Genomic DNA, 71,128 nt, shown 5'->3' with positions numbered 1-71,128 from the left:
AAATGGCCATACTACCCAAAGCGATTTATAGATTCAATGCAATCCCTATTAGAGTACCAATGACATATTTGACAGATATAGAACAAACATTTCAGAAATTCATATGGAACCATAAGCGACCCTGAATAGTTGCAGCAATTTTGGGAAAGAAGAACAAAGCAGGAGGGATCACAATACCTGATATCAAACTGTATTACAAGGCCACTGTAATCAAAACAGCCTGGTACTGGCATAAAAACAGGCACATAGACCAATGGAACGGAACAGAGAGCCCAGAAATAAACTCAAGTCTTTACAGTCAATTAATATTTGACAAAGGAGGCAAGAGCATGAAATGGAGCCAAAACAGCCTCTTCAACAGATGGTGTTGGGAGATCTGGACAGCTACATGCAAAAAGATGAAACTCGATCAACAACTTACACCATACACAAAAATAAACTCAAGATGGATAAAAGACTTAAATATAAATCATAACACCATAAAAGTCCTAGAGGAAAACATTGGCAGGAAACTCTCAGACATTCCACGCAGCAACATCCTCACAGACATGTCCCCTAAAGCAAGGGACATAAAGGAAAGAATAAACAAATGGCACCTCCTCAAAATAAAAAGCTTTTGCATGGCTAAAGAAAACAGCACCAAATTACAAAGAGAACCAACAGTATGGGAAAACATATTTGCCAATGATACCTGAGACAAGGGCCTGATCTCCAAAATATATAAAGAACTCACACGACTCCACTCCAGGAAGCCAAACAACCCAATCAAAAAATGGGCAAAGGACTTGAACAGACACTTCTCCAAGGAAGACATACAGAGGGCCCAGAGACATATGAAAAGATGCTCAGCATCACTAGCCATCAGAGAGATGCAAATTAAAACCACAGTGAGGTACCATCTCACACCAGTCAGAGTGGCCAACATAAACAAATCCACAAACAAGTGTTGGAGAGGATGCGGAGAAAAGGGAACCCTAGTGCACTGTTGGTGGGAATGCAGACTGGTGAAGCCACTGTGGAAAACAGTATGGAATTTCCTCAGAAAACTAAAAATGGAACTTCCCTTTGACCCAGCAATCCCACTGCTGGGATTATACCCTAAGAACCCTGAATTACCCATTCAAAAGAACCTGTGCACTCCAATGGTCATAGCAGCAAAATTTACATTAGTCAGGTACTGGAAGCAACCTAAGTGCCCATCAGCAAATGCATGGATCCAAAAACTATGGTATATTTTCACAATGGAATTCTACACAGCAGAGAGAAAGAAGGAGCTTATACTCTTTGCAACAGCATGAATGGAACTGGAGAGCATTATGCTAAGTGAAATAAGCCAGGCTGTGAGGGACGAATACCATATGATCTCACCTTTAACTGGAACATAATAAATAGAAGAAAAAAGGAAACAAAATATAACCAGAGACATTGAAGTTAAGAACAATCTAACAATGGTCAGTGGGGAGGGGACAGTGAGGAGAGGGGATTACAGGAACTACTATAAAGGACGCATGGACAAAATCAAGGGGGCGGGTGGAGGTGGGGGAGGGAGGTGGTTTCAGCTGGGGTGGGGTGGAGGGATGGGAAGAAAAGGCACACAAGCGTAATTGAATAACATGTAATTGAATAACAAAAAATTAAAATTAAAAAAAGTAAATTGGGTTGTTTGTGCTTTTAGAATTCAGTTGTAACAATTTATACATTCTAGATACAAGTCCCTTATGAGATACATGATTTGCAAGTATTTTGTCCCACTCTGTAAACCTTTTCACGTTTTAAAAAAATAATATTGTTTTTGTTTTGTTTTTTAAATTTTATTTATTGATTTTTAGAGCGAGAGGGACAGAGAGAAAAACATCATTTTGTTTTTCCACCTTTTTATGCATTCATTGGTTGATTCTTGCCTGTGCCCTGACCCGGGTTCGAACCCTCAATCTTGGTGTATTGGGAGGAAATGCTAACCAACTGAGATACGTGGCCACAGCCTCCTTTTCACTTTCTTGATCATGTCCTTTTAAGTACAAATGTTTTCAACCTTAATGAAGCCCAGTTTTTTTGTTGTTGTTGTTGTTATTGTTGTTTGGCTATTGATATCATATCTAAGAAACCATTGCCTAATCCAAGCCCTATGCTTTTTTCTAAAAGTTTAAAAATTTTAGCTTTTATATTTAGGTCTTTGATTCACTTTCAGTTAATTTCTGAATACAACATGAGGAGAGGTCCGACTTTATTCTTTTGATCGTGGGTATCATCCCAGCACAATTGTTGGAAACTGATTCTCAGCCCATTCAATTGTCTTGGCACGCTTGTCAAAGATTGAGTGACTAAAAGTGAAGTCTCTTCCATTGGCCTATATGTCTGTCTCTATGTCAGGACCACTGTGTTTTGATCTCCATAGCTTTGTGGTAAGTTTTGAAATAAGGAAATGTGAGTCCTCCAACTTTGTTCTTTTTCAGGATGGTTTTGTTTTGGCTTTTCTAGGTCTTTTGAATCTCCTTATGAATTTTAGGAGCAGTTGTCAGTTTCTGCAAAGGTGGCAGCTGGACTCTGCACTTCAGCAGAACCAGACTATTGCCCTCTTAACAATATTAAGTCTTCTGACCCATGAACATGTGGCATTTTCCCATTTATTTTGGTCTTCTTTAATTTCTATCAACAATATTTTGTAGTTTTCAAAGATTTTTTATATTTCTTTTGTTAATTTATATCTAAAAAATAAAAGTAATATATTTTTCTTGAGGGTCTTGTAAATGGAATTGTTTCCTTAATTTTGCTTTCAATTTGTTCCTTGCCATTGTATTGAAATACCATGGGTTTTCATGAGTTGATCTTATATCCTGCATCCTTTCTGGATTTATTTATTACTTCCCATAGATTTTTATAAAAGACTTTATTTATTTATATTTTAGAGAGAGGGGAAGGGAAGGAGAAAGAGAGGGAGAGAAACATCAATGTGTGTTTGCCCCTCACCTGTCCCCAACTGGGGACCTGGCCCACAACCCAGGCATGTGCCCTGACTGGGAATCGAACCAGCAACCCTTTGGTTTGCAGGCCTTCATTCACCCCACTGAGCTACACCAGCCAGGGCAGTTCCCATAGATTTTTAGCAGATTCCTGTGGATTTTTAGGACAGAAGACCATGTTGTCTAATATCGAAATTTTGTTTCTTTCTTGATAATTTGGGTACTGTTTATTTAATTTTCTTAACTAATTGTCCTGCATCCTGGTTTTGGGGCTATCTCCTTTTTTCTAGCTTAATTCTTATGTCTTGTAAATTTTGTCTTATTAATATATAAGTGCTATTTATATGGGAAGGACACATTCTGTTGCAAATTCCCACACATCTGTAGTAGGCTAGAGTATCTATCCTCCCTTGTTCTGCTGTTATTGTAGGAATCTTGAATGCTGCATCCACTTTCAGCTGTTCTTTCTCTATCTTGGGCATTGGGCATCTCAGCCACTTCTCTGAGCGTGGTTATTTCATGTTAAAATGGGGATAATAATGATTTCTTCTCTGCTGTCTTCTGGATGGTTCTGAGTGCCACACAAGGTCAGAAATGTAGGTACAGACTTGCATTGCTACAGTAGCAGTGATGCTGATGGAAGCACCTGGAGACGAAGGCACACTCGGACGTGCAGCTTCCGTGGCACCGTGGCCCAGCACAGTTCCACCCCTACCACCTTCCCAGTGGCCATTCTTGGTGTGTCAGTTTCCATTCCTCAGTTTCCCCATCTGTAAGGTAGAGATGGCCACCTTCCTCATAGGGCTGCAACCCAGCAAACACCCATTAAGCACCCAAAGTTGTTTATGCTTATCCAGAAGTGAGCCCTTTCCCCAACAACTGCACAAACCACAAGGGCCCTGCAGGCTCACACTCTGCCTGGTGAGGTCCCCCAGGTTCCTAGTGGGGCAGAGGTAGGGTAGACTAATGCAGCTTGGCCAAGCACAGCCAACCCTGGCCTTCCTTGTTACCACCCACAGTGAGGGTCTTGGGCAGCCTCAGCCTCCCTGATGGCAGAATACATGGCTGAAACTGAAGCCTGCCTCTGCTGCTACCGTGTTAGCACCCTCACCATAAGTGGGGCCAGGCTGCATGACCAGGCCTGGGGTAGCTTGGCCTCCCTGAGCCTTGGGGCTGGTTATGGGCCATTGTGTGAAGCACCATTGTGGGGTGTATGAGTGTACATATGTGGTCCTCCAGTGTGACAATCACTGCTCTGGGCAGTCCTGGGTGTGCTCTGTCCTGATGGTTATGTGAAACAGGGTGCTATGTTTTCCACAATGGAGCCCTCCATGGCTGCTTCCAGGTGGATGTGGAATTTGGGGGACATTCCAGCCCAATACAAATGTCTTGCTTATACATATATTTGGAAAGCAGTTTTGCTGGAGGTTGTTGGTAACTAACATCAAAGATAAAATAGGGGAAGCCATGGGACAAGTCAGCTGGCAGCACAAGAGCTTGGCTGAGTCATGGTGGGCCGAGTGGACGGCAGGACATCCATGGCATGCAGGGGGCAGTCTTAGCTGGAGCATCACAAGGAGGACAGGTAAAGTGTTGTTTCTGGACAGCATGGAATAATGGGGCCTTCAGCCTAGAGGAGCTGGCCTCTGTTCCCCTGCCCTCCCCACACATTGCTCCAGCCTTAGCCACTGTGCAGAGGATGTTGGGCACTGGGCCCCTGCAGGGCACCTCCAGGTCAGTGTGTTTGCTGGCACAGGCTGGACAACCAGCACATTGAATCTCTTTGTTCTCCAAGATGAACTTCTCTGCCTTCATGCACTAGTAGTACACATCAATGCTCAAAATAAGAACATTCTGGAAAAGCAGAAGGAAGAGCCTCTTGCACTTGGGCTGAGGAGGCATGAACATCTGTAGCAGCTTCATTCCACATACCCTAACAGGCAAAACAGCTTATATGCCCAGCAACAGGGAACAGGAAGAAACAGGGTACATGCAGCATGGCACCTCCCACGTTGTGCTGAGCAGGAGGAACTAGGCAGAAAGGGCACGTGCTGTGTATGTGTACTTATCTGTGTTTGTGTGTGTACACATGTCTGGGCGTGTGTGTTGAGAAGGTAGGCCAGAGCTACCTTGCTTAATTTTGAATCTTTGTCCTATAACATGAGCTGTGTGACCTCAGGAAATGACTTAACCACTCTGTGCCTCAGTTTGCTCATCTGTGAAGTGAGGAGAATGATGATTCTCCCTTGAAAGGTGCTGTGCAGCTCAATGAGTTAATGTACATAAAGCCGATGGAACAGCATCCAGCTCACAGTAAGTTCCACATAAGTGCCATCTGTTGTCATTGTTATTATTTTGTAAAACATGCTTGTGATTGCCACTTCATGCAGTAAGCACATTGCAAAAGTTTAGGATGCCCTTGCTGACATCACTAGGTTCATCACCAGGATGTACCTCAATTTGCTGCACCAAATCCCCACAGCTGGAAACGTTTCCACTTCTCACTCTTCAAAGGTGAACATCCTAGTATAGAAATCCCGGCAGCACATTAATAATTATTTCCTTTGGCTAAATCCTCAGATGCATATACAACGTAAGGATCTTAATACATTTACCAAACTCCATCCAGAAGGTTTGGATCTGGATCCATCAGCAGAGTTCCAGAGAAGTTGCTCCCAGGACCTTGCTAACTTTGTACTTGGCTTGTTTTTTTTCTTTTTGTCAAGTTGAGGAGTAAAAGATTTGCATTCATTTGAATTAGTGTTTCTTCAGTTATTGTGAGGGCAAGATTTTTTTCCATGTGTGTTGGCCATTTATCTCTTTTGTGAAATGCTTGCCCACATATCAGTCTGTTCTTTTTTATTTGGATATTCAGCTTTTATTGATGTATAAGATCTCTTTATAAACTAAGGGTATTGAACCTTTGTTCTGTATTCTCCAAATGTCTTTTCCAAATTTTTTCACCTGAATTTATGTTTGTTTTCAGTTATTAAGGAGGGACAAAAGTTTCTGCTTTTTACTTTTTATACAATCACATCTGTTGATCTCTTTCCCTCATTTTTACTTCTTGATTCCATGGTTGGAGCTATGCGTGTGTTAACAAATTCAAGGGTTTTGCTGCTTGGGGTGCTTGGCTCAGGTTGCTGTACTCAAGAACAATGTTACAGAACAAAAAAAAAAAGGGAGGTTCAACTGCCTGCCACCAAAAAAAGCCGAAATCATGAGGTAGGTGCTGATTCAAAAGGAAAAAGGTCTTATTTGGATGCTATGCCATCTTGGAGAATGGGTGACTCCCTGTTTCAAATCTCATTTCCTCTGCAAAACCCAGACAAAAATCTTTCATCCTCAGCAGGACCAGAACAAAAGGCAGTGCCCAGAATTCCAGCTTCATTTCAAAGTACCATCCTTTGGAGCCTGAGGCAGCTGCTAAGTGGTCATCCAGGTAGCTTAGCTTGTTCCCAGCTGCTATCTGGCTTCAGGCTCCCTCCTGGAGGCTGTGTGTGGAGCTGGCATGGCCATGACCATGTGGCTGTTGGGGCTAGAAGGTCACGTGCGTGTGGAAGGGAGAGCATGTGAACATACCAGTGAATGCTTCACCAGGTCAGAGAAAGAGAGACTCCCTCCTGGATACCATGGGCTACGTGACTGCTAACATCACATGGCCCATGGAGAGGGCAGGCCAGTGCACTGTCCAAGTGCAGGTCTGGAGCAGTGACTGGCGAGCAACAGCAGAGCTGGTCCCAGGCAGTGAGCGAAGAGCAAGAGCAGAGTAGACTCGAGCAATGAGTGACAAGCAAGAGCAGAGCTGCTTCAAGCAGTAGGCAACAAGGAAGAGAGAACAAGCATTTCTCTGTTCCCCTGGGGCAATATCTGTTTCTGGTGTGGGACCAGCCATGTGCTTTTTCAGAAAGACCAATTAACTTCTTAAACTTTACTGTGCTTTGGGTGGGTTCACCTCCCAACCAATCCCTTCTTTCCCTAGGCTAGACTGACAGGCCTCTTTAGTTCAGCACCACTTCCTGCTCTGACTTCTCTGGGATACTGCTTGCCTTACCCTGGTCCCACCCCCAATCTGATACCAGAAGAGCAAAGGCAAGGGCTTTTCTCCTTATCCATTCCTCTTTCTACCTTTCGTAGGCTGGGGCCCTATTTATTCATGCCTTTAGCCCCTAGTGCTGTAGTGCTGGGCCCCATTCATTCATCTTCCTAGGTTTTGGTGTGCCCAGTGTAAGAAACTCTCCCTACCATTGGTGGCAGAAAAATAGAGACAACTGTACTTGAACAACAATTAAAAAAAAAACCCAAACCTCCCCCTACCACCATCCCAGTTGGTGGGGGAGACTCCCCCTGACTCTGCCACGTCTGTGGCTTCCCTGCCTGGCATCCCTGACCTTGGGGCCTCAGGCCATGTGGCAATGGCTGTGGAGAGTCAGCTCTTTCCAGGCGAAAGCTCTGCTGTAGCCCAGCCCTAGCACGGAGGGTACAGGCTTGTCCACCTGTAACAACAAGACGTGGTTGTCTTGTTGCAAGGTAGTTTTTACTTGGAGCAAGTAAAGGAGACCAGATTCACTTCTAGACCTCTGTCTTCCCAAATGGAGGCTTAGCCATTGCATACATACACTACTTAGTTAGTTACATGTTGATTTTTTTCCTCTGCAACTGCCTACCCTTATCTGGTTGGGTTCCTGTCAAGGTCATTCTGTTTACAGCTAGTCTGCAAAATATTCTACATTTTAACATTTATAGCTAGAATAGCATTCAGTAAGAAACTCCCAGACCTTGAGATCCTTGTCCTAACACTTGGGTAATCATTGTATATTTGCATTTATTGTCTCCTGATGCATGATACTTTTTTACTTTTCTTTTTTCCTGTGTGCCAAGCTTTGCACATGCATTTTATTTTTTAATTTTTTCCTATGCCTATAAAATCGACCTTTTGATTTGTAGGTTTGTGTTACATTTCTTCTTTTTTAAGAACCCTCTGCTCAAAATTCTTTTGTTTGTTTTTTTATATCAGTTTGTCTCTTTAAAAAATATTCACCCATTCCCCAACTCTCCTCCCCTTTAGCCACCATCAGCTTCTCTGTATCTATAGGTCTGTTTTTGGTTTTTGTTTATTAATTTGTATTGTGTTTTAGATTCCACATGTAAGTGAAATAATATGGTATTTGTCTCTCTCTATCTGATTCATATCACTTAGCATAATCCCCTCCAGGTCCATCAGTGTTGTGGCAAGTGGCAAGATTTTATTGTTTTTATTGGTGAGTAATATTCTAGCATGTTTCTATCTTCAGCACTGTGGTCCTCAGAATATTGAGAGTTCACTTAATGTAGAGATTAGCTCTGCATTTGTTCCCAGGCCACTGGCTCTGTGGCAGCCACTCCTGGTTGGGGTGACTGCTTTAGCTCCAGAGCATCACACAGCCATTGGGGCAGTGATGCCTGTCGCACGTAGGGGCTCCTGCCAAGCCCTTACCCTCCAGGGTGGTGTCCTCATGCTGTCTCATCTCTCTCTCCCTAGGTATGTGCACCCAAGTGCAGCCACCCAAAAGGGGTACCCTGCAAGTTCTTCATGGTGATGGCACTTCAGTGGGGACTGTAATCGTATTCTACTGCCCCTCAGGCCACCAGATGGTGGGGTCCGGCCTCCTCACCTGTACCTGGAAGGGGAGCATCGCTGAGTGGTCTTCAGGGACCCCTGTGTGCAAGTGTGAGCCCTGCTCCCTGAAGATAATCCCAAATCAGCTGTTGCCCTGGGTGGGATGGGCCTGATGCTGTCACATGAACAGTGTGGTGTCCACAGAAAAGGTGCAGTGGGTGCCACGTCCCAGCTGGGCCTCTGTGTAAGGCCCTGCTCATGGTACTGGTGGCCCTTGGTGGCTCCACATCCACAGTGTGGATGTAAGTCCTAGCAGGTGCTCCAAATCCTAGGTCTGTCACCGAATTGGCCTGTCACTTCTAAGAGATTACTTATGCTGTCTGAGCTAGCACTTACCTGTGCTTTAAGCAGGCACATGGCAAACCTTAATAGGATATTTAATATGCCAAGAATTCTAGAACTGGGGACACTGAGGGCCAGGATGCATGAGGCCCAGGAACCCCAGTCTAGGGGAGGAGATGGTTTTTTATTTATTTGTTGTACACTGTGTTAAAGGATAATACCCAGCACAGAATTTTTCAAAGGGAGGCAATGTGTGTTATGCAATAAAAAAGGCTCAGTAATCAAAACAGTTTGGAAAAGGCCACATTAATAGGCTGCAGGACTTCTCAGTGCCTTTAAATGCTCATGTGCTGGGTGAATCTCTGACAAAGAGGGAATCTATTAGGATTAGATTCCTAGAGATACAAAACCCAACATAACAGGAGTTAGCCAAAATAACAGGGGCTATGGGAGCTTTCTCTTGCCCATAGCCCTCAGATTAAGCAGTCCTGGGCTCATATGGTACCCCACAGTGGGGACTCAGGCCCTTTCCATGTTGTGGCTATGTTGGGTGTGACTTCAACTCTGTGATCCAAGTAATGACAACTGTATTCCAGGCAGTAGCTATGGGTTTAGGGACAGGGCAAAGAAGGGTCTTAGAAGTTGTCTCACACCCCTTCCCCTTGTAAACCATTGGCTAGAACACGGTCATGTGACCACATGCAACTGCAAAGGAGGCTGGGAGATGTAGTCTTCAGTGTGAATGGCCAGTGTCCAGCTAGTGCCAGGGGCTGGGGGTGTGAACAGTGTCTGCTGCAGAGGAGAGTGGCTGGCATTTCTTAAATTAGGGTCCTGAGCCTTGTTTTTCCAGAATATCCTTTAGAACATAACAGAACTAGTTCTTAGCCCGTAACCTAGGTCACATGGTTGATATGTGGCAAAGGCTTTTGACTCCAAAGATGAGCATTTTTCTTGATTTTTGCCTTCTTGAGATGGGTCCCTGAAGGCCTTTGCCAGCTTGGGGCATTGTGAAAACAGATTGACCACTCTCTGCTGTCATCTGGCGTCGGTGGCCCAGGCTGCAGTATGTGTGAAAGTCAGAGGGTCCTCACTGAACTCTCTGTCAAAGCTTTTCCCAGTGTGCCACTGTTAACTCTTACATACCCTCCAAAACCCTACTCAAACACCCCTTTATTAGGAGGCAGTCTTCCCTGATAGCCCCACTCCTATGACAATGTACACAGACCTTAGCCTTAGCAGCCAACACTCCCCTGCCTCCCCTACAGAATGGGGCTCACTGAGGGTGGGCTGGGCAACCACTGCAGGGCCTGGGTGAGCCACACCTAGGAGCTGGTCTTGTCTCCCATAGCTGTGACAGTTCATGAGACCTTTGGCTTCAGGGTGGCTGTGATCGCCTCCATCATCAGCTGCTCCATCATCCTGCTCATGTCCATGGCCTTCCTTACCTGTTGCCTCCTAAAGTGTGTGAAGAGGACCAAGCAGCAGCACCTTGACAGGTACAGTGGCCCCAGCAACCTCACAGGAGGTGTGCCTATGACCTTGAGCCCTGACTACTCCCCAGAGCCAGGAGCTGGCCCGGCACTACCCAAGGGATGCCAGCACCCAAGGCCATTCCAGGCCTCCTAAGGGTGTCCAGGGGCAGGAGGAGTGGGGTCACCCTACCAAGAGCTGCCCTGACAGCCCACACTGGCTGCAGATGAGGTCAGTCATGGTCTCCCCACTGCTGTTGGGGCTTGGCATTCTGGTCATGGAGAGTCAGGGTCATGGAGGGCACATGGGCTGCAAGTATGGTGATTGTGTCATCCTGCAGTACAGTCTGCCTGCACACAGTGTGTGCTCTGTTGTGTTGGGTGTGCAGGGCTGGTGAGTTGCAGTTATCTACAGGCTGCAGGTGGAGTCTGGTCCATAGTCAGCTGCTTTTTCACTGTAAGTTGTCTTCTGGGGGAATATTTCTTAAATAGTGGTAAATGTTTATAACATAAAAGTTACCATTTTTTATTATGTTTAAGAATAGAATTTAAGGACATTAGTTCTATTCACAGTATTGTGTCACCATTGAGGCAGTCCATCTCTAGAACTTTCCACTGCCTGCCTTTGAAAGTAGAGTGTTCTGGCTCCTGATTGTTGGTGATTGCTCCCACCCTCCAGTGGCAGAGCTGAGGAGTGGCAACAGGGCCACCAAATTCTCACAGTGTGGTTTGCAGAGACTCAGGGGTGGAAGCCTGGACACTCATATACCTGAATATCCTCCTGCATCTTTCCGCAGAACTGCCCAGCTGTGGCTCCAGCTGAGAGGTGAAGATTTGGAGATGGTGCAGGCCACCTACCTGGGCCTCAAGGGCTTGAATAACAACAGCAGTGGCCACTTTGAGTCCAGGAGCCAGCCTGGCCAAGGGCATGACAACCACAGCTTTATTATGTGGGCACTCACCTAGGGGTGGGGGCAGGGAATGAGGGGATCCCTGGCTTGATCAAGACAGCACCAAAGACAAGGACCCTGGGGGTACTGGCTGCCCTGACACGCTGAGCAGGCTTACCTGGGCTTCAAATCCTGGCCCAAAGACAGGCTAGCACTCAGTCCTGACCTTGCACCTTAGCGCACACAACCACCACCCACCCCATGTCTTGATCTTCAGAATTCAAACCTGAGGAAAAGGTGAAGCTTCTGAACATGGTATTCTCTTCACCAGACTCACTCTGCCCTCCCATCTCCCATTCTCCCTTTCAACACAGAGTATTTTTTCTTATGCTCCCATTGCTGACTCAGGGAGTCTAATCCTGGCTGAATGTGGATTGTGATAGTGTACATATCTCTGTGTAGGCACCTGCTTTGACTGTGCACTCTCTTACTCAGGATCCCATGTGGCACTGGCAGCCAGATCTCTGGACTCCATAAACGGGGACAGGCTTTTTGTCTTGGTGGCCAGTGGTTCCCTGCAGAGGCCCTGTTCCAGACTGTCTGGCATTGGTATTCAGCTGTGTTTCTTTCTCAGGTGCTGTGGGTGCTGCTGGTGTAGGTCAGACTGGTCCCCATGGGCGTGTGCAGTGGGGTGTTTGGCAAAGGCAAGTCCATGTCAGGCGATAAAAAAGGGACTCTGCAAGGGATCACTCTGCTGCCCTCAAACCTTTGATTTGGGACTCAGCGTCCAGGGATGATCTTGCTGAAATCAGTTTTTCCCCTGGGGCTTACAAAATAGTGATTTTAATTCCGTTGTTATTCTGTCATTTTTCTTCTATAAGAAGTGAGGATGAATTCTGTTTTTTTCTAAACTTTTATTTTGTTGTTTTTTGAATTACTATGAACTCATGGGTACTCTTTTCTAAAGCTTTATTTTGGGGAAATTACACAAATGTACAAAAGCAGAGAATAATAGCGTAAAGAGTCTCCTGTCCCCACCTGCCATCCTCAGCAGTTTCTGCCCTTACATCATCTGGGCACAATTTCTGTGGGCTGCAACCCACCCCCTACTCATGCCCCTTTCATTCCTTTCTCCCACAAGACATTCCAGTCCATCTATTGTTTTCTCTGCCCATACCTGGGTGGCTGCCCCTCCACTGAGTTGGGTGGAGGGCAACATTCAGAAACTGGGCCTGCCTCACAGAGGCAGGTGGCCTGTCCCCACAGGAAACTTCCCAGGGAGGTGGGTACTTGTTCCAGCCTCGGTTTCCTCACTTGTACAGTGAGGATCTTGGCAGTGCTCACCCCCTGGCCCTGTTGAAGTGATTGGAGCAAAATTAGGGCTTAGTGAGTGCCAGCCACTGTTAATTCTGCTCTTATCCCTGCTGCACAGATGAGGAAAGAGACACAGGAGGTGGTGACCTGTTTGGGCTTGGTGTGGGCCTGTCTGGTCCCATGTCTGTCTGCCTGTGACACTCTGGGCATGCCCTGTGGGAGGAACTGGTCCCAACTCCCTCTCTTGAGCGTCAGACACTATACCTGCCTCACAGTGGTCATGGCAGGCATGCTGCTTCATAGCCTTTCCATGTGATGTAACAGGATGTCATGTTGCCCTGGTGGTCAGAGAGCCCTGGAATTTTGCTCCAGATACTCCAGTGTTTGTGAGACCCTCCCTGACTGTGCTCTGGTTTTGGTAAATGTTGGTGATTAGAGCTACTTTTCTTGACATTTTGAGGTGATCCTAGGAGCAGACTGTTTAGACCAAATAGTCTCAATATTTTTATTACCAAATTCTTTCTTCAGAGACCCTGCACAAGTGAGTGGAGACATTTTCACAGCTGTGCATCACTGAGTGTTAATGCTGTGTTTCTACTCACTGACTTAGGAGGCGTCACTCTCACAGGTAGTTTTCATCAGCATTTCATTTCATTTCTGTGATGAACAGTGAAGAAGAGCATTTTCTCCAGCCCTTTGCTTACCAGTTGCATTCTTGGTTTTAGTCATTTTGTGTTTGCTCTGCCGAATAGCTTGCTGGTATTTTTCTAATAAATTCTAGAAGCTCTGTGTACTGTGTGGAAATAAGCCTCATTCAAGAGTTGGCTGCAAGTACTTTCCTTTTTGTTTTAGTCATGTTACGGTGGTTTTGTTCATGCCTTTCCTTTTCTTACAGTCAGATTTCCTTCTAGGTAGCCCCTTCTTCGCATGCGAGGTGACAGACTCTCCCCAGTATACACCTATGTCAGATGGTCCTGTGTTTCAGTTGGGAAGCATGTCAGTGGAATGGGAGAAAGAGTTACTGCCTCTCCCAGTAACTGGAGTCCTGGACGAGGCTACGCAGCTGCCGCAGGGCCTTCATTAGCTGCAATGAGGCTTTGGATCTCCCAGGGGCCCACATACACCTGCTATTAAACCTGGGGAGCTTGCTCTCTCTCCCGCTGATGGCCAGCACAGAGCTGTGTAGGAAACTGTGTGGCCACCTTCTCTGAGGGCAACTTGGGGGCCACTCAGAGTCAGCTTTAGTCAGCAGCTAAAGGCAGGAAGTAGGAGGTGAGGCTGAGGGAGCACTGGGGTCAGAGCACCTCCTCTGAGCTCTCCTACACATCTCTCAGGCCCCAGCTCTGAGCCCAGCTCAATGGGGACCCAGGGAAGGTGGCTCCTGCCCAGGGCTGCACAGCTTGATGGAAGAGGCAAGGTCCCCCAGGCCCCTGGGGCCTCTGGCTCCCAGGCAGGGACACTCTGACTGTAGCCCAGGGGCCTCTGGATGTGCCATACTAGGCAAGGTATAGGTACCTCTATTCTCCCACCAAATGGTGATAAAATTGTCATCAGCAAGGCAAGGTTTGCCCCTTGACCTTGCTCTTATTACATAAATACTTCTCAGGACTCAAAAGATGCCCGATGCTGTTCTAAGCTCTTTCAGATATTCCCTGTTCTAACCTTAGGGGTAAACACTTAAAAAATAAAAACGTATTTGCCCTGGCTGGTGTGGCTCAGTGGATTGAGTGCCAGCCTTCAAACAAAACGGTCTCTGGTTCGGTTCCCAGTCGGGGCACATGCCTGGTTTGCAGGCCAGGTTTCCCAGTGTGGGGTGCATAGGAGGCAACCACACATTGACGTTTCTCTCCCTCTCTTTCTCCCTCCTTTCCCCTCTGTCCAAAAATAAATAAATAAAATCTTTAAAAAATATCTATTTTATTGATTACCCAATTACAGTTGTCCCATTTTCCCCCCTTCATTCCCCTCTGCCCTGCACCCCACCCCCTCACCAGCATTCCCTCCCCTTAGTTCATGTTTATGGGTCGTACATATAAGTTCTTTGGCTTCTCCATTTCCTATATTATTCTTACCCCCCTCCTGTCTATTTTGTACCAACATTTATGCTTCTTATTCCCTGTACTTTCCCCCCCCATTCTCTCCCCTCCCCCTCCTCACTAATACCCCTCCACATGATCTCTATTTCTGTGATTCTGTCCTGTTCTAGTTGTTTGCTTAGTTTGTTTTTGTTTTTGTTTTTAGGTTCAGTTGTTAATAGTTGTGAGCTTGTCATTTTACTGTTCATATTTTTGATGTTTTTCTTAGATAAATCCCTTTAACATTTCATATGATAAGGGTTTGGCAATGATGAACTCCTTTAATTTGAAGTTATCTGGGAAGCACTTTATCTGCCCTTCCATTCTAACTGATAGCTTTGCTGGATAGAGTCATCTTGGATGTGGGTCCTTGCCTTTCATGACTTGGAATACTTCTTTCCAGCCCCTTCTTGCCTTCAAGGTTTCTTTTGAGAAATCAGGTGATAGTCTTATGGGTACTCCTTTGTAAGAAACTGTCTCCTTTTTTCTTGCTGCTTTTAAGATTCTCTCCTTCTCTTTAATCTTGGCTAATGTAATTATGATGAGCCTTGGTGTGTTCTTCCTTGGGTCCAAGTTTTTGGGGACTTTGAACTTCTTGGACTGCCTGGAAGTCTATTTGCTTTGCCAGATTGGGGAAGTTTTCCTTCATTATTTTTTCAACTAAATTTTCCATTTCTTGCTCTTGCTCTTCTCCTTCTGGCACCCCTATGATGCGGATGTTGGAACATTTAAAGTTGTCCCAGAGGTCCCTAAGCCTCTCCTCATTGCTTTGAATTCTGTTCCTTCATTCTGTTCTGGTTGAATGTTTATTTCTTCCTTCTGGTCTAAACCATTGATTTGAGTCCCAGTTTCCTTCCCTTCACTGTTGGTTCCCTGTACATTTTCCTTTATTTCACTTTTCATAGCCTTCACTTTTTCCTCTATTTTGTGACCATACCCAACCATTTCTGTGAGCATCCTGCTTACCAGTGTTTTGAACTCTGCATCTGATAAGTTGGCTATCTCTTCATTGCTTAATTGTATTTTTTCTGGAACTTTGATCTCTTCTTTCATTTGGGCCATATGTTTTCTGTCTTGGCATGCCTGTTACATAGTAAGGGGCAGAGCCTTAGGTATTCGCCAGGGCGGAGCAACCCACATGTCACTATGTTGTGGCACTGTATGTGGGGGAGGGGTATGAGAGGGAACAATGGCACTTGTTCAGCTCTTGGCCAACTTTCAGTCACTTGCCCCACTACCCACAAGCAAACTGGGTCCTTCTGGTGCTGATTCCTGAATGGGTGGGTTTGTGTACGTTCTAGGACTCTGTGGGTCTCTCCAATGAACTCTGCTGTGAAGCAGGGAGTTTCTTCTGCTTCCTCAACCCCCACAGATTTTTTCGTTCAGAGGTTTTGAGGCTTTATTTCCTGTGCTGGAATGCTGGGTTGCATGGTCTGTCTCACTCCCCAGTTGTTCCTCTTGGTTCATTTGCATGCAAATGTAGGACCGCCCACTCTGCCAGCCACTCCCTTGCTTGCCACGGTCCTCCAGCCACCACCTTATCATGAGTCCTCTCCACCCCGGCTGCGATTTCCACCCCTCCTACCAGTCTGAATGATTGTTTCTTCTTTAAATCCTTGGTTGTCAGACTTCCATACTGTTCGATTTTCTGGCGGTTCTGGTTATTTTTTGTTTTTAAATGTGTTGTTGTTTTTCTTTTGGTTGTGCAAGGAGGCAAAGTGTATCTACCTATGCTTCCATCTTGGCCAGAAGTCCAGTAAGCACTTTTCTTATCCCATTTTAAGAAATTTGTCCAGAATCACACACAGCTATTAAGCATGATGCTGTGTTTGAATTCAGGCTGTCTGACTCCAAAGTCCACAGACTGCTCACTAAGCTGTTTCCTTGTCACCAATTCATTAATTGATTGATTCACTTAATAGTCAAACCAACAAATAACTTCGTAATTCCTACTACTTCCTATAGCTTTTCTGAGAATTAGGTGTGGGTGGGAACAGAGATCCAGGAAGGCTTCTTAGAGGAGGTAATGCCTGAAATGAACAGATTGGGAGAGCCTGAATTTCAGGGGAGAAGAGAGACAGCATCTGAAGGGGAGGGAGCAGCCCTGCAGAGGGTTTGAGGTGGAGCAGCATGGCTCCCCTCAGGGAGCAGACGCCAGTGTAGGGGGAAGGCAGGGTGAGCCAGGTGACAGAGTCAGGCCAAGGTCTGATCAGCCTGGAGAATGTCTTGGTTTGTGGTTTGAGGAGCAGGGGAGCCTCAGGGAACTGAAGATGTAGAAGGTGGGTGATCCAGCCCCCAGATCACCAGAAGATAGCCTGGCAGGAGCCAAAGTATCTCCTTGGTTGGTCCTTGAGTGTCCTGGCCCAGGGAGGCAGCCTGACCTCTGTGGTTTTCACACATTCTGAATAAGCTCCCTTCCTTGACACAGCCCTGGGAACTACCCCACTCCCAACCCTTGGAACAGCTATATGGAGGCAAGGTACCCAAGTCCTGTGCCTCTTGATGGCTCACTCCACTCAGACAGCTGAAGGGCCTGAGGCTTAGGGTGAGGCAGTGATGGAGGGACCTCCTCAGGCTTGGGGGCATGGGTGCCAGGCAGTGGAGCAGGGTTGGAGTTGAATGGGACCCTGGCTCTTCCCCCAGCTCATACCTCTTCTTCCTGCAGAGATCTTGGTGAAAGTACCAGAGAGATGGCTGGTATAGCCTGCAGCATGGACAAAGACCACTGGACCCCCAGCAGCCTCGCCTGCTCAGCCTGTGCCCAGGTGATGGTGCACACACTGAACCCAGGGAAGACCCTGCCTGCTACAGGTCCACCGTTGAAATGCCCAGACAGGCCATGGCCTATGTCCCAGGATGACCAAGGCCCAGGCCAGAGATGCCCTCTACACCAAGTGGACCAGGCCCACCTTTCAGCTGGCCACTTATACCTTAACATGTGTCCAAGTCAAGATTGGCCAGTGAAGTAAGCTTCTGGGTTTAGGAATTCCTCAGGACACCTTCCTGATTCTGAAGGCTGGGAGTGACCTGTCCTGGGGAGCTCAGCTGTAGCAGCTTTTATAGATAGGCTTCCTTGAAACCACCACTGAGGTTTACAGACGCAACTATAGTCCTGCTCCAGCCAGAGACCTTTAAAGAGACTGGGGACATTTTAAGTACCTCTGGTTTTGCATAGCAAAAAAGGAAGAGGACAGCCAAATTCTCAACATTATCAGCAATCACAGAGGTGAATCTTCCTCCACAGGGCCAGCTACTTATACACAGAAACCCAGCTGAGTGTTCTATCCATTAACTATGAAGTTGTGGTGAAGGCTGTGAAATATAGAATTCTAGTACTGAAAATTGCAAAGGTAAAAATCACTGGCTTAGTTTTTAGTCCCTGCATAACAAAACCTCAAGCATAGTGGTCTAAAACTACAGTCCCTTGTATTACCACTAGGACCTCTGGGCAGCCAGGGCTCAGGAGGGCCGGTCTCAAGGGAGCCCTTCCCATGGTGGCTGCAGTCAGCTGGTGGCTAGCTTTGGGTCATATGAAGGCTGGTAGGCTGGCTTATATGTGGGGGTTGCTGCTGGCTGTCAGAGACTTCACAGGGTGGTGGCACTTTGAATGGCCTGGGCCTCCTTGCACAGGGTAGCTGGTTTTCACAGTGAGATTCCCAAGTGCAAACCTTGCCTTTCAGGCCCCAGAAAGTTATACTGGGCCACTGTAGATCAACATGGGAGGCAGTTAGACCCCACTTTTGGGTGGAGGGAGTACCAGGTACGGGCCGGCACCTTTAGAGCCATCACAGTCCCCTAACCTGTCACTGTCAAAGCAGTTAGATAAAAAGATGCTACATTTTTTGCCCCCCAGCCCTATTCCCAAAGGGGAATAGTTGGTGGGAGCCCTCAGGCAGGGCTCAGTGCACACTCACCTGCTCTGAATGGCCCCAGCCTCTATATCTCTCTCACCAGCAGAGCCCACATCTGTCCCAAGCTAGTTAAAATCTGACCTCCAGCCTTCTACAATTTGCAGTGTGACCTGTCTGGACATTGCAGGTATTCACTAAGGTTTGTCTTCCTATTTTCTTCCCTATTTCCTGCCTGGATGTACACTGACTAGAGCTGACTTTCAGAATAGTCCCCAAGAGGCCACTGCCTGGAGGCCCCGCAGTCATTTTGGGGCTATCAGGAGGGGAGTCTGCCAAAGAGGAGCAGACAGTCCTGAAGGAGCCTGCACTACCCATGAGGCCACATTCATCATGTTTTCCATCACTTATAGACATGTTCTGATACAGGCTACACAGAGTAGTCTGTCTGTCCTGTGATACATTAGGAAGTCCCCAGTGCGGTTTGTTGGATGTTCCTATGTTTTCAGCTGTTACACTTGGTGCTGACATGCATTTTGGTGTGAGGTGGTGTTCTGCTGGGTGGGTTTCAGAGTGGTATCCTGAGGCTAAAGGGTGGCTATGGTGCTCCCTTAGGTCTGTGGTGGTTTTTACTCAGGTTCCTGGGGAGACAGACCCAGCAGGGATTCCAGGTGGGCAAGCTCAGACCCTGCCCTAAACTAGTGCAAGCAGCATTCCTGAGGTCCTGGCAGACTTGGCTCTTCCCCCTTGTCCCACAGTGGTAAGTGTGGCCCCTCAGCTACGTGCCTATGAGGGTCCTGTGGACCAGGCAGGGGTAGACAGCTGCTCTGCTTCTTGATTCTGTAAAGACTGGCATGGATAGGTGTCATAACTGTCATAAATTGCTTGGCTCCTTACAGGATTCAGCCACTCTGCCAAAGGTCAGCACTGATGAGAAAAGGCTCTGAGTTGGCTTCGTCTTCAGCCCTCAGTGTGAGCAGGCCCTACTAGGCCCTCCATGTCCCAGCCCACATTAAGAGGAAGTGGTGGGAATCTGGGGGGCAAGAGGCCTGCTGTGAGTGTTTGGGGATGACTTCAAGGGGAGGCCAGTGTTTTGTCCCTAGGTGATTGACCCTGAGCTACTGAATCAGAGGACAGGAGGATTGGGGGTGAAGTGGCAAAAGGAGGTAGCCCCCTCCCACTCCAGCTCCCATAAGCTGAGAGTTACAGAGACAGGTATCCAGATGGTCACAAGGGGGCTGCAAGGGTGGGGGTCAGAAGGGAGGGAAAGGATGTGGGCAATGGCTCCATACCCAGGCTGCAGAGGGTGCATCCTGAGTGCAGAGCCATTGCCCAGGAGAGCTGGGGGGTCAAGAGACCTCAGCAGTGCAGCATGCTGGCCCCCTGGCTATCCTGTGGCCTTGGGGTCTCAGGTGGACTTGGAGATGTCTTCACCAAAGAGCAAAGAGAGAGAGCTGTGTCTTCCCACAGGCATTTCAGAGCAGAGTGGCTTCACCCAGCCACAGATGAGAAGGGGAAGGAGGAGCCAGCCCCAAACTCCCCCTAAAACCAATTCCAGCTTGTACTGAGAAGAGAGAAGAACCCCTTTTCTTGCTGTTTCTTGAAACCCCTACCTCACTGAGAAGCTTTAGCACCTACTGTTCCTCTGCCTGCAACACTGCCCATGCAGGCCACATGCTCACTAGTACACTTTCCTTCTCATCTTGAGAAACATGAACTTCTCTTGCTGTTATAACATTTAGGTTCAGTGAGGTCATGATCCTGAAACAAATAACCCTTGTCTCAGTCAGCTCGAGCTGCCATAACAAATGCCACAACCATTTCTATCTCATAGTTCTCAAGGCAAGAAATTCAATGTTGAGGTGCTGATCCATTTGGTTTCTGTTGAGGGCCCTCCTACTAGCTTGCAGATGGCCTCCTTCTCCCTATGGCCTCACATGGCCTTTTCTTGTTGTGTACAGAGAGAAGAAAAGGAGACAACAGTGAACTCTGATGTCTCTTCTTTTTTTATTAAATATATTTTTAAAATTTTTGTTCAATTACAGTTGTCTGCATTTTCTCCCTACCCCTCCACCACACCCCTGCCAAACCCACCTCCCTGATGTCTCTTCTTATGAGGACGCAAACTCTATGGAATCAGATCCCCACCCTTAAGACCTCATACCCTAATTTCTTCCTTAGAAGCCCATGTCCAAATACAGCCACAAGGGAGGTTAGGGCTTTGATTATATGGATTTTGGGGTTATACATTCAATCCATGACAAACCCCTCCCCCCACCAGTCTCAAAGATTTAAACAACTTCATTTATTCCTTTCATGTCCAGTGTGATAGGCAGGGGCTCTGCTCAGTAGAGGCTGATGGAGCAGTCCATTCCAAAACATGGCTCTGTTACTAGACTAAAGGGGTCTGTCTGTGCACGTTAAAACCCAATAAGACATGAATAGGAGTTTGTAGCAAAGAAAGCAAGGGTTTATTTTTAGGAAGTGGCCCACAACCAGAGGCAGGTTAGTTAATGCTCGAAGACCTTGCTCCCCTTGCTGGCTTCCAGGGGATGGGTTATATAGGGAGGAAACCCTTGATCATGGTGACTGAGGGATCTAGGGTGGTGGTCAGGGTTGTGGTCTCCATTGATTGGTTGGTGCTCCAGTAGAGGGTAGTTGATCAGTGCACCTGGTCCTGATGTCAGCCATGCATCACTTCATCCGGTTTCAGTGCTTTTCTGGGTCTGGAGCTGAAACACAACTGAGGCCTAGATGTTATCTCTAGTTTGACCAAACTTGGTCTCTGGAGTCAAAAGACCCAAGGCTTTGTTCCTAAGATTATGTGATGCTGGTCAGAATTTCATGGTCCTGAGGGCTTAATGATTAAGGGAGTGCACATGCAAGGGAGGAAGCAGGTGAGTCAGGGTGCTGGATGAGGCCAGTTTGGATCTAAAGGAAAGGAGAAAAGGTTATACTAAAGAAATAAAGTTTCTGTGCAGTTACACCTCCAAGATCTCTGGGAAGGGAAGGCCTGCCCAGGGGCTTGCAACAGCAACAGTATGATCTGATCTGGAGGGGACACACCTCACTTGTGAGTGCAATGCACTGCTTGCATTGACCTCTTGGACAGGACGGTAACTCTCCTGGGTGTGGGAAGGAAGAAGGAACAGCTAGGTGAGCAATACTGTTATATCCATGTCATCCTCTGAGGCCTGCATAGCTTTTTCACATATGGTGCTAGTGAGACCCATGATTTTCAGTAGATGTGACCACTAGGTTATCAGAAAACACCAGTCAGCCTTCAGTACTGAAGTGGTGTCATTCTTGTCCCCAAAAGAGGCTGAGCAGAATACAGCTAAGATGTCACAAAGAAGACCTCATTACCAGGCAAAACATCCCTAGCTGGGGGACAGTGGTTGGAAAAGATTGTGCCTCATGAGTTAATTCCTCAGAGTTGGTTACCTAAGTGTGCCATTTATCCACTGCAAGATAGTGAGTCACCCTGACTCAGTGGCTTAAAACCACAGCTGGTATGTTGTCATTATCTCTCCTGTTTCTGTTCATTCTTGTTGGCTCTTCTCCCCCATGAGTGCAGTTGGCAGAAGCTGGGATCTTCCATAGGTATCTCCACTCACAAGTCTGGCGGTAGACACTAGCTGCCTGAGACCTCAGCTGGGGTGCTCAGCAGGAACACCACAGGTGGCTTGAGCATCTTTCCTGTGTGGTGGCTGGGCTTCAAGGGTAAGTGTCCCAAGAAATAGGAAGTGGGGGCTATTGGCTCCCTAAGGCCTAAGCATAGATTAGTACCCTACTGTCTGAGCTCTCAGACTTCTGAAGCCAGCTTGCCAGAAAAGAACCACCTCCCTCCCCTCCCTCAGGCCAAAAGTCCTGATTCTGCTCTCTCTCAGACCTCACATCTAATCTTGCAGCAAGTCCTTTTGGTTCAACCTCAAAATGCATCTGGAACCTACCAGTCCCCCCTCCTCCACAACCACCCCTCTGGATTCAGCCTCTGTCTCCTCTCACCTGGACCATTGTAGCTAGCCTCCTCCTGGTCTCCCTTTGGAATCCCTGTCTCCATTCAAGCCCTGCCCCCCCCATCAGTTTCCATACAGCTATCAAAGCCTTACTTTTTTTATTGCGGTAAAATATATATAACACAAAAGTTACCATCTTAACCATTTTTAAGTATAACGTTCTGTAGCATTAAGTACATTCTCACTGTTGTACAACCATCCCCACCATCCACATTTGGAACTTGTTCATCCTCCCAAACAGAAACTCTGCCTATTAAACACTACCTCCCCATTCCCCCTCTCTCAGCTCCTGCAACCACCATTCTGCTCTCTGTTTCTATGAATCGACTACTCTAGGAACCTCATATGAGTGGAATCATACAGTATTTGTCTTATTCTGACTGGATTATATTACTGGGTATAATGTCTTTAGGTTCATCCTTAAGGCATGTGTCAGTTTTCTTCCTTTTTCAAGGCTGAATAATATTTCATTGCATGGCTAAAGCACAGTTTATCCATTCATTGTTGATGGACACTTGGGTTGTTCTCACCTCTTGGCTACTGTGAATAGTGCTTCTATGACCATGGGTGTGCAAATATCTTTTTGAGACCTTGCTTTCAAATAAGAGTAGATCACCATGTCCTCCCCTCAGCTCATAAGCCCTCTGACTAGGGTTCCTGGCTGCTTGGCCTGCATGACCCACTCATCATAACCTGACTTCACCCCCCTGCTCACTCTACTCCAGCCAAACTGACTGTTCCTCAAATACAGAAAGGTCATGCATACCTGGGGATCCCGTGAGCACTGTTTCCTCTAGAATACTTCCCCCAGCTATCATGTGGCTTGCTCCCTCACTTTAGCTAGGCCTCTGCTCAGACGTCTACTGTGTTAGTTATGTACTGCCATGCAACCAGTTGCCCCCAAATATAGTGGCTCAAGATTAATAATCATTTATTGTTTCACACAGTTTTGGGTGAGGCTTGGCAGGATAGCTCTGGTTGCAGAGGTCTCTCTTGAGGCTGTGGTCTCATCTGAAGGCTTGACTGGGGCTGCGGATCCTAGTGAATCACATCCCATCTGATTCACTCCCTCATGGCCAGCTGATGCTGGCTGCCAGCTGGTGGCTGGCTCCCCAGAGTAAATGATTCAGGAGAGAAAGGCAGAAGCCACAATGTCCTTTATGACCCAGCCTCAGAAATTGCACACCATCATCTCTGCCACATTTCACCAGTTGCACAGACATGCCTGATTTGCCACAGGAGAAGACTACAGAAAACCGTGACCCAGGATATGATGATCATGGGGCCATCTTGGAGTCTGAGACCCACAGTGGCCCCTGTCCTTGGGACCTGATGTTCTAGTGGGGAGAAAGATAGCAGGAAATGCCCAGGGGCAGGATCAGGAACCTAGAGTAAAACCCTGTGGCAGGGCATTGCTCAGGGTCTGATCAGGCCCTTGGATATGTGCCAGATGAATCCATGAAACATGACATTCTTATTATGAATGGAATTGAGCAGCTTAGTATGGTTTCCTCTTTCTCTGAACACAGGAGTGTTGACCTCTTTCTGATTTCTAGGAGCTCTTTATTAATTTCAGAGATGAGCTGCCAACATTCCCAGGTTTCTTCTTTGCTATCTGACTTTGATGACCTGTTGGAGTGGAGGCTGAAAATAGATAATTATTCTTATTTCTTCTCAATAAGAAAGGCAACTCTGAGAAAATCAGGGGAATAGCAAGTGCAGATACCATGTATGATCTTTCCTGGTGGTTTAAAATTGTATTTACTTTTTGATAAGGTAAAGCATGCCATAGTTCCAAAATTTGAAAGCAGCAAAAGATGGGTGGAGGCTGTCTGGGTTGGGGGTTCTGGGCCAGTGCATCTGTGACATCCAGGGTCAGGTGGTAAGCAACCTCAGTTTGCACAGTGTACGGGGAGATCCAGTCCCTTCCATGTGTAAGACCCACAGTGCTCAGTGAAGGGTCCCCAAGTGCACCTGTGAGGGTCCCCAAGATTTCCTGCACTCCCACTGTGAATGGCTGAGCCTCCAGACCCAAGCACTCACTTCTGTGGCAGGGGAGCAGGTTAGGGAGGAGGTCTCTGTGTTTGTGCCCCTCAGGCAAGGAGAGAAGTGACTGGGGATCACCCTTTGACCCTGGGGGTGCTGCATGTACTTACCTGCTGCCTGCGGTACGGATCCAGGCTGGTAGCCTAGCTGGTGCCACAGGCTTCTGCCACTGCTGGCTTTGAGTGCCCATCTGAGGGGCACTGGGCTCTGTCAGTGAGCTCTGGGGTCCTTGGAGTGAATCCGGCACCTAGAGGTCCAGTCCGGTGAGGAACTCCACCTCTCCACACCTGTTTCACCTTCCATTCTGTGGCAGAAGCTGTGAAGGTTGCAATGATAGCCACCTGGGAAGGGGTGTGAGCTCCCTGATGTGGATGGGGCTGGGAGCCCTCACTCCTGGTCCCCTTGCTGTTCCTACTGCAGTGGTGTCGAACCCTTGCTGTAGCCCACGATGGCTATGAATTTGGCCCAATACAAAACTGTAAATTTACTTAAAACATTACTTAATTTTATTACTAAGTTTTATTACTTACATATGTACATTTTCTGTATTAGTGATCACAAATTTGGGACCTACTCAATGATTTTAAAAGATTATCAAGGGTTTTGAGGAAGATGGCGGTGAGATAGGTGGGAGAGGAGTCCACTTCCCTTCGGCACCAGTGAAACGCCTAGTTGACCTGAGGAACAGAGTGAACAGCTAACGGTATTCCAGCATATATGAAGATCGGAGACCAAAGATAGAGGACATTGAAAGATTAGATGGTAAGAAGAGTGCTTAAGGACAATAACAGTAGGGGGCTGAACTACCCTGAAGGAGCACCGAGAGCCCCTAGCATCTAAGACAGCTGGTCTCTGGACCAGCGCAGGGACCAGGGCAGCTGAAGTCCCCGGCCGGGCTGCAGGGTCTGCTGCAGGATTCTTGGGAGAGAGCCAGGCTGGGCTGTGTGAGAGGCGAGGTACCTGTTTGGACCAGGGGGGCTTGAATAGGAGGAATTTCTTGAAAAGAAAAAGAGAAAATAGAGGCACTCAGCAGCTGTTTAGAGAACTCTCTGCAGCAGCCCTGGCCTCTTGCGCCCCTACCCTCTGAGCCCCTGGAATGTGAACGCAGGATAAGTAGCCCCAGCACACACATGAAGCCAGGTTGGCACGCACCCAGATCAGCTGACTGGGCGCCCAAACCTGAAACCCCAGGTGGGCACGCACGTGATCAGCGACCCGGCTGCCTGGGCGCATAGACACAACTTGCCTGGCAGGGTGCGTACCCCAATCAGTGGCCTGGGGCCCACACTAGAAACCTTGAGTGGGTGTGCATCCTGATCAGTGGCTCGGCTGCCCGCGGGTGACCACACCTGAAGCGACGGGTCTGAACAACTCCCACCTAGTCCCTGACACAGAGCCCTGCAGGGCCTACTGGCTCTCTAGGAGGAAGGTAGAACGCCCAGCAGAGGGGAGCTGCAGGGTTAGGGGAGACTGCAGTCCCCGGAAACACTTGACTCAGTAGGGGGCTGAACTACCCTGAAGGAGCACGGAGAGCCCCTACCATCTAGGACAGCAAAGAGCAAGAAGAGGGAGTGTGAGTTGCCCCTAATTGGTGTACCTAAAGGACAGAACAACTGGTGAACTAAAGGCCTAGGGGGGAGCAGAAGGACCCTGAGGAACTGGACTAGAGGCTGAACAACAGCGAAGAGTGTGGCTCAGGAAGGGAGAAAAGTGAAACCAATCCCTGCAACCACCCCCTCCCGTTTCACAAACAGGAAGACCAGCAGAACTAACCCGACCAGTTTAAAGCCAGCAGAAGACTTTTTGTTTTCTTTGCCCCAAATTCTTTCTTCCTTTCTGTCCTTCTTTCTTTTTTTATTCCTTCTTCCTTCCATCCTTTACTCTTTTATTCCTTCCTCCTGCCTTCTTTTATTTATTTATTTTAATTTTTGTTAAAATTCCTTCTTATCTTGCCTCCGATCTTTCTTTATTCCTTCTTCCTTCCCTCCTTCCATTCCTTTTCTATTCCTTTTTCCTTCCTTCCCTTCTCCTTTTTTCCCCCTCTTTCTCCTTTTCTCACAGGTGAGACAATAAAACCTGGAGCTCTGAAAAGACCAGAGTTAGACGCTATTAGACCCATAAATGTCAGCTCAAGACCAGTGAGCTCAGGAGATTAAGGACATGGCACCACTGAATCCCACTGGCATTCTACCATAGAAGTTCATACCATAAACCCAGGGAGTCAGAACAGATCAATTTAAGAAGCAGAGGCTAACTAGAAAAGTCTCACAAACGATGGGAAGACAAAGAAACAATCCCCAAGTGAAAGGAAAGGAGGAAGCCTCAGAAAGAATGCTAACTGAAAAAGAGGCAAGTCAACTATCAGATACTGAGTTCAAAGCAATGGTCATCAGGAAGCTCACTGAGCTCACAGAGAACTACCAGAAACTACAGGGAAACTACAATGAACTCACTGCAAACTATAACAACATGCAAAAGGAAATAGAAACTACCAAGAAGTGCCAAGAGGAAATGAAGAATCCAATTTCTGAATTGAAGAACACAGTAGAAGGAATGAAAAGCAGACTTGATGAAGCAGAGGATCGGATCAGCGAGCTGGAGGACAAAGTAGAAAAAAACACCCAGAAAGAGCAAGAAAAGGAAAAGAGGCTCAGAAAGAGTGAAGAAGGATTAAGGGAAATGCAGGACAACATGAAATGTAACAATATCCGTATAACAGAAATACCAGAAAGAGAAGAAGAGCAAAGGACAGAAAACCTGTTTGAAAAAGTAATCATGGAAAATCTCCCTAATCTGATGAGAGAAAAAGCCACAGAAATCCAGGGAACACAGAGAGTCTCAATCAAGAGGAACCCAAAGAGGCCCACTGCAAGACACACCATAATTAAAATGGCAAAATTCCAAGACAAAGAGAGGATCTTAATGGCAGCAAGGGAGAAACAGGAAGCAACATACAAGGGAGCCCCAATAAGGTTAGCAACTGACTTCTCCATGGAAATACTCCAAGCCAGAAGAGAATGGCAAAAAATATTCCAAGTAATGAGAACCAGAGGCCTGCAACCAAGACTACTTTATCCAGCAAGGCTCTCCATCAAGATAGAAGGCCAAATAAAGACTTTCCCAGACAAAAGAAGTCTAAAAGAATACACCTCCACCAAACAAGCTCTGTAAGAGATGCTAAAGGGACTGCTTTAAGGAAAGGAAGGAAAAGAGAAAGAGAGAGGAACACAGGTAGGAATAATAACTTTAAACGTAAATGGATTAAATGCTCCAATCAAAAGACAAACAATAGCTGAATGGATAAGAAAACATGACCCACACATATGCTGCCTACAAGAGACCCACCTCAGTTCAAAAGACCTACACAGACTGAAAGTGAAGGGCTGAACACAAATTTTCCAAGCAAACGGACAGGAAAAAAAAAGCAGGGGTAGCAATACTCATATCAGACAAAGTAGACTTCAAAACAAGGGCCACAGTGAGAGACCCAGAAGGTCACTTCATCATACTCAAAGGAAAAATCCACCAAGAAGACATAAACATTGTAAATATATATGCACCCAACATAGGAGTACCCAAATACATAGAGAAAATCTTGGAGGACTTCAAGAAAGATATTGACAGCAACACAATTATAGTAGGGGACTTTAACACCCCACTATCAAAGATGGACAGATCTTCCAAACAAAATATCAACAAAGATATTGTGTCACTTAACAATACCCTAGAGGAAATGGACTTAACTGATATATATAGAGAGAGCTTTTCATCCCAAAGAAGCAAAATACACATTCTTTTCATATGCACATGGAATGCTTTCAAAGATCGACCACATGAAAGGACATAAAGCAAGCCTCAACAAATTCAAGAAAATTGAAATCATATCAAGCATTTTCTCTGACCACAAGGGACTGAAACTAGAAACCAACCCAAAGGAAAAAACCCAAAACACTGAAAATCATGGAGATTGAATAGCATGCTATTAAACAATGAATGGGTCAAGAACGAAATAAGGGAAGAAATCAAAAAGTTTCTGGAAACAAATGAAAACAAATGCACAACAACTCAAAACCTTTGGGGCACAGCAAAGGCTGTCATGAGAGAGAATTTCATAGCAATACAGGCCTACCTTAAAAAGATAGAAATATTTCAAACAAACAACCTAAATCTATGCCTACAAGAACTGGAGGAACAACAACAAAGACAGCCCAGAGCAAGCAGAAGGAAGGAAATAACCAAGATCAGAGCAGCATTAAATGACATAGAGACTAAAAGCACAATTCTAAGAATCAATGAATCCAGAAGCTGCATCCTTGAAACGATAAACAAAATCGACAAGTCTTTAAGCAGGCTCATCAAGAAACAAAGAGAGAGGATCCAAATAAACACAATTAGAAATGAAAGAGGAGAGATTACAACTGATACCACAGAAATACAAAGGATTGGAAGAAATTACTATGAAGAACTGTATGCCAAGAAATTTGAAAACCTAGGTGAAATGGACACATTTCTAGAAAAATATAATCTTCCAAAACTGAATGAAGAAGAAGCAGAAAACCTGAAGAGACCAATAACAGCAGACGAAATTGAAGCAGTCATCAAAAAACTCCCAACACCCAAAAGCCCTGGACCAGATGGTTTCACGGGAGAATTCTACACAGCATTTACCTAAACCCTATCCTTCACAGACTATTAGAAAAAACCCAAACTGATGGAAGACTCCCAAACTCCTTTTATGAAGCCAGCATCATCCTAATCCCAAAACCAGATAAAGACACAACTAAGAAAGAAAACTTCATGCCAATATCGCCGCTGAACATAGATGCTAAAATTCTCCACAAAATATTGGCAAACCGCATCCAGCAATACATTAAAAAGATCATACACCATGACCAAGTGGGATTCATCCCAGGGATGCAAGGATGGTACAATATTCACAAATCAATAAACATAATATATCACATAAAGAACAGCAAAGACAAAAATCACATGATCATAACAATAGATGTGGAAAAAGCATTTGATGAGATACAGCACCCATGTATGATAAAAACACTCAGCAAAGTGGGAATAGAGGGAGCATTCCTCAAGATAATAAAGGCCATATGAGAGACCTAGAGCCAACATTATATTCAATGGGAAAATATTTAGAGCTTTCCCACTAAGATCAGGAACAAGACGAGGATGCCCTCTCTCACCACTCCTATTCAACATAGTGTTGGAAGTCCTAACCACAGCAATCAGACAAGAAAAAGAAATAAAAGGCATCCAAATTGGAAAAGAGGAAATGAAACTGTCACTGTTTGCAGATGACATGATAATGTACCTGGAATATCCTATAGACTCCACCAAAAAACTACTTGACCTAATAAATGAATTTGGCAAAACAGTGTGATACAAAGTCAATACTCAGAAATCAAAGGCATTCCTGTATACCAACAATGAAACTGCAGAAACAGAAAACAGGAAAAAAATCCCATTTGATATAGCAACAAGAAAAATAAAGTACCTAGGAATCAACCTAACCAAGGAGGTAAAAGACCTGTACTCAGAAAACTACACAACACTGAAGAAAGAGATTAAGGAAGACACAAACAAATGGAAGCATGTACCATGCTCATGGATTGGAAGAATTAACATCATCAAAATGGCCATAGTACCCAAAGCAACTTATAGATTCAATGCAATCCCTATTAAAGTACCCATGACATATTTCACGGATATAGAACAAACATTTCAGAAATTCATATGGAACCATAAGCGACCCTGAATAGCTGCAGCAATTTTGGGAAAGAAGAACAAAGCAGGAGGGATCACAATACCAGATATCAAACTGTATTACAAGGCCACTGTAATCAAAACCGCCTGGTACTGGCATAAAAACAGGCACATAGACCAATGGAACGGAACAGAGAGCCCAGAAATAAACCCAAGTCTTTACGGTCATTTAATGTTTGACAAAGGAGGCAGGAGCATAAAATGGAGCAAAAATAGTCCCTTCAACAAATGGTGTTGGGAGATCTGGACAGCTACGTGCAAAAAAGTGAAACTCGATCAACAAATTACGCCATACACAAAAATAAGTTCAAGGTGGATAAAAGACTTAAATATAAATTGTAACACCATACAAGTCCTAGAATAAAACATTGGCAGGAAAATCAGACATTCCATGCAGCAACATGTTTACTGATATGTCCCCTGAAGCAAGGGACATAAAGGAAAGAATAAACAAATGGGACCTCATCAAAATAAAAAGCTTCTGCATGGCTAAAGAAAACAGCATTAAAATGAAAAGAGAACCAACTATATGGGAAAACATATTTGCCAATGATACCTCAGACAAGGGCCTGGTCTCCAAAATATATAAAGAACTCACACGACTCCACTCCAGGAAGACAAACAACCCAGTGAAAAAATGGGCACAGGACTTGAACAGACACTTCTCCAAGGAAGACATACAGAGGGCCCAGAGACATATAAAAAGATGCTCAGCATCACTAGCCATCAGAGAGATGCAAATTAAAACCACAGTGAGGTACCATCTCACACCAGTCAGAGTGGCCAACATAAACAAATCCACAAACAAATGTTGGAGAGGATGCGGAGAAAAGGGAACCCTAGTGCACTGTTGGTGGGAATGCAGACTGGTAAGGCCACTGTGGAAAACAGTATGGAATTTCCTCAGAAAACTAAAAATGGAACTTCCCTTTGACCCAGCAATTCCTCTGCTGGGATTGTTCCCTAAGAACCCTGAAACACCAATCCAATAGAACCTGTGCACTCCAATGTTCATAGCAGCACAATTTACAATAGCCAAGTACTGGAAGCAACCTAAGTGCCCATCAACAAATGAGTGGATCAAAAAACTATGGTGTATTTGGCTCTCCGCTCCTCCAGTTCAACAGACAGCTGCGTCTTCCTGCGCAGTGCCAGCAGCCTCAATTCTGAGACACAATGGTGAAGATCGGAGTGAAAGGATTTGGCCCTTTGGGCACTTGATCACTAGGGCTGCCGTTTACTCTGGCAAAGTGGATGTTGTCACCATCAGTGACCCTTTCATTGACCTCAACTACATGGTCTACATATTCCAGTATGATTCTACTCACAGCAAGTTCAAAGGCATGGTCAAGGCTGAGACTGGGAAGCTTGTCATCAATGGGAAGTCCATCTCCGTCTTCCAGGAGCAAGATCTCACCAACATCAAATGGGGTGATGCTGGTGCTGAATATGTTGTGCAGTTCACTGGTGTCTTCACCACCATGGAGAAGGCTGGGGCTCACTTGAAGGGTGGAGCCAAGAGGGTCATCATCTCTGCCCTTTCTGCGGATGCCCCCATGTTTGTGATGGGTGTGAACCATGACAAGTATGACAACTCCATGAAGATTGTCAGCAATGCCTCCTGCTCCACCAACTGCTTGGCCCCCCTGACCAAGGTCATGCAGGACAACTTTGGCATCGTGGAGGGACTCATGACCAGAGTCCACACCATCACTGCCACCCAGAAGACCGTGGATGGGCCCTCTGGCAAGCTGTGGCATGATGGCTGAGGGGCTGCCCAGAACATCATCCCTACTTCCACTGGCGCTGCCAAGGCTGCGGGCAAGGTCATCCCTGAGCTGAATGGGAAGCTCACTGGCATGGACTTCTGTGTCCCCACCCCCAATGTGTTGGTTGTGGATCTGACCTGACGCCTGGAGAAAGCTGCCAAATATGATGACATCAAGATGGTAGTGAAGCAGGCATCAGAGGGCCCCCTCAAAGGCATCCTGGGCTATACCGAGGACCAGGTTGTCTCCTGCAACTGTAATAGTGACACTCACTCATCCACCTTCGATGCTGGAGGTGGCATTGCCCTCAATGACCAATTTGTCAAGCTCATTTCCTGGTATGACAATGAATTCGGCTACAGCAACAGGGTGGTGGACCTTGTGGTCCACATGGCCTACAAGGAGTAAGAGCCCCATGGACCACCAGCCCCAGTGACAGGAAGAGAGACCCTCAGCTGCTGGGGAGTCCTTACCCCAAACCGATCCCCCAACACACTGAGAATATCCTAACCTCCCGTTTCCATCCTAGACCCCCTGAAGAGGGGAGGGGCTTAGGGAGCCCTGCCTTGTCATGCACCATCAATAAAGTTCACTGCACCCCCCCCCGAAAACCCCCAAAACTATGGTATATTTACACAATGGAATTCTATGCAGCAGAGAGAAAGAAGGAGCTTACACCCTTTGTAACAGCATGGATGGAACTGGACAGCATTATGCTAAGTGAAATAAGCCAGGCTGTGGGGGACAAATACCATATGATCTCACCTTTAACTGGAACATAATCAACATAAGAAAAAAGCAAACAAAATATAACCAGAGACATTGAAGTTAAGAACAATCTAACAATAGCCAGGGGGGAGTGGGGAGGGGACAGTGAGGAGAGGGGATTAGAGGAACTACTATAAAGGACACATAGACAAAATCAAGGGGGAGGGTGAAGGTGGGGGAGGGAGGGGGGTTCGGCTGGGGTGGGGTGGAGGGATGGGGAGAAAAGGCATACAACTGTAATTGAATAACAATAAATTTTTTTTAAAAGATTATCGAAAAGGGTGCTGCATAATTTGGGTTATTATGTGAGGACTTTTTTGCTTATCTGTGGTGGCAGAAATGAAAATTATGTATGGACCTTTTTTCCGCTCATCAGTTTTTGTTAGTGTTTGTGTATTTAATGTGTGGCCCAGAGACAACAAAAGGTTGGACACCCCTGCCCTGCTGTGTCCTGTCCATCTAGTTCCCACCATTATGACACTGATGTTACTTCCAGAGGGTGAAATGAACTGAGAGGTAAATGTTAGGAACTGTGACACAGAGTGAAGAATGCGAGGTAATAGGGTTTGGGCTGAGTTCTACTCTGCTCAAGAGGTCCTACCTAGAGGCACCTGGGGGGCCTGTGCAGGGCTTCCCAAGGAGGGAAGGCTCAGCCTGGGTCTTTCAGGGAAGTGAAGCCTCAGTATTTGGGGTGGAGGTGTCTCTCAGGTAGTGACCACCACCACTCAGCCCAAGGGTTTTGGAATTTCCAGGACACACCTGCACTCATTCTCTGGATGCCTTTACTGCACAAACCTTTGATCACTGGTCCCAGCCCTGTTTTACATGGGACAACTGAGGCACAGATTTGGGGAGCGGACAGCATTGACTTGGGGACCTGAGCATTGCTTGTGCTATCCAAGAAGTGAATACTGAGCTTGGGCCCTGACTCCAGTTCCAGCCCCAGCATCTCAAATTTGATCATGCTAATGGGGGAACAGCCAGTACAAGCAGAGAAGGAACCAGGTATTAAACCAAAACCCTGCCTGCAATGGCCACTGTGAAAGGCCTGCTTTTTCTTTTCGCCACAGCTCTCAATTTTGTGGCGGGAGCCCTGCGCATTCGCATATGGGCTGGGGGCTTCCTGGGATAGGCGCCAGAGCTGGAAGCCCAAGCTTGTGACAGAAGGGGGAGTGGAGCCAAGGTCACCCATTTTACAGATTAGAAAACTGAGGTTCACGCTACTTGAACAACCTCCTAGTCAGGGTCACATTGGCAGGCAGGTGTCCCTCTTTTGCATACGGGGCCCAAAGAGGAGTGTGGCCACCCAAGTCACACCGTGGAATCCGACTCCTCCTCTGGGTTGGTGAGCATCACTGTGCATGCAGGGCTCTCTTTGGCTGATCCCTTTAGGGTAGTGGACACACCACCTTTTGCTCCAGGGAACGACTTGACCTTCTGCATGACCTTAGGCAAATGACTTCCTCTTTCAGAGACCCAGTTTTCTCATTCCGGGAGTAGGGCACAGTGGCACCCGGCAGGGCGGCTCATTGTACTGGGCAGCATTCAGCCCACTAGACCCCAGCCAGGCCGCCAGGCTGGGTGGGACCCAGGAAGGGATCAACACGGAGACCGAGCCAATAACAGGGCAGGGCGGGGCCAGGCTGGCCCGCTATCACTCTCGCAAAGGTTCTCGGAGCTGAGGGTGGGGCTCGAGTGAGGGGAGGGTCTAAGGACTAATAAGGAAACCACGCCCTACGCAGGCTGGATCCAAGCTCCGGGTTCCAGCAGTCTTCCGTAGCTGGCGAGGGCGAGGTTCAGTGAAAGGTGCGGTTCTGGGTAGTGGCTAGGACGTAGCAGACGTCAGCGGGGGTGGGGCTCAGCGGGGGCGGGTTTCAGGGCTCTCGTAGCTACGTCGAGGACGTCAGGGGCTGGGCCTAGAGGGAAGAGTTGGGCTCTGGGCCCAGATCTGCGGGCCGTTGTTCAGTTGGGGGCGGAGCTAAAGGCTCCTGGAGACCCAGTAGCTGACGCTAGAGATGGCCAGGCTCAGTAGGGGGCGGGGTTTAGAGGCGCTGAAGGAGTGGCCTAACAGGAATGAGATGCCGGAAGCGACTTTTCGACGTTTGGGGCGGGGCCTTCCTGGGAGGGGCAAGTCGCCCGTGGCCGGTGGGCCGAGGTTCTCCAGGGTCTGACGGAGGAAGGTTGACACAGGGACTGGCGGTCGGAGGCAGGGGGACAGGCCTGTATCAGCCGGATTCACGCTGTGCCGTCGCCATGACAGGTGAGTGTGGACCTAGCTGCTGTTGTGCCTGCAGTCCCGGGAAGGACACGAGACCCCGGTGGTCCCCAGGGCTGCCTCGATGTCTCCCCGGGGATCTGCACCTGGCTGCGTTGGCCCAGTGACCTTGTCCGTAACCATGTGTCCTTGTCTGCCTCAGTTTGGCGGGACTACAGCGAACTGGGGGCGTGGCCAGGCCCTGGAGGGCTCTGGGGAACAAAGGCGGTAGCGCTCCGTGCGTAGGGAGATGCCCGAGTGAGTGTAACGACCGACAGAGTGGGAGGTGAATGTAAAAACGGTGCCAGAATTACTGTGGTCCTACTGTGCCTTCAGTGGGAGATACGGACACTCCATCTTCACAGCCACCTGACCAGGAGGCCGGACAGGCGCTGCGTTCTTGGGCTGTGTGTGCAACCCCGGAGACTCCTGTGTTGCACTCCTAGCTCAGGGACAGGCCCAGAGGAACTGGGGACACAGATTGAGCCCCTGAAGGCTTTGTACTCCACGGTGGGCTACCTCAGCCCCTCCAACTCTTTTTCCAGATCAGCAATCCCCCTAGCTCCACTCTGAACTGGGGCTTTCACCTCCCTCCTGACCCTAACCAAGTAGGGCCACACTGCTCTGTGGACCTTTCTCTGCTGGGGAAGTCCCAAGGGTGATGGACCAGTGATGGACCCATGGTAGAAAGGTCAGGGAAGGAGAGGGCTCCCAGAAGCTACACCTCATCCCTAAGGGACCCACTCTTCTGCCACATAGGACAGAAGGCATTTTGGGGTGCACCAGGGGGTCAGGGAGGCCCCAGAAATCCCTGTCCTCCCCCCCGCCCCCCCCAGAACTCCCTGGAGTCTCAGAATGGATTCTACACACATAGGATTTCATGGGCTGGAACCTGGTGACTTCCAGGACACCAGTGTCCCAAACTAGACCAGAAGAGACCCCAGCTGCCACCTGCTCCCCTGTCATTCCTCTGAACCCTTTTTATTTGTGGCTGTCATTTATGAGCACCTAACATGCTCTTGGCCCTGCAGTGGGCACCTCCCATCCAGCAGTACAATGTAGGGACATATGGAATGTCATATCTATGTGTGGATAAGGAAACAAAAGCTCAGATGGGGCAGGTACCAAGTGCCAAGCCCCTCTGGTGGTCAGTGGCAGAGCTGGGACTAGACTTGTGGTTTGTTCCAGGTCCTCTTATCTCTCCCTGCCATCTTCATATGCGGGACTTCTAGAGACCCCTCCCTGCACAGCCCTTCATTTTGGGATGGGGAACTGAGGCCCAGAGAGCACTGCCCCAGAGGATCAAAAGGGCAGTTCCACCAGGTTGTAGGCCTGTCATCCAGGGCTCATTGCCCCTGTCACTGACAGGAGCCGGTCTCATGCTGGTTCTGGGGCCTCTCTGATGGGCTGTGGAGTGTGTGGGACTCGCTGTGTCTGCCTAGGGCAGGTACTACAAATGTTATTGCAGCTGTTACTGTTGTTGTGGAACCAGTCCCTGCCTTGTGGTGTGCTGGAGAGTGAGCAATCCCAGCTCTTCCATGCCCAAGGCCAGGTCAAGTTCTGAGACAGGAAGGAGTTTTGGGAGGTTCCATTCAGGAGGGGAGCCTGAGGCCCAAGCATCTGAACTGCAGTGGAGACAGGGACCAGGGGAACTCAGGAAAGCCTCTGGGGGGAGGACAGTGAGCTGAATGTGAGTTAGCCAGATGGAAACCACAGGGACAGTGCTCTTTGCCTGGGCCAGGGATCCTGGGCAGTGTGGTGCAGTTGGGGCTTCCATGTGGGAAGGCTTAGGGGCCTGGTGGGTCAGGTGAGGCCAGGTGGGGCTGGTTCCCACGAGGCCACTAGTGCAGGCAGGGGTAACAGGTTGAGGAGTCTGTTGTCTGGTGTCAGCTGGACACAAAGGTGAAGGAGGTAGGGCTTAACAAAGGGAGCTGGCAAAGTTCTGCTGGATTTTGTACCAGAGCATTTTTCTTCCTTTATCCTGTAAAAACTATCTGGGACTGCTTATTAGGACCTGGGACCAAAGGTTTCTTTTTCTTTTCTTTTTTTTCCTGTGCTCTTTTGTGCTTCCTGGTGGCCGCCTGGTGTGGTTTACATGCACAGTTTATAGTGACCACAGGAAGCCCAGGGTGCAGCATAACCTGGAGCCTAATCTTACTGCAGGAACGTCAAACTCATTTTAACCGGGGGCCACATCAGCCTTGCGGTTGAATTCAAAGGGCCAAAATAATTTTAGGACTGTATAAATACAACTACTCCTTAACTGTTGAGGAGTTGAAATTACATTCGGCTCTTTGAAGGCAACCTCGAGGCTGATGTGGCCCCTGGAGAAAATGAGTTTGGCACCCCTGTGACTTATGGGCTGTGCTGCTGTGCCAGGTAACTTACAGCTGGCAACAGCAGGGGTTCTGCCTGGCTATTGTCTCGCAGGGCTGGAGGAGCTGCGTCAGGGTGCTGGCCAAGGTCCACCAGTAGCCCTTGGGTCTCAGATCTACATCCATTCATAGCACCTACTGCGCTCTGGCCCTGTGCACAGCTGCACATACTGGACAGGACAGCCTTGGGCCTGACATTTTCTGTTGGCCAGGAGTAGACTTGATGTAACTAAGTGCACAATTAATTAGTATGTCAGTTAGTGGGGTGGAAAGTCTGAATGTTAAGAAGTGGCCCCAACACTGTGGCTGGAACCCAACCTTGATCCATCACTCCCTAGCTGGCTGAGGAGTGCTCGCTGTTTCTGTTTCCCTCTCTGAAAAGGGGGGTGGTGGTTGTGCTTGCACTGATAGAAGGATGAATATTATCTGTTTCATAGAGCCCACAGAATGGCTAGCTGTGGAGCACACTCTGGCTAGTGTCCTTAACTCTGTAATTGGAGAGTTCTGAAGCTAGATGGCAGAAGGGTCCTGCTCATGTGGCTGTGGCAGGCCCCTTGGCATCCCATGTGGGCCTTTCTCACCATGATGGGGCTGCTGGTGACTCTGTCTCCCAGATAGATTTTCGGGACTGGGAGAATTTAGAAGTTAGAAATTTGTATTGTAGGGTAAAAAATCAACCAGGATATGCTGGCAATGGGAGAGAGGGATGAGGAAGAAAATGCTCTATTTAGTCGGCCCCACAGAGGAAATTGGGGAGGAGATCCACTTGTTCCAACACAATGACCCCATTTAAAAAAAAATCTACTGAAGTATAATTTACTTACTGGCAAATGCGCTGATTTTTAGTGAATAATTAGATAAGTTTGGACAAGTGTATATACCCTGGAACTACCAGCCCAGGCCAATCAAGTCAGAACATTTCCATCACTCCAGAAATTACTTTGTTCTCCTTCTCAGGTAACACCTCCCAACTTAGGGACTCATCTACTTTCTGTGTCCCACTTTTTCGGTAAAATTCAACACTGGAATTCCCAAATAGAATTTCTTTTAATTATTAGATTTTATTTTACAGCAATTTTAATTTATAGAAAATTGAGCAGATAGTACAGAGGATCCATTCTCCCCCATACCCCTGCTTCAGTTTTCAGTATTATTGACATCTTACATTAGTGTGGTGTGTTTGTTGCACTTGATAGACCAATTTGATAGATTAGTACTAACTCCAGTTTACATTATGGTTTACATTCAATCCTTGTGTTGTACATTCTTTGAGTTTTGAAAAATGCAATAATGTCCTGTATTCACCATAATGATGTCACACAGAGTAGTTTCACTGTCCTAAAAATTCTTTGCTCCATCTATTCAACCCTCCCTCTTCCCTAACTCCTGACAACCACTGATATTTTTACTGACTCCAGAGTTTTGCATTTTCTGTTGGATCATGGAGTATGTAGCCTTTTCAGATTAGCATCTTTCACTTTTAGAAATATGCATTTAAGCCTTGGCTTGGTAGTTCAGTTGGTTAAGGTGTCATCCCAATACATCAAGTTTGTGAATCTGGTCAGAGCACATACATGAATCAACCAATGAATGCATAAATACGTGGGAAAAAAATTGATGTGTGTTTCTCTGTCTAAAATTAATACATTAAAAAATAAATATGCATTTAAATTTCCACCATGTCTTGTGACTTCATAGGTCCTTTTATCACCGAATTATATTTTATCATATAGATCAACTACAGTTTAATTATCCATTAACCTTTTGTATGTGTGTGTGTGGGGGGGAGGTACCATTTTAACTATTTCAGTAGCATTAAATACATTTACAATGTTGTGAAACCATCACCACTATCCATTTCCAGAACTTTTTTATCATCCCACACAGAAACCCTATCCCCAGTAACTCTGTAACAGTTAACAGTAACCCAGTAACAGTAACTCTCCTTTCTTTCATTTCCCCAGCTCCTAGTAATCATCATTCTACTTTCTGTTTCTAGAATTTGTCTGTTCTGGATATATCATATAAGTGGAATCACACAATATTTGTCCTTTTGTTTCTGACTTATTTAACCATAGCATACTGTTTTCATGTGTCAGAATTTCCTTTCTTTTTAAGGCTGAATAACATTCCTTTGCATGTATATACCACATTTGGTTTACTCATTCATCCATCGTTGTTTCCACCTTTTGGCTATTGTGAATAATGCTACTCTGATATGCAAGTATCTGTTTTAGTTCCTGATTTCAATTCTTTTTGATATGTACCTAGAAGTGGAATTGTACAATCATATGATGACTCTGTATTTAGCTTTTTGAGGGACTACCATACTGTTTTTCCATAGTGGCTGCACCATTTTACATGCCCACCCGCAATGCATGAGAGTTCCAATGTTTACATCATCATTTTTCATATATATTTCCAATATTTTATATATGCGTTATATGTGTGTGTGTGTGTGTATGTATATATATAGATAGTCTGGCACAAAAAAAATGCCCCTTTTTATTACAAAATCTTTTATTACAAAATCATAAGCATGTAATTCTGTAATATAACAATATCACACTCAAGCATGCCATATAATATTTTAAGTGAAATGTTCAAATTAAAACTATAAATTAGGGGTAGTTCCAGGCAGTGTTAGCCTCTCGGCTACAACTCTGAGGCTTCTGCTGCTGTAGAAGCTTTTCCTTGAGGGAACCAGCGCGAAGGACTCCAGGCCATTCCTAATAGGTGGAAGCTGTGAACACCAGGGTACCTGCTGGAAGAGGAAACCCACCAACAAAGGAACCATCAAAAGATAACAACAGAAGGACGGAGTGGAAGCCACACTACCTCAACCCAGGATCTATCTGGAAATACAATTAAATGGTGCATAAATAACTCCAAACAAACAGCTGAACAAGAGCAAGAGAGAATCCTCAAAACCTGTACACATGGAAGAACCAGCTTCAACACAGCCTGCCCACACCTGCACAACAGAAAACAAGAGATGGTGGACAGAATGACCCTCAGTTAATCAGCTGGAGGGAAGAACCCACCAAAGAAAGACCCAGCAACAATCAAGACCAAAAGACACACAGAGAGCCAACATAAATGACAGCCCAAGACCAGGAAGCTCAGGAGATCAAGGAGACTGCACCACTGAATCTCACAGGTCTTCTACCACAGAAGTTCACACTATAAACCCAGGGAGTCAGAACTGATCAATTTGAGAAGCAGAGGCTAGCTACAAGAAGAGTCTCACAAATAATGGGAAGACAAAGTAACAATCCCCAAATAAAAGGAAAGGAGGAAGCCCCAGAAAGAGTGCTAAATGATGTAGAGGCAAGTCAAATGTCAGATATTGAGTTCAAAGAAATGGTTATCAGGAAGCTCAATGAGCTCACAGAGAATTACCAAAAACTACAGGGAAACTACAATGAACTCACTGCAAACTATATCATCATGAAAAAGGAAATAGAAACTATCAACAAAGGCCAAGAGGAAATGAAGAATACAATTTCTGAACTGAAGAACACAGTAGAAGGAATCAAAACCAGGCTCAAGGAAGCAGAGGACCGGATCAGCGAGATAGAGAACAAGATAGAAAAAAGCACTCAAAATGAGCAAGAAAAGGAAAAGAGGCTCAGAAAGAATGAAGAGGGGTTAAGGGAAATGCAGGACAACATGAAACGTAATAATATCTATATAATAGGGATATCAGAAGGAGAAGAAAAGATCGGGGGATAGAAAACCTGTTTGAAAAAATAATCATGGAAAATTTCCCTAATTTGATGAGAGAAAAAGTCACCCAAATCCAGGAATCACAGAGAGTCTCAATCAAGAGGAACCCAAAGAGGCCCACTGCAAGACACATAATAATTAAAATGGGAAAAATTCCAGGATAAATAGAGAATCTTAAAGACAGCAAGGAAAAAACAAGAAGTTACATGGAAGGGAGCCCCAATAAGGTTAGCAGCTTACTTCAGAATGGAAACACTCTAAGCCAGAAGGGAATGGCAAAAAATATTCCAAGTAATGAGAACCAGAGGCCTGAAACCAAGATTGCTTTATCCAGGAAGGCTCTCATTAAAATGGAAGGCCAAATAAGGAGCTTCCTGGAAAAAGAAGCCTCAAAGAATATACCTCCTCCAACCAGCTCTGCAAGAGATGCTAAAAGGACTACTTTAAGAACAGGAAGAAAAACAGTGAAAGAGGGAGGAAAACACGTACGAAAAAATGGCAATGAATAAGTACCTATAGGTAAAAACCTTAAACGAAAATAGATTAAATGCCCCAATCAAAGACACAGAATAGAAGAATGGATACGAAAACATGACCCATTTAGGACATATGCTACCTACAAGACACCCACCTCAGAACAGGCTTGAAGTGAAGGGCTGGAAACAAATTTCCCAAGCAAATGGACAGGACATAAAAAAAAAGCTGAGGTAGCAATACGCTGATCAGACAAACTAACTTCAAAAAAAGGGCCACAGTGAGAGACCCAGAAGGTCACTGCATAATACTCAAAGGAAGAATCCATGAAGAAGACATAAATATTGCAACTATATATGCACCCCACATGGGAGCACCCAAATACATAAGGAAAATCTTAGAGGACTTAAAGAAAGATATTGCCAGCCACACAATTATACTAGGGGACTTTAACACCCCACTATCAAAGATGGACAGATCTTCCAAACAAAATAACAACAAAGATATTGTGGCATTAAACAATGCCCTAGATGAAATGGACTTAACTGATGTATACAGAGCCTTTCATCCAAAAGAAGCAAAATACACATTCTTTTCATATGCACATGGAATGCTTTCAAAGATAGACCACATGATAGGACACAAAACAAGCCTCAACAAATTCAAGAAACTTGAAATCAATCAAGCATTTTCTCTGACCACAAGGGACTGAAACTAGAAACCAACACCAAAGGAAAAAACCCAAAACACTGAAAATCATGGAGATTGAATAGCATGCTATTAAACAATGAATGGGTCAAGAACGAGATAAGGGAAAAAATCAAAAAGTTTCTGGAAACAAATGAAAACGAACTCACAACAACCCAAAACTCATGGGACACAGCAAAGGAAGTCCTGAGAGGGAAGTTCATAGCTACACAGGCCTACCTAAAAAGAATAGAAACATTTCAAATAAACAACCTAACCCTACACCTACAAGAACTCGAGGAACAACAACAAAGACAACTCAGAGCAAGTACAAGGAAGGAAATAACCAAGATCAGAGCAGAATTAAATGACATAGAGACTAAAAGCACAATTGTAAGGATCAATGAATCCAGGAGCTGGTTCTTTGAAAAGATGAGCAAAATCAACAAGCCCTTAAGCAGGCTCATCAAGAACAAAAGAGAGAGGACCCAAATAAAGACAATCAGAAATGAAAGAGGAGAGACTACAATTGATACCACAGATATACAAAGGATTGTAAGAAGTTACTATGAAGAACTATATGCCAAGAAATGTGAAAACCTAGGTGAAATGGACAAATTTCTAGAAAAATATAACCTACCAAAAGTCAATGAAGAAGAAGCAGAAAGCCTGAGCAGACCAGTAACAGCTGATGATATTGAAACAGTGAACAAAAAGCTTCTGACCCATAAAAGCCTTGACCCACACGGTTTCACAGGAGAATTTTGCAAAGCATTTAAGGGAGAGCTAACCCCATCCTCCACAGATTATTCCAGACAATTCAAGAATATGGAAGACTCCCAAACTCTTTTTAGGAAGCCAGCATCACCCTAATCCCCAAACCAGATAAAGACATAACAAAGAAAGAAAACTTCAGGCCAATATCGCTGATGAACATAGATGCTAAAATCCCCAACAAAATATTGGCAAACTGCATCCAGCAATACGCTAAAAAAATCATACACCATGATCAAGTGGGATTCATCCCAGGGATGCAAGGATGGCACAATATTCGCAAATCAGTAAACACAATACACCACATAAACAAAAGCAAAGACAAAAATCACATGGTCATATCAATAGATGTGGAAAAAGCATTTGATAAGGTACAGCACCCATGTATGATGAAAACACTCAACAAAGTGGGAATAGAGGGAGCATTCCTCAACATAATAGAAGCCATATATGAGAGACCTACAGCCAACATCATACTCAATGATCAAAAACTTAGAGCTTACCCACTGAGATCAGGAACAAGACAAGGATGCCCTCTCTCACCACTCCTATTCAACATAGTATTGGAAGTCCTAGCCACAGCAATCAGACAAGAAAAAGAAATAAAAGGCATCCAAATTGGAAAGGAGGAAACGAAACTGTCATTACTTGCAGATGACATGATAGTGTACACGCAAAATTCTATAGACTCCACCAAAAAAGTACTTGACTAATAAATGAATTTGGCAAAACAGTGCGATACAAAGTCAATACTCAGAAGTCAAAGGCATTCCTGTATACCAACAATGAAACTGCAGAAACAGACATCAGGAAAAAAAATCCCATTTGATATAGCAGCAATAAAAATAAAATACCTAGGAATAAACCTAACCAAGGAGGTAAAAGACCTGTACTCAGAAAACTACACAACACTGAAGAAAGAAATTAAGGAAGATGCAAACAAATGGAAGCCTGTACTATGCTCATGGACTGGAAGAATTAACATCATCAAAATGACCATACTACCCAAAGCGATTTATAGATTCAATGCAGTCCCTATTAGAGTACCCATGACATATTTCACGGATATAGAACAAACATTTCAGAAATTCATATGGAACCATAAGCGACCCTGAATAGCTGCAGCAATTTTGGGAAAGAAGAACAAAACAGGAGGGATCACAATACCTGATATCAAACTGTATTACAAGGCCACAGTAATCAAAACAGCCTGGTACTGGCATAAAAACAGGCACATAGATCAATGGAACAGAACAGGGAGCCCAGAAATAAACCCAAGTCTTTACGGTCAATTAATGTTTGACAAAGGAGGCAAGAGCATGAAATGGAGTCAAAACAGCCTCTTCAACAGCTGGTGTTGGGAGATCTGGACAGCTACGTTCAAAAAAGTGAAACTCGATCAACAAATTATGCCATACACAAAAATAAGTTCAAGGTGGATAAAAGACTTAAATATAAATTGTAACACCATACAAGTCCTAGAAGAAAACATTGGCAGGAAAGTCTCAGACATTCCATGCAGCAACATGTTTACTGATATGTCCCCTGAAGCAAGGGACATAAAGGAAAGAATAAACAAATGGGACCTCATCAAAATAAAAAGCTTCTGCATGGCTAAAGAAAACAGCATTAAAATGAAAAGAGAACCAACTATATGGGAAAACATATTTGCCAATGATACCTCAGACAAGGGCCTGGTCTCCAAAATATATAAAGAACTCACATGACTGCACTCCAGGAAGACAAACAACCCAATGAAAAAATGGGCACAGGACTTGAACAGACACTTCTCCAAGGAGCACATACAGAGGGCCCAGAGACATATGAAAAGATGCTCCATGAGATACCACCTCACATGGTTAGAATGGCCAACATAAACAAATCAAGAAACAAATGTTGGAGAGGATGTGGGGAAAAGGGAACCCTAGTGCAGTGTTGGTGGGAATGAAGACTGGTGCAGCCACTGTGGAAAACAGTATGGAATTTCCTCAGAAGTCTAAAATGGAACAGCCTTTTGACCTGACAATTCCAGTGCTGGGATTATACCCTAAGAGCCCTGAAACACCAATCCAAAAGAACCTATGCACCCCAATGTTTGTAGCAGCACAATTTACAATAGCCAAGTGCTGGAAGCAACCTAAATGCCCATTGGATTAAGAGTGTATAGAAAAACTATGGTACATTTACACAATGGAATTCTATGCAGCAGAGAGAAAGAAGGAGCTCCTACCCATTGGGACAGCATGGATGGAACTGGAGAGCATTATGCTAAGTGAAATAAGCCAGGCTGTGGGGGATAAATATCTTATGATCCTAAAATACCATATAAATACCTTTAACTGGAACATAATCCACAAAGGAAAAAAGCAAACAAAATATAACTGGATACGTTGAAATTAAGAACAATCTAACAATAGCAAGAGGGGAGGGAGGGGGCATTAGTGGGGAGAAGGGTGTTCTGGAACTACTATAAAGGACACATGGGCAAAACCAAGGGGGAGGGTGGAAGCAAGGGAGGCAGGTGGGTTTTGCGGGGGTGAGCGTGTGGTGGCGAGAAAATGCAGACAACTGTAGTTGAACAACAATAAAGTAATTACAAAAATAAAACTATAAATTATTACACCTCTCTTATTACCCTACTCAATCAGGCCTTACTTCTACTGAACTCCATATATTACTAACAAAATGAATTCTGCAGCACATTAAAAGTATTTATTTCTAGACTACAAGGATGTGTCAACATATGACAAGCCATCAGCATAATAATTATATTAATAGTAATATACATATACACACACACACATAATCACTCTAATGAGCGTGAAGTGATAGCTCATTGTGGTTTGATTTACATTTCCTTAGTGACTAATGATATTGAGCATCTTTTCATATGTTTAGTAGCCATTTGTAATTCATTGGAGAAGTGCCTATTCAAGTGCATTGCCCATTTTTTAATTGAATTGTTTGTGGGTTTTTTGTTGTTGAGTTGTAGGAGTTTTTTATATATTCTGATATTATTCCTTTATCAGATATATGTTTTGCCATTATATTCTCCTATTCTGTGGGTTGTATTTGCACTCTGTTTTTTTCCACACAAAATACTATTTATTCTGAACTCCTAATTCTGGTCCATTGGTGTATATGTCTGTCCTTATGCTATGACTACACTGTTTTGACCCCTGTAGCTTTGTAGTAAGTTTTGAAATTAGGAAATGTGGGTGCTCCAACTTTGTTCTTTTTCAGGATTGTTTTTTGCTATGAATGTTCCCTGATATACAAATTTTAGGATGGCTTTTTCTGTTTCTGAAAAAATCATCATTAGATTTTGGATAGGGATTATATTGAATTTGCAGATCACTTTGGGTAATATGTCATCCTCCGAACATTAAGTCTTCCAATCCATGAACATAGGATATCTTTCAACTTATGTATGTCTTATTTTATTTCTTTCAACAATTTCTTTTTTGTAGTTTTCAGTGTAGAAGTCTTTCACTTCATTGGTTAAACTTTTCCTTAGTATTTTATTCTTTTTGATGCTACTCTAAATGGGATTGTGTTTTTCTTTTTTTGATTGTTCATTGTTAATGTATAGGAATGCAACTGATTTTTGTGTTGTTGATTTTGTATCTTGCAACTTTGCTGTGAATATATTAGTTCTAACTGGTTTTGTTTTTTTTTGACTTTGGGATTTTCTGTATATAATATTATGTCATCTACAAATAGATTACTTTCTCTTATTTCATTTACCTGCACTCTAGTCTCTATTATGTCCTTTCTTGCTCTTGTCACTTTGGGTTTAGTTTGCTCTTTTTCTAATTTCTTGAGGTGTAACACTAGGTTATTGATATAGGATCTTCTATTTTATTATGCACATTTACAGCTATAAGTTCCCCTTTCAGCACTGCTTAAGTTTTTTTAATTAAAAAATATTTTATTGATTTATTTTTAGAGAGAGGGGAAAGGAGGGACATAGGGAGGGAAACATCAGTGTGCAAGAGAAACATCAAACATCGATTGGTTGCCTCTCATGTACCACCAACTGGTGACCCAGCCTGCAGCCCAGGCATGTGCCTTGACTGGGAATCAAAGCAGTAACTCTTAGGTCCACAGACCAGTGCTCAATCCACTGAGTCACACCAGCCAGGGCTATAGACCTTACGTTTTGGTATGCTGTTCTTCTTTTCATTTGTCTCAAAGTATTTTCTAATTTCCCTTGTGATTTCTTCTTGGATCCATTGGTTGTTTAATTTTCACATAGTTGTGAATTTTTCAGTGTTCCTTCTGTTATTGATTTCTAGCTTTATTTGTTTAATTACAGATAAGATCCTTTGTAGAATTTTAATATTTTTAAGCCTATTAAGACTTGTTTTGTGGTTAAACTTCTTTTGAAGTCTATCTTAGAGAATGTTCCAAATGCACTTGAGGAGAATGTATATTCTGTTATTGTTTGGTGCAGTATTGTTTATATGTCTGTTAGGTATCATTGGTTTATGGAGGTGTTTACATTCTCTTGTTCTTCATCTTCTGTGTGTTGTATCTCTTAATGAAAGTGGTATATTGAAGTCTCAAACTATTGTTATAAAGTTGCCTATTTTTCTCTTCAGTTCTGCCAATGTTTGCTTCATTTATTTTGGGGCTCTGATATTTGGTGCATATATGTTTGTTACATCTTGGTGACTATCCCTTTTATATAATGTGCTTTTTTTTAATGAAGTACTGATTATTTTTAAGTATGTTTTATTGATTATGCTATTACAGTTTTCCCAATTTTTCCCCCTGAATTCCCTCTCCGCCCTGCACCCCCCAACCCTCCAGCATCCTTCCCCCTCTTAGTTCATGTCCATGGGTTTTATATATAAATTCTTGAATTCTCTGTTTCCTATACCATTCTTAACCTCTCCACGTCTATTCTAAATGATAGCTTTTCAATGGATAGAGTACTCTTGGATGTAGGTCCTTGCCTTTCATGACTTGGAATAGTTCTTTCCAGCCCCTTCTTGCCTGTAAGGTTTCTTTTGAGAAATCAGCTAATAGTCTTATGGCACTCCTTTGTAGGTAACTCTGTCCTTTCCTCTTGCAGCTTTTAAGATTCCATCTTTATCTTTAATCTTGGGTAACTTAATGATGATGTGCCTTGGTGTGTTCCTCTTTGGGTCCAATTTCTTTGGGACTCTCTGGACTTCTGGACTTCCTGTATGTCTATTTCCTTTGCCAGATTGGGAGAGTTTTCCTTTATAATGTGTCCAAGTAAGTTTTTGATTTCTTGCTGCTGTTCTCCTTTTGGCACCCCTATAATTTGGATATTGGAATGTTTAAAGTTGTCCCAGAGGTTCCTAAGCCTCTCTTCATTTTCCTGAGTTCTTGTTTCTTCATTCTGTTCTGGTTGGATGTTTATTTCTTTTTTTTGTTCCAAATTGTTGCTTTGAGTCCTGGTTTCCCTCCTGTCACTCTTGGTTCCTGGAATATTTTGCTTTATTTCACTTTGGGTATCTTTCATTTGTTTTGTCATTTTGCGACCAAACTCAGTGAGTTCTGTGAGCATTTTGATTACCAGTATTTTGAACTCTTCATCAGATAGGTTGGCTATCTCCTCAGCGCTTAGCTCTTTTTCTGGCGTTTTGCTCTGTTCTTTCATTTGGGCCATATTTCTTTGTCTCGGTGCAACTGTTAAGTTGTAAGGGGGAGGCGCCTTTGGTATTCACCAGGGCAGGGCAACCTCTTTGCTGCGTTGTGGTGCTATGAGGGAAGGCTTAGAGAGGGAACAATACAGTTTGCTTGCTTGGCTCTAGACCAACTTTCCAATGAACTCTCTTGTGAGACTGGAGTTTCTCCCACTGTGGCAACCCCCTCCATAGTCCACAGTCAGCTCTGAGTCTCCATCCCCCGTTCAGCCAGCCCCACCCACGTGGTCCGCTGCCTTGCCAAGGGTTCTCTCCATCAGCCCATCTGCCCTGTCTTTCTCATCTCCCTTGTCTCCCTCTTACCAGTGTGGTTGATCTGGTTGACTGTTTCTTTAATTCCTTGGTTGTTGGAGTTCCATGCAGTTTGATTTTCTGGCACTTCTGGTTGCTTATTGTTTTTAGATTGGTTGTTATCCTCCTTGTGGTTGTGCGGGGAAGTGAAGGGTTTGTACCTATGCCTCCATCTTGGCCAGAACTGTATAAAATTATGCTTCTTTGTCTTATATAATAATTTTTGACTTAAAGTCTTTTTTTTCTCATACTAGTATGGCCACCTAATTTCTCTTGGTTACTATTTGCACGGAATGTCTTTTCCCATCATTTCATTTTCACCCAATTTATGTCTTTAGGTCTAAAGTGAGTCTTTTGAAGAAGACAGCATATATTGAGTCATAGCATATATTTTTTTAATCCTGTGGGAAAACCAGTTTATTCTCAACTTCTACCCAAAATACTCCACTTCTTAATACTTCTGACACTTCTGGTTACCAAATGTGTGGGGTTTGTTCCTCATCCCCAAACAATTGTCTAGTTCTCTGGTGGATACCAACTGGTTTCCTACAATTTAACTCAATTCCCACACTGTCTACCTCGAGATAGTATCAGATCCCACAGGTTAAGGCCTCAGTCCCAGAAGACTTTTCCCAGTTCAGATGCCAATCATAAGTCCAGGTTTTCACCTGGGCTTGTGACCAACTGGCTATAAATTAGATTTCCCACAACCCCCTCATTGGGTTTGATCATTTGCTAGAATGGCTCACAGAACTTGGGAAACATTTTATTTACAACCGCCGACTTATTACAAAGGATATTTCAAAGGATACTAATGAACAGTCAGATGGAAGAGATACCTAGGGCAATACATGTGGGAAGGAGTGTAAAGCTTCCATACCCCTGCCGCATGGCCCACCCTCCCAGCACCTCAGAAGTTCTTCCAACTTTATCCTTTGGGTTTTTATAGAGGCTTCATTACATAGGCATGATTAATGAAATTATTGGCCAATAGTGAATGATTCAACCTCCAGCTCCTCTCCTCTCCTCTGCCTGGATGGTTGGGGTGGGACTGAAAGTTGCAGCCCTCTAGTCACTTGGTTGGTTCTCCTGGCAACTAGCTTCCACTCTCTGGTTTTTCAGGAGCTTTCCAAAAGTCATCTCAATACACAAACTCAGGTGAGGTTGAAAGGGGCTTGTTATGAGTAACAAAAGACTTAATCGTTCATCAATTAAGAAATTCCAGGAATTAGGAGCTGGTGTGCCAGGAAGTGGGCTGAAGACCAAATATATATTTCTTTTCTTTTATTTTTTTATTTATTCTTCTCTTCTCTTTTTTTACTTTTACTTCATGTTATTTTATTTTATTTTATTATTTTATTTTATTTTATTTATTTTATATTTTATTTTATTTTATTTTGTTGTTCAATTATAGTTGTCTGCATTTTCTCCCCACCCCTCTACCCGACCCCAGCCAAACCCACCTCCCTTTCCTGCTTCCACCCTCCCCCTTGGTTTTTTCTATGCGTATTTCATAGTAGTCCTGAAAACCCTTCTCCTTACTATCCTTTTCCCACTCTCCTCTGGCTACCGAAAGATTGTTCTTAACTTCAATGTCTCTGGTTATAATTTTTTTTCCTTTTTTCTTTTCTTTTCTATTGAGATTCCTATGTATTTTTTATTTTTTTAAAATTTTTATTGATATGCAATTACAGTTGTATGCCTTTTCTCCCCATCCCTCCACCCCACCCCAGCTGAACCCACCTCCCTCCCTCACCTCCACCCTCCCCCTTGATTTTGTCCATGTGTCCTTTATAGTAGTTCCTGTAATCCCCTCTTCCCACTGTCCCCACCCCACACCCCTCTGGCTATTGTTAGATTGTCCTTAACTTCAATGTCTCTGGTTATATTTTGTTTGCTTTTTTCTTCTATTGATTATGTTCCAGTTAAAGGTGAGATCATATGGTATTTGCCCCTCACAGCCTGGCTTATATCACTTGGCATAATGCTCTCCAGTTCCATCCATGCTGTTGCAAAGGGTGTAAGCTCCTTCTTTCTCTCTGCTGTGTAGAATTCCATTGTGTAAATGTACCATGGTTTTTTGATCCACTCATTTGCTGATGGGCAGTTAGGTTGCTTCCAGTACTTGGCTATTGTAAATTGTGCTGCTATGAAGATTGGGGTGCATAGGTTCTTTTGGATTAGTGTTTCAGGGTTCTTAGGGTATAATTCCACCACTGGAATTGCCAGATCAAAAGGCAGTTCAAATTTTTAATTTTCTGAGGAAATTCCATACTGTTTTCCATAGTGGCTTCACCAGTCTGCATTCCCACCAACAATGTACTAGGGTTCCCCTTTCTCCGCATCCTCTCCAACATTTGTTTGTTGATTTGTTTATGTTGGCCACTCTGACTGGTGTGAGATGGTACCTCACTGTGGTTTTAATTTGCATCTCTCTGATGGCTAGTGATGCTGAGCGTCTTTTCATATGTCTCCGAGGCCTCTGTATGTCTTCCTTGGAGAAGTGTCTGTTCAAGTCCTTTGCCCATTTTTTGATTGGGTTGTTGGTCTTTCTGGAGTGCAGTCATGTGAGTTCTTTATATATTTTGGAGATCAGACCCTTCTCTCAGGTATCATTGGCAAATATGTTTTCCCATATAGTTGGTTCTCTTTTCATTTTAATGCTGTTTTCTTAGCCATGCAGAAGCTTTTTATTTTGATGAGGTCCCATTTGGTTATTTCATTTTTGTCCCTTGCTTTAGGGGACATATCTGTAAAGATGTTGCTGCATGGAATGTCTGAGACTTTCCTGCAAATGTTTTCTCTAGGACTTTTATGGTGTTATGACTTATATTTAAGTCTTTTATCCAATTTGAATTTATTTTTGTGTAGAGTGTAAGTTGTTGATCGAGTTTCATTTTTTTTGCACGTAGCTGTCCAGATCTCCCAACACCAGCTGTTGAAGAGGCTGTTTTGACTCCATTTCATGCTCTTGCCTCCTTTGTCAAATATTAATTGACTGTAAAGACTTGAGTTTATTTCTGGGCTCTCTGTTCTGTTCCATTGGTCTATGTGCCTGTTTTTATGCCAGTACCAGGCTGTTTTGATTACTGTGGCCTTGTAATACAGTTTGATATCAGGTATTGTGATCCCTCCTGTTTTGTTCTTCTTTCCCAAAATTGCTGCAGCTATTCAGGGTCGCTTATGGTTCCATATGAATTTCTGAAATGTTTGTTCTATATCCGTGAAATATGTCATGGGTACTCTAATAGGGACTGCATTGAATCTATAAATCGCTTTGGGTAGTATGGTCATTTTGATGATGTTAATTCTTCCAGTCCATGAGCATAGTACAGGCTTCCATTTGTTTGCATCTTCCTTAATTTCTTTCTTCAGTGTTGTGTAGTTTTCTGAGTACAGGTCTTTTACCTCCTTGGTTAGGTTTATTCCTAGGTATTTTATTTTTATTGCTGCTATATCAAATGGGATTTTTTTTCCTGATGTCTGTTTCTGCAGTTTCATTGTTGGTATACAGGAATGCCTTTGACTTCTGAGTATTGACTTTGTATCGCACTGTTTTGCCAAATTCATTTATTAGTCAAGTACTTTTTTGGTGGAGTCTATAGAATTTTGCGTGTACACTATCATGTCATCTGCAAGTAATGACAGTTTCGTTTCCTCCTTTCCAATTTGGATGCCTTTTATTTCTTTTTCTTGTCTGATTGCTGTGGCTAGGACTTCCAATACTATGTTGAATAGGAGTGGTGAGAGAGGGCATCCTTGTCTTGTTCCTGATCTCAGTGGGTAAGCTCTAAGTTTTTGATCATTGAGTATGATGTTGGCTGTAGGTCTCTCATATATGGCTTCTATTATGTTGAGGAATGCTCCCTCTATTCCCACTTTGTTGAGTGTTTTCATCATACATGGGTGCTGTACCTTATCAAATGCTTTTTCCACATCTATTGATATGACCATGTGATTTTTGTCTTTGCTTTTGTTTATGTGGTGTATTGTGTTTACTGATTTGCGAATATTGTGCCATCCTTGCATCCCTGGGATGAATCCCACTTGATCATGGTGTATGATTTTTTTAGCGTATTGCTGGATGCAGTTTGCCAATATTTTGTTGGGGATTTTAGCATCTATGTTCATCAGCGATATTGGCCTGAAGTTTTCTTTCTTTGTTATGTCTTTATCTGGTTTGGGGATTAGGGTGATGCTGGCTTCCTAAAAAGAGTTTGGGAGTCTTCCATATTCTTGAATTGTCTGGAATAATCTGTGGAGGATGGGGTTAGCTCTCCCTTAAATGCTTTGCAAAATTCTCCTGTGAAACCGTGTGGGTCAAGGCTTTTATGGGTCAGAAGCTTTTTGTTCACTGTTTCAATATCATCAGCTGTTACTGGTCTGCTCAGGCTTTCTGCTTCTTCTTCATTGACTTTTGGTAGGTTATATTTTTCTAGAAATTTGTCCATTTCACCTAGGTTTTCACATTTCTTGGCATATAGTTCTTCATAGTAACTTCTTACAATCCTTTGTATATCTGTGGTATCAATTGTAGTCTCTCCTCTTTCATTTCTGATTGTCTTTATTTGGGTCCTCTCTCTTTTGTTCTTGATGAGCCTGCTTAAGGGCTTGTTGATTTTGCTCATCTTTTCAAAGAACCAGCTCCTGGATTCATTGATCCTTACAATTGTGCTTTTAGTCTCTATGTCATTTAATTCTGCTCTGATCTTGGTTATTTCCTTCCTTGTACTTGCTCTGAGTTGTCTTTGTTGTTGTTCCTCGAGTTCTTGTAGGTGTAGGGTTAGGTTGTTTATTTGAAATGTTTCTATTCTTTTTAGGTAGGCCTGTGTAGCTATGAACTTCCCTCTCAGGACTTCCTTTGCTGTGTCCCATGAGTTTTGGGTTGTTGTGAGTTCGTTTTCATTTGTTTCCAGAAACTTTTTGATTTTTTCCCTTATCTCGTTCTTGACCCATTCATTGTTTAATAGCATGCTATTCAATCTCCATGATTTTCAGTGTTTTGGGTTTTTTCCTTTGGTGTTGGTTTCTAGTTTCAGTCCCTTGTGGTCAGAGAAAATGCTTGATTGATTTCAAGTTTCTTGAATTTGTTGAGGCTTGTTTTGTGTCCTATCATGTGGTCTATCTTTGAAAGCATTCCATGTGCATATGAAAAGAATGTGTATTTTGCTTCTTTTGGATGAAAGGCTCTGTATACATCAGTTAAGTCCATTTCATCTAGGGCATTGTTTAATGCCACAGTATCTTTGTTATTATTTTGTTTGGAAGATCTGTCCATCTTTGATAGTGGGGTGTTAAAGTCCCCTAGTATAATTGTGTGGCTGGCAATATCTTTCTTTAAGTCCTCTAAGATTTTCCTTATGTATTTGGGTGCTCCCATGTGGGGTGCATATATAGTTACAATATTTATGTCTTCTTCATGGATTCTTCCTTTGAGTATTATGCAGTGACCTTCTGGGTCTCTCACTGTGCCCCTTGTTTTGAAGTCTAGTTTGTCTTATATGAGTATTGCTATCCCTGGTCTTTTTTTCCTGTCCATTTGCTTGGGAAATTTGTTTCCAGCCCTTCACTTTCAGTCTGTGTAGGTCTTTTATTTTGAGGTGGGTGTCTTGTAGGCAGCATATGTCCTAAATGGGTCATGTTTTCTTATGCATTCCACTATTCTGTGTCTTTTGATTGGGGCATTTAATCCATTTATGTTTAAGATTTTTACTTATAGGTACTTATTCATTGCCGTTTTTTTGTACCTGTGTTCCTCTCTCCCTCTCTCTTTTCCTTCCTTTACTTAAAGTAGTCCCTTTAGCATCTCTTTCAGAGCTGGTTTGGTGGAGGTGTATTCTTTTGTACTTCTTTTTTCTGGGAAACTCCTTATTTGGCCTTCTATCTTGATTGAGAGCCTTGCTAGGTAAAGTATCTTGGTTGCAGGCCTCTGGTTCTCATTACTTGGAATATTTTTTGCCATTCTCTTCTGTCTTGGAGCGTTTCCATTGAGAAGTCAGTTGCTAACCTTATCGGGGCTCCCTTGTATGTTACTTCCTATTTATCCCTTGATGCCTTTAAGATTCTCTCTGTGTCTTGGAATTTTGCCATTTTAATTATGATGTGTCTTGAAGTAGGCCTCTTCGGGTTCCTCTTGATTAGGACTCTCTGTGATTCCTGGATTTGTGTGACTTTTTCTCTCATCAAATTAGGGAAATTTTCCATCATTACTTTTACAAACAGGTTTTCTATCCCTTGCTCTTCCTCTTCTCCTTCTGGTATCCCTATTATACGGATATTATTATTTTTCATGTTGTCCTGCATATCCCTAACCCATCTTCATTCTTTCTGAGCCTCTTTTCCTTTTCTTGCTCATTCTGGGTGTTTTTTTCTACCTTGTCCTTCAGTTCGCCAATCCAATCCTTGTTTCATTGAGCCTGCTTTTGATTCCTTCTACTGTGTTCTTCAGTTCAGAAATTGTATTCTTCATTTCCTCTTGGCCCTTGTTGGTAGTTTCTATTTCCTTTTTCATGTTGTTATAGTTTGCAGTGAGTTCATTGTAGTTTCCCTGTAGTTTTTGGTAATTCTGTGTGAGCGCTTTTAGCTTCCTTATACCAATTCTTTGAACTCAACATCTGATAGTTGACTTGCCTCGTTTTCATTTGGCATTGTTTCTGAAACTTCCTCCTTTCCTTTAATTTGGGGATTGTTTCTTTGTCTTCCCATTGTTTGTGAGACACTTCCTGTTATACTCTGCTTCTTAAGTTGCTCTGTTCTGACCCCCTGGATTTATGGTGTAAACTTCTGTGGTATAATACTTGCGAGATTCAGTGGTACAGTCTCCTTGATCTCCCGAGCTCACTGATCTTGGGCTGTCGTTTATGTTGGCTTTGTGTATTCTTTGGTTTTTGGTTGTTGTTCGGTCTTTCTTTGGTGGGTCTTTCCCACCAGCTGGTTATCTGAGGGTCAGTCTGTCCCCCACTTCTTGTTTTCTGTTGTGCAGGTGTGGGCAGGTTGTGGTGGAGCTGGTTGTTTTGTGCATACAAGGTTTTGATGCTTTTCTCTTGCTCTTGTTCAGTTGTTTGTTCTTAGTAATATCTTCACTATTTAGTTGTATTCCAGATAGTTCCTAGGTTGAGTTAGTGTGCCTTCCACTTTCTCCTTCACCTTCTTCTGTTCTTAGCTGTTGGTGGTTCCTTTGTTGGTGGGTGTCCTCTTCCAGGAGGTATCCTGGTGTTCACAGCTTCTACCTACTCTTTTTAATGATAGGTTGTAGGGGAAGGCAAAGTGGTGTACGAGAGCAGGAGTGTATTATATGATATTTACATTACCAGCCCTTAGAGAAGAGAAGGGAGATCCTTTGGATATATATAGTGTTAACCATGGTGATTCCCCCACCTAGTCACTTTTTAGAAAGGGCGGAAAGAAGATAAGACTCTTGTTGTGGGGGGGAAGGATTGTGAGTTGGATCTAGAAAGCTGTGAGCTTGTGGGAGGTCACATTATTAGGTAAAGTGAGAGTAAAGGGTAGAAAATAGGTGTAAGGTGTGAGAGAATAGAGTTAACCACACCAGTAATAAAGTTCAGGAAACAGTGAAGTGGGCTGAGATCTGGGAGGGGTCCTGTGTAGTATTTACAGATATATGGAACAGCTATTATTTACAATAGTAATGGAGCAACAATCATATGACATAATCTATGTGATCTGGATAACTAGAATAGGGAGTATAGGTCCTAGAGCAGTGGGCTAATGGAAGACAAGTGAAGTGAAAGACAGTTAATTAACAATACACTATGAAAGAGAGAACAAGGGGAAACCAATCAAACAATGCAAATTAACCAGTCAAGGGAAGAAGACTAAACAAATGTAGAGAAATACAAAAATACTAATAAAATGAGTGATGTAAGAATAATCAAAAAAATAATAATACAAATATACAATAACTTGCAAGTTCTCTGGAGTAGCAAAGTAAAATTTGTTTCAGTGTCTCAGCTGTTGGGATGCCCGCTCCTTGGTCCAACTTTGGTCTTTTCACAGTTCCAGGTTTTATTGTCTCACTTGTGGGGATTTAAAAAAAAAAAGATGGAAGGAAGAAGAGACATAACGGGAGAGAAAGAAGGAGTAGAACCAGAAAGAAGGAAAGAGAGGAAGAAGGTGTTAAAAGAAAAAAAATTAAATAATAATAATAATAAAGAATTACTTAAAAAAACGAAAACCAAAAACACAAGCCTGCTGGCTTCAAACTGGCCAAGCCAGTTTTGCTGGTCTTTTTGGCTGCAGCCAACTCAAGGGGCCTAGCCCAGCTCTCCTCTGTCCCAATCAGCACTCCATAGGCCCCCAGATCCACAGGTTCAGGTACTCACCCTCCTCCGGGCTATAGGTGTGCACCTGGGGGGCCTTCTGTGATGCACACTCTTCCCTGTGCCTGTGGTCTGAGGTCCCTCCGAGGTGTGAACACTCCCCAGTTGGTGCCTGTGGTCTCAGCACCCCCCTCCACCCCCAGAGCTTCAGATTTGGGCTGGATACACCCCATAGCCCCATGGGAGTGCCCAGTGGCAGGGCAGAGATGAGACTGGAGTTGTTGCTGCAGGAGAATTCCCCAAAGTGCCCTCAAAGGTCTTTTTCTTTTTGAGAAAATCCGCCTGCTGAATCCTGCCGCTTCATACAAGGAAGGGCCTGTCCTCTCACACAGCCCACCTCTCCAGCTAGACCAGGGACTGTCCGGGTCAGGGCCCCACATGGCCCAATTCTCAACTCCCAAACTGGCGCCCATGGTCTCTGTGGGTTTACCACTTCGTCCTTATTCCCCTCCCTGTGACTTCAAGCAACCAGGTCTCTCTCAAGCTGATCAAGCCTTGTTTGGCAGGGGAGGGAGCTGTTAATCCAGCTCTCTCCCAGGAGTCCTGTGCTAGGCCCGGTGGGCATGGGCCTGAGGGCCTGAGGCTGCAGTTGCCCTATTCCCCGCTCTGGTCCCAGGAACCTTTTTGTCCTGAAGTAGTCCCCTTACTGTCTGTTTTTCAGTGTCCTCAATACTTTTTCGTCTCCTATCTTCATAAACGCTGGGGTACTGTTGGCTGTTCACTTTGTTCCTCAGTAGATCGGGTAGGTGTTTCACCCATGTTCTGGGGGAAGCGGACTCTGCTCCCTCCTATCTCACCACCATCTTTCCCAAATATATATTTCTTATAAATCATATCACAGATCCATTCTGCCAACTTCTGCCTTTTGATTGGAGAATTTAATTCATTTAATTTATTGATAGGAAAAACATGTTTCTACCTTTTGCTATTTATTTTCTGTATGTCTTGTAGGTTTTTTGTCCTTCATTTCTTCCCTTACTGCCTTCTTTTGTGTTTAATTGAGTTTTTATAGTAACACATTTTGAGTATATTGTGTGGATATTTTCTTTGTGGTTACCATGAGAGTATACATAGCCTCCTAAAGTTATAACAATCTAACTTGAATTGATGTCAATTTAACTCCAATCACATACAAAAACTCTTCTCCTATACAGCTCTGCCTGTCCCTCAGCCCCCATGTCCACCGGAAAGCAGGAAAAACTGCCACAGGTGGGTAAGTAAGGTGGTGCACCGATTCAGGCAGCTGGTGCCACAGGGACTCGTGATCCTCCCTTGGATACCCTGTGTCCCCCACCTGCCAACCTCTATCCCACCCACCAACCTCTATCCCACCCATCATCTTTAGAGGCATGTCATTCTAAAGAACGTTCTTAATGGGAAAGAAGGTGCAACAATGACGTTTTAATGGTGATTCTTAAAGACAAGACGGAAAAACCCTTTTCCCGCATCCTGGACGCACACTCAATGGTCTGCTGTTGGTACTTAAGGCTGTGCAGACAGGATGAAGGGTGATCCTGTCCACCTGCTGCTCACATGGTCCTGCGGCCATGCCATCTCAGCCCACCCTGAGCCTTCTGTCCTCATGATTAGTGGTGCCTGTGGAAGCTGTGGGTCAGGCTGCCCATGCCCTTCCCTAGGCCTGGATATTTCCAGAGGACCCTGTAGGGGCCTGTGAACAGCAAACTCTTAGCTGCTCAGAGTTTATGTTCATAGAAGAAAGGGAGCAGAGACTCTGTACTGTTTTTGAGCACTCTGGACAGTTCTCACCACACCTCCTACCCCATCTTCTGAAGACATGGAGGGTTCTGGGTTGTGCATGAGGCCCATGCGGGCTGGGATGTCAACAGTTGTCCAGGTGCTTACAGCTGGTGTGCTGCCATGGGCATGGGGGTGGTGCTGTGAGAAGTTCTTGCCAAGGCTGCGTCTTTGTGGTAGACCTGCTGCCCTCCTCTGGCCATGCTGGCTCATGCCCCCCATGTTCTCTGCCTTTTTCAGAGCAGACCTACTGTGACCGGCTGGTCCAGGACACGCCTTTTCTGATGGGCCACGGGCGCCTGAGTGAGCAGCAGGTGGACAAGATCATTCTCCAGCTGAACCGCTACTACCCCCAGATCCTCAGCAACAAGGATGCAGAAAAGGTGCTGAGGGGTGGGCCTGACATATCTCTATTCTTCCTTTCTGTGCTGGAAGAAAATGGGAGGAAGGAGAGCTCAGAGGTGAAAACCTGTCTCTTTGTAGGGATCTTGGGCCAGAACATCATCTCTTTCAGTCTCAGTCTTTTTATATCTCATTGTGCTTGCTGGCCTCTTCCAGAAATGATGGGAGTGTCACAGGAGACATGTGACAACAACCCACAATGTGACAAACCTGGGAGGGGGGCAAGGGGATAGGAGTAGGGGCATTGGCCAGTCCCAGATAGTTCTTCACTTTGCCTCTTGCAAAAGTTCAAAATGGGCAAAAATTTTATTTTTTTAAAGATTTTATTTATTTTAGAGACAGGGAAGGGGAGGGAGAAAGAGAGGGAGAGAAGCATTGGTTTGCCAGAGATACATCAATCAGTTGCCTCTCACATGCTCCCCCACTGGGGACCTGGCCTACAACCCAGGTATGTTCCCTGACTGGGAATTGAACCTGCAACCTTTCAGTTCATAGGCCAGCACTCAATCCACTGAGCCACACCATCCAGGGTGGGCAAATGTCTTAGATATAATCTTACCTGTCCTATTTGTGGACACTGGGTAAGAGTGGGTGATGTTAGCCTGCTACACCACTTCTCTGGCTCTTGTATGGGGCTGAGGATGGATTCCAGAGACCAGCCAGGGCTTTGGGGTGCAGGGCTTACCTCCCAGATGGGTGACTGCCAGGGCCCTTTTGGAGCTGCAGCTTCCTGCCATGGCACAGGTAAATGGCACCAGATGTAGAGCTGTCTGGAGGGTTGGTGCCTCTCTTGGGGACAGGTAAGGTTGATCCCTGACAGAAAAGGAATGCACATGGTCCTGGTACTGGTTATAAAAGTAGTATAGGAAGTTACAAAGTAGGAGCTCAAGTTTGTATCTTACTGTTGTAATTAAAAGTCTAAAACACATTCATTGTAAAAGAAATTTGAAACATTTTCGACCTTTGTATGAGAAGAAGGAACTCCTCAGCAGCTGCACTTATACCAGTACAGTCCCTTTCCTCCTGGGTACTGAATTCTGGTTCCATGTAGAATGGTATGCTGCCACTAGGTGGCAACACCAGGCCACATACTACAGGGCCTGGGGGTGAATCCCAATTGCCCTGTCCACTGACCTTTAGGACCACCCATTTCTCCATCAGACATATTGAAAGAGCCAATTCTTTTCTCCTTAACCCTTGATTTATTTTTTAAACATTTGAACCACATTCCTGTAGACTATAAACTAAAAGTTACTACACCATCTCATTGATTCCCTGCACAGCACTACAGTATGGGCTTATTATTCCCTTTTTACAAATGAACAAACCAAATCTTTGAGTGTGAAGAGACTTACTGAAGTCACACAGCAAGCTACTAAATTTCCACACTTGGAATGATGTCACTGCTGCCTTTCTTGGTAACTTGTTTCCACCTTCATGTGGAATGCAAGGATTAGCAGCTGTGCTGTGAACCCAGCACATTCTTGGGCACCATGAGGCCATGGTTCACAGCCACTACTTCCTCGGGGGTGTTCTGAGCACCTGTATGGAATTCCCCCCCCCCCCCCCCATGAGGAAGCTGGAGCCAGAAGGAATGGAGGAGCTGACCCTGGAGCCCACCTATCCCCATCCCACAGCTGCCTTGGCCCTGCGGCCTGACCTTCCTTTATGTCCCTTATGCCCACAGTTCCGGAACCCCAAGGCATCCCTGCGTGTGCGGCTCTGTGACCTCCTGGGCCATCTACAGCGGAGCAATGAGAGGGATTGCCAGGAGTTCTACCGAGCTCTATACATCCACGCTCAACCCCTGCACAGCTGCCTGCCTAGCCGGCGCACCTTGCGTAAGTGCACATCCCAGTCCTCAGGGCTCAGCATCAACCTCCTCTGGCCACATCTCATCTTCTGTAGCCCCTAGAGAGTAGAGAGTATTTCTGGCAACACAGCTATCTCTGTCTCCCTGTCTGTGTGTGTGTTTCTGTCTCTTTTGTGCCAGCTTTTACACAAGAGGTAGAATCTGCCTCTTCCATCTGTAACCCAGTGCACTATGGAAACCCTTCCCTTTTTGATTGCAATGGCTCAAGGTTGCACCAGCCTGAGTGAACTGGCCCCCATGTTGGATACTGAGGTTGTGTCCGCCCTTTATCCAGGTGGATCCCTGGTGTGGGTTTTTCTATAGGACTGTCTCAGGCCTAGATGGCCAGCTCAGAGCGTGTGTGTTTCCGTTTAGAGGATCCCGTCTTTGGGTCTGGGAGGTATGCGAGGGTCCCTATGATGTGCTGGGAATAGGATGAGGAGGTACAGGCAGTTCAGTCCTAGGCTTCTGTACCCTGGTCCCCAGGAGGAGTGGCTGCTCTCTCCCAATTCTTAGAAGAGGCCAGAGGCCCCAAGGGATGGGGTGGCTCACCAAGGCCACTCCTCTGTGACCTGTGGCTGGTGTCTCTGACCCTAAAGACAGGCCTGCAGGACTAGCTCTGAGCTCTGGCACTGGATGGTCCTGTTACACTAGCCCTCAGGGCCCCATATCCCTGCTGGGAGTTAAGCCCCTTCCCAGCTCACAGGTACCCTCAAGGGATGTCTGGCATGTGGCTCATTGGGGAGGCCTTGGAAGATAAAGCACCCTGCTGACACATGGACAGTGTCAGAACTTTGACAGGCAGGATTTTGCATTGCATTTGCTGCCTCACGGCCACCAAGGAACAATGCCTTCCCCCTACTCCATGGCCCTCAAGGTCCTAGGAGGTGGACTAAAGGGGATGACCCAAAACTGTACAGGGTCCCGTCCTCAGTGCTTACTCAACCAAGCAGTGCCAGAGGGCTCAGTGACAGAAGCCTCGTCCAGCTCAGCCAGGGGCTGGGTGGTACCAGGAGTGAGGGACCTCGTCAGCCTCCTTGGTTTCCTGGGGGTAGGCGACCACTTTCTTCTCTGGCCCACCCACGACTAACTGCACCCTGTGATTTTATTTCCAGAGAACTCAGATTGCACAGAGCTAGACTCGGGCACCGCAAGCCATGAGCTCAGTGACAGGGGTAACCACCTCCTTCTTCCCCCTCTGTCCCTCTACCTGGGGCCCCATCTCCACCTGGGGTCTTCTCCACTCTAAGTTGGGCTCTGTTTCTGGCTTCCCATGGACAGCTTTCCCCCCACCCAGAGTGCTTATTGGGAGTATCCTCACCCAGCTGACTCCAGTGTGGGGCTCTAGCCTGTCCCTTGTGGCCTGAGGACCTCTCCCAACCCTCAGGTGCAAGTAGCTGCTGATACTTATTTCTATCCCAGGACCCATGGCCTTTCTGGCCTGTCTCGGCCTGGCTGCGGGGCTGGCACTCCTCATCTACTGCTGCCCTTCAGGTGGGTGTTGCTCAGCCTCAGCCCAGTCCACATGAGACCACAGGGCAGAGGGGGTTCCCACGCACATTGGGCCCACTGCCCACTTAACTCTGCAGGAAGGCACAAGTCCCTGGCTTCATCATGCCTCAGTTTGCTCCCAGGAGTGGGACAGGGACTGGGCTCAGGAGAAGTAGAAAGTGTGGGGCTTGAGCCTGCCAAACCCAGTGGTGGTGGGTCTCATTTCCTACACATGACCCTCAGTGACCCGCCCCCCAGGGGTTAGAGAATGGTGGCCCCTTGTGGGAGGAGGAGTGCAGCAGGGCTTGGGTTAGAAAGCTTTGCCTGGAGGAGAGCATTCCCCAACAGTCTCAGGTCTGCTCCAGGGTCACGACCCTGATGGGTGAACTGGAGGCCCATGGCCGAGGCCCCCTCCAGGCCCAGCATGGCATCCCTGCCATCCCTTTTCGACCATGCTGTAATTGCTGAGGTCATGTGGGATCAATGCCTGGCAGACCCTCCTGGAGGTGCTGACCCCATGCCACTCAGGTTTTGGGCTGGCAATATTGTGAGGCTGAGAGAAGGTATCTCTGCTGGGTTCTGAGATACCTTCCCCCCACCCCCTGTTGTGTTCCAGACTCCAAGGTGCTGCCAAGGGCCCGGCGTGTCCTGGGCTTCTCCCCCATCATCATGGACAGGCACATCAGCCGCTTTCTGCTGACCTTCATGACAGATAACCTGGGGGAACTTTGATGGACCAGGCCTCCTGCTGCCTATCTCACACTGAAGAGCCCCCATCATTCCGCCCACCCGAGGTCCTACTGCTTTTCTAAATGCTTATATTTCACTTTACAATTATTGTTCTCACTTTATAATTACTGTAAGAAACACTTCACCTACTCCTTACAATGGTGGTCAGTGATATTAAAAGTGGGAGTCTCCTCCCTTCTGTCAGGAGTGTTTTCTGGATGATTCTGACTTGAGACTGCACATGCCTCTAGCAGAGGCTGACCCTGATGGCTCTTGGAGTTCCTTATCCAGCCTGGGACCATCTTATGTTCAGGCCACACTCCCCCTCACTGCGGAACTGGGCCCCACCCCTCCACTTGTGCTACCTGCTCTAGCCCCTGCCCCCAGATATCCTCCCATCTCACTGTGTCCAAAAATACCCCCAACCCACTGCACATGCTGTATGTCCCCCTTCCCTCCCTCCATGGCCTTTTCCCACAGCTCTCTAGAGATCACACCTCCCCACACCCACCCCTGCCCCTCACCTCTGCCTCCTGGACCTTGTGGGGCCCCTGTGCTACTCCAGTGCCCATGTATATTTACCTGATTCCTCTGGCCACCACAGCAGGTAGGGACTGCTGTCCCTGCTTTCCTCATGAGGTAACAGGCCAAGATGGGAGGTCATTCAGCCAACAAAGGGGAACCCTGCACTTGAGGGGGTACAAGCCCAACCACACTCTTCTCTCGTTCCACAATCTGTCCCCAGGAGATCCTCCCTCAGCCCCTTGTCCCTTCCTGGGGCCCTTGCCTGACCATACAAGATCATCCTTGTGGCAGCTTCTTTCCCTCACCCTCACAGGAGTTGATGACAGGTTCTTTAGTAGTTCAGAGCCTGGAACTGATCATAAAGTTGCTTGGGATCCCAGGAGAAAGGGAATCCAGACTGAAACAGCCCAAGGAACATTCTAGAAATTTTAGAGATGAAAAGCATCATTGTGCTTTCCTGGTCCTGAACTCTGGCTCCTCAATCCCTGCCTGGGGTTTGGCCACAGCCTTTCCTCTTTCTCCTCAGTGCATGCTCCCTTTGGACCAGTGTGTCAGCACCCAACTCTGACCTTAGTGCTGGGCTCCCACTTGACCAGGCTGTTCACGACCCTGTCTCCTGCTGGACTTCTGCTGTGGAAATGTTACTCATTGACAGAAGAGGGTGAGGAACCCTCTAGAGTTCTAGAGGGTCTGGTGCTGCCCTTGATTTTCACTGTCAGGCCCCTGGGGGTGCTATGACATCTGCTCTCCTGAAGACCTAATTGAGCAGCACTTTTCCCTTTCCAGTGCCCTGTCACCACCCTCCTTACAGGTGAGGGATCTGAGGCTCAGAGCCCAGGACCACATAGCAGCCAAAAGTAGAGTTCCACCCACCCTCCTCACATATTCATGGGAACATGCACAGGCAGTCATATGCACATGTGCACATGCAAACATGTACACACATACATAGCTCTCCCATACACATGTGCCTATGTATGAAGAACATGCTGTTGTGCCTCAGCCTGGCCCCCAATGGGTCCCTTTTTTGATTGCCTCCCTCTATCAGCTCCCCACCCTACAGCCTCTTTTGAGGGAAACAAGCATATTTGTCAACCAAAATCATGACTTTGCATTTTTCCACGGAGGTTTCTGGAGGTGCTAGGCAGGCTGAATCCAGGAATAATGCCATGGGGCCCAGGGACAGGCAGTGGGAAACAAAATGGGAGCAGAGGAATCAGCTCCAGGATATGGTGTGTGGCCCCACGTGGCCAGCTCAGGTGATAGCACTCATTTGTATGCCCCTCAGAGAAATGAGGGTGCCCGCAAGGGAGAGCTCTATGCAGGAGCCCTCCTGCCTGCCGGGTGGTGAGGACAATGGCTGACCAGTCTACCACCCCTGGGCTACAGGTGCTGGGCATCTGTGCAATGAGCACCTAATCTGGATGTGCTCCTTGAGCACAGCTTGGGAATTGCTCCATTAATTGACCACCCTGCTAGAAGTTGTTACTCATGCAGGCTTCTGGTGCAGTGAGAGCAATTATTGCACTGAGCTGCGCTGGCTGAGCAAAGCCCTGCGTGCCACACATGCAAGCCTTCTGAACCTTTCACAGAGGGATGTGAACCTGACCACTCCCCTCCAGGCCTTCCCTGGGGCCTGTCCAGGGCTGGGAGGATGCATGGTGCTCCACATCCCTTGCAGCCATCCAAGCCCCATATAAACCATCTCCCATGCTACAGAGGTGAGGCTGGAGGCTGCCTCCTGCTTGGCAGCCAGATAGGATACTAGTCCCTGCGCCTCCTTTAGGCTCTGAGTTGTGGGGTGGGAGTGCAGCAGAGGTTCTCAAGGTCAGTAGACTCCTGTGGCTCAGCTTGGCGTGTCCTGTCAAGTCTGCAACCCCTCCAGCCACCATAACCAGGCAAGATCCTGATTCCTAGCTAAATATCTTGTGGGCAGAAACCCTGGGGTGCTCTCCATGCTTGTCCTACTCTCTGAGACAGCTGGGAAAAGGTAACAGACACATCTGGGAAAATGTGATGGAGATGAGATGCCTACATGAAGGTGACAGACTCCTAGGTAAAGGTGACAGATGCCAGGGTGAGGGTGACAGATGCCAGGGTGAGGATGATGGAGACGCTCAGGTGAAAGTGACAGATGCCAGATGTGCTAGACCTGCATGCTCCTTTCTCTCACTTGGAGGCTCCAGAGTGAGAAATAAATGCCCTTTTGTTTAAGCTGCCCAGACTGTGGACTCTGTTATAGCAGCTTGGACGGGCTAAGGCAGTGCCTTTGAGGAAATGTCCATCAGACAAGTGGGCCCAGCTATCTGTTACCTGAGACCTACAAGGCCACAAGTCTTTAGGGCCCTTGTAGATCTCAGGTGACAGAGAGCTGAGACTTTAGGGTCTGTGGCGGGTTACATCCCTGAGTGAGGCTGGTCAGCTCCTATCCCAGGGCCTCAGCACCTATCTGGTGAGCTGTGATGGTCCAGGGTACTTATCTCCTGGATTGGGCTGGGCCACTGCCTCTGACTGCTGACTTCTTTCAACCATGATCCACTGAGGCCCAGGCTGTGGACCCTTCCCCAACTCTTTGCCTTGATGGTCCCTTCCTTGATGGTGCCTTGACTCTGTGCCTGGAGCTGAGATCTACAATGGCCCAGACCACTGGCTAGGCTTTTCTTGAAAGGCCTTTTCTCCTAGGCTGGACTTGGGGAGGAAAAAAAAATGTGGCAACTGTGTCTAAGTTCAGCACTTCCTCCCATGAGGTCCCTACCCTGCAAACCACCTGATCAGTCAGTGCTTGTGACCGGAATGAATTAGGTCCATCAGGGCATGAGTGACCACAGCCTTTCCTCTTGACACTTTGCCTCAAGGCCCTCATTGTCCCCAGCTCCTCACCTTCACATTGATGGTAACTGCTCATGATCCATGCCTCTGCACCATTGAACATGCTGTTCCTTTTTGGCTGGAACACTCCTTACTAACCCCCTGTGTACTTCAGGTCTTGGAGAAAATGCCTCCTCTTCCAGGAAGCCCTTCTGAACATTCTAGTAAGAATAGAGTTGTGCCACATAACATTTTGGTCGACAGTAAACCACATATACAACAGTGGTCTCATAAGATTATAATTGAGCTGCAAAATTCCTATTATCTAGTGATCTCAGAGCTGTTGTAACATCATAGTGCCACGCATTATTCACATGTTCATGGTGATGCAGGTATAAACAAACCTGTGCTGCCAGTTGTATAAAAGTACAGCACATGCAACTATGTACAGTACATAGCATTTGATAATGATAACAAATGACTGTTACTGGCTTATATACTTACTATATTATACTTTTTATCATTATTTTAGAGTGTACTCTTTCAACCTATAAAAGAGAAAGTTTGCTATAAAAAAATATGCCAAGTTAAACTGGCAGTAGCCTCATACATCTCATGTTTACCAAGTCTCTTGATCATACCATTTTTTTCTCATGCTTGATTTAATCTTGTGTTGCTTTGTTCATGGCCACTAGGCACACACAATCCACTGCTAATGTTGCCAGTAAGAGGCCACATTCAGTGACTGACCTGAAAATAAAATCGGAAGCGATAATGACTAGGAACATGGAAAGTCAATGATAGTTATTGTTCACCAATCAGGCATGTCCCATTCCACCACAGCCACAATCTTTACCAAGAAAAAAGTGATGGAAGCTGTTATAGGATCTGCTTCACTGAAGGAAACGAGACTAAAAGAAGTTGAAGAAGAGCCCATATCAGATGTGGAGAAACTTCTAAGGACCTGGATTGAAGACCAGACACAGAAGCCTGTCCCTCTCCACACTGTGATGACCACAGCCAAAGGTGAAAGTTGTGACGTTGAAAGATAAGGCTGGACCAACTATGATGTTGAATTTATTGCTAGCTCTGGGTGGTTTAAACAATTCAAGAATCATTATTCATTACATAATGTGAAAATGAGTGGTAGTCTGAGGGTGGTGATATGAAGGCAGCTGAAGAATTTTTGGAAACTCTAGAAGCTGACTGTGAAGGAAAATTACTTGCCAGAGAAAATATTCAACATGGATGAAATGTCCATATTCTGTAAATGAATGCCTGAAAGGACTTTCATTTATAAGAAGGCCAAGTCTATACCAGGTTTGAAGGCTTTTAAGGACAGAATAACAGTCTTGCTTGGGGGCAATGTCACAGGCTACAAACTGAAGCCCCTTATGATCTGGCAGTGAGAACTCCAGAGCCTTCAAGCACGTCAATAAGCACACACCGCCAGTGTGTTACTACTACAGGAGCAATAAGAAGTCATGATGACCCAGCTCATCTTTCAAGATGTCCTCCTGAATTGCTATGCCACTGAAATGGAGAAGTACTGTTTGGAGAATAAGAGTTTGCAAGATTTTGTTTGTTGTTGACAATGCTCCTGGACATCCTTTCTTTGTCGGTGATCTTCATACCAATTATCAAAGTGGTATTTATCTGTCTAAATACTACCTCTTTAATTCAATGACTGGATCAAGGAGTTGTAGCAGCTTTTAAAGCATACTATTAGCCCTGGCTATTGCTGCAACTGAGGAAGACACTGATGCAATTCTGGAAAGTTAACAGGATCTATGACAACAAGAACTTTACTTGGGGTGATGTCACCAAGGGGTATATGAGTGTCATCCAGAAGAAGACACTCAAGAGGTTTGTCCATGACTTCAAAGGATTTGCCAAGGATAAGACAGTTGCAAAAATCAACATTAACCTGGGTGTTGATGAGGATGACACTGAAGAACTCCTAGTGGTGGCTCCTGAGGGAATGACTAATAAGGAGTCGTTGGAACTAAACAGGTATACCTAGCTGAAGCAGAGAAAAGGAAAAGAAGAAAACCGTCCAGGAAAATTCACAATGAAGAGTTTAGAAGAGCTCTGGCCACTTCTCTCTCACTGTGGCTCAGTTGGTTGGAGTGTGTCCTGTAAACTGAAAGGTCAGTTTTGATTCCTGGTCAGGGCACGTGCCTAGGTTGTAGGTTTGGTTTCCGGTCAGGGAGAGCATAAGAAGCAACTGATCAATGTTTCTCTTTCACATCGATATTTCTTTCCTCCCTGTCCCTTTCCCTCTCTCTATAATCAATAAGCATGTCTTCAGGTGAGGATAAAAATAAAATAGGAGTTTAGAAGCTTTTTCAGAACTCAGCACGCTCCTTAAAAAGTTTGAAAATGTGGACCCCAACAACGAAAGGTTTTCATTAATAGAAAGGAATGTCCGTAGTATATATCACCTGCTTACAAGCAAATCTATGATGAAAAAAAAGAAACCAAGCACACCACCATTGACATATTTCTGAAGAGTGATCTCCTCTAGAAAAGCCTCAGACAGGTCCTTCCGGAGGTGTTCCAGGAGGATTGTTATCATAGGATATGACAGCCCCGCGTGTGCTATTGCCCCTGAAGACCTTCCAATAGGACAGGATACGGAGGGGGAAAAATGAAATATTGATGTTCCTGACCCTGGGTAGGCCTAGGCTAGAGCATGTGTTTGTGTCTTAGTTTTTAGCAAAAAAAAGTTTAAAAAGTAAAGCATAATAAAAAATTTTTAATAGAAAAAAGCTTATAGAACAAGGACATAAAGAAAGAAAATGGTCCCGGCTGGTGTGGCTCAGTTGGTTGGGCATCATCCCACAAATTGAAAGGTACTTTTTGAGGTCAGGGCACGCACTGAAGGCAGCCAGTTGATGTTTGTCTTTCACATCAGTGTTCTCTCCTTCTCCCTTGCTTCCCCTCTCTCTAAAATAAAAAATTTAAATTTAAAAGAAGAAAGAAAAAGTTTGTATAGCTGTATAATATATTTGTGTTTTTTAAAAGATTTTACTTATTTATTTTTAGAGAGAGGGAGAAAGAGGGACAGAAACATCAATGTGTGGTTGCCTCTCATGCGCCCCCCTACTGGGGACCTGGCCCGCAACCCAGGCATGTGCTCTGACTGGGAATCGAACAACCACCTTTTGGTTTGCAGGCCAGCACTCAATCCACTGAGCCACAACAGCCAGGGAAATGTGTTTGTGTTTTAAGCTAAAAAGAGTCAAAAAGTTTAAAAATTGTTTTAAAGGGTATAAAGTAGCCTGGCCAGTGTGGCTTGGTTGGTTGTCATCCTGTAACTGAAGGGTTGCGGGTTTGGTTCCTGGTCAGGGCACATACCTAGGTTATAGGTACGATCCCCAGTCCAGGAGCATACAGGAGGCAACCAATTGATGCTTCTCTCTCACAATGATGTTTCTCTCTTTCCCTCCCTCTCTAAAAGCAATGAAAAAAGTGTACTCTGGTGAGGATTTAAAAAAACATTTATAAAGTAAAAAGTTATGGTAAGCTAAGGATAAATTATTATTGAAGAAAATATTTTTTATAAACTTAGTATAGCCTGAGTATATAGTGTTTATAAAGTACACAGTAGTGTACACAGTTTCACTTACCACTCACTCACCGACTCACCCAGAACAACTCCATTCACGGCAAGTGCCCTATACAAGGGTACCGTATTTTTACTGTACCTTTTCTATATTCACATATATAAGTACTTACCATGTATTACAGTTGTCTACAGTATTCAGTACAGTGACGTGGTGTCCAGGTATGTAGCCCAGGAGCAATAGACTATACCGTACAGACGAGGTGTGTAGCAGGTTGTATCACCCAAGTTTATGTAAGTGCACTCTGTGATGTTCACACAATGATGAAATCACCTAATGAGATATTTCTTAGAATGGGTCCCTGTCCTTAAGGGACGCATGACTGTAGTTCCTCATCATGGCTACCACAGTGTTGGAATGCCTTATCCACCTCCAAAGCTGAGCAGAGGCTTGGAGAGGTTGTCGGGTGGGGAGAGAGCTTCCATTATCAAAGGTATGTGGGGAAGAGGTGCATGA

The 71,128-nt window shown here is 45.3% G+C and overlaps 3 protein-coding genes and 1 pseudogene across 9 annotated transcripts in view; 3 read left to right on the top strand and 1 right to left on the bottom strand.

Moving 5' to 3' along the window:
• SUSD3 (sushi domain containing 3) overlaps nucleotides 1-17,429 on the top strand; it is a 25,321-nt gene extending 7,892 nt beyond the window's left edge. The window contains exons 2-5 of the mRNA XM_045188061.1: nucleotides 8,482-8,670; nucleotides 10,250-10,397; nucleotides 11,168-11,196; nucleotides 17,315-17,429. Coding sequence (XP_045043996.1) covers nucleotides 8,484-8,670; nucleotides 10,250-10,397; nucleotides 11,168-11,196; nucleotides 17,315-17,352 — 402 coding nt within the window. The 5' untranslated portion in view covers nucleotides 8,482-8,483 and the 3' untranslated portion in view covers nucleotides 17,353-17,429. The remainder of the gene's footprint in view (nucleotides 1-8,481; nucleotides 8,671-10,249; nucleotides 10,398-11,167; nucleotides 11,197-17,314) is intronic.
• A 13,957-nt stretch (nucleotides 17,430-31,386) lies between these two features.
• On the top strand, nucleotides 31,387-32,800 carry LOC112323126 (glyceraldehyde-3-phosphate dehydrogenase-like; annotated as a pseudogene).
• A 2,161-nt stretch (nucleotides 32,801-34,961) lies between these two features.
• Nucleotides 34,962-63,917, top strand: CARD19 (caspase recruitment domain family member 19). Of its 4 annotated transcripts, XM_024580849.4 has the most exons (7): nucleotides 34,962-35,137; nucleotides 58,636-58,690; nucleotides 59,477-59,619; nucleotides 61,326-61,479; nucleotides 62,606-62,665; nucleotides 62,913-62,984; nucleotides 63,598-63,917. In XM_024580849.4, exons 3-7 carry the CDS (start codon nucleotides 59,521-59,523, stop codon nucleotides 63,711-63,713), a joined length of 501 nt encoding a protein of 166 aa, XP_024436617.1. In that variant the 5' UTR covers nucleotides 34,962-35,137; nucleotides 58,636-58,690; nucleotides 59,477-59,520; the 3' UTR covers nucleotides 63,714-63,917. The 4 variants fall into 4 exon arrangements, with proteins under 4 accessions (XP_024436617.1, XP_024436619.1, XP_024436618.1 ...); XM_024580848.3 differs by lacking the exon at nucleotides 58,636-58,690 and having other exon boundaries at nucleotides 34,969-35,137; XM_024580851.4 differs by lacking the exons at nucleotides 58,636-58,690; nucleotides 62,913-62,984 and having other exon boundaries at nucleotides 34,966-35,137.
• A 5,864-nt stretch (nucleotides 63,918-69,781) lies between these two features.
• Nucleotides 69,782-71,128, bottom strand: part of NINJ1 (ninjurin 1) — a 17,862-nt gene continuing 16,515 nt past the window's right edge. For 2 of the 4 annotated variants that reach the window (XR_008426395.1, XM_024580823.3), the window contains one exon: nucleotides 69,782-69,992. The gene's annotated coding sequence lies outside the window, so the exon portion shown is untranslated. Of the gene's footprint in view, nucleotides 69,993-70,784 lie in introns of all 4 variants that reach the window. The other 2 variants (XR_008426394.1, XR_008426396.1) reach the window with 2 other exon arrangements.

Source organism: Desmodus rotundus, chromosome 3 (assembly GCF_022682495.2).
Source record: "Desmodus rotundus isolate HL8 chromosome 3, HLdesRot8A.1, whole genome shotgun sequence".
NCBI classification, from domain to species: Eukaryota; Metazoa; Chordata; class Mammalia; order Chiroptera; family Phyllostomidae; genus Desmodus; species Desmodus rotundus.
The sequence above is the reverse complement of the archived record's forward strand: the minus strand, read 5'-3'. Positions and strand labels throughout refer to the sequence as shown.

What these genes read in the sequence shown, in the direction of transcription:
- CARD19 (XM_024580848.3), top strand. An exon ending in GCCTAGCCGGCGCACCTTGC is followed by an intron (nt 61,480 to 62,605) that starts GTAAGTGCACAT and finishes TTTTATTTCCAG; the next exon opens with AGAACTCAGATTGCACAGAG. An exon ending in CATCTACTGCTGCCCTTCAG is followed by an intron (nt 62,985 to 63,597) that starts GTGGGTGTTGCT and finishes GTTGTGTTCCAG; the next exon opens with ACTCCAAGGTGCTGCCAAGG.